Below are 71,684 nucleotides of genomic sequence, written 5' to 3'. Positions count from 1 at the left end.
TTGGGGACTCAAAATGAGAGCTGAATGCAGTACTCCAGGCGGGGTCTCACGAGAGCAGAATAGAGGGGCAGAATCACCTCCCTCGACCTGCTGACCACACTTCTTTGGATGCAGCCCAGGATATGGTTGGCTTTCTGGGCTGCAAGCACATGTTGCCAGCTCATGTTGAGCTTCTCATCAACCAGCACCCCAAGTCCTTCTCCTCCGGGCTGCTCTCAATCCATTTTCTGCTCAGCCTGTACTTGTGCTTGGAATTGCCCTGATCCACGTGCAGGACCTTGCCCTTGGCCTTGTTGAACTTCATGAGGTTCTCACAGGCCCACCTCTTCAGCCTGTCAAGGTCCCTCTGGATGGCATCCCTTCCCTCCAATGTGTCAACCACACCACACAGTTTAGCATCATCAGCAAACTTGCCGAGGGTGCACTTAATCCCACTGTCCCTGCCGTTGACAAATACGTTAAACAGCGCCAGACCCATTACTGACCCCTGAAGAACCCCACTCATCATTAGTCTCCACTTGGACATCAAGCCGTTGACCACAACTCTTTGAGTGTGACCATCCAGCCAATTCCTTCTCCACTGAGTGGTCCATCTGTCAATTCTGTGTCTCTCCAATTTAGAGACAAGGATGTTGTGTGGGACAGTGTCAAATGCTTTGGTAGATCATATCAGTGGCTCTTCCCTTATTCATCAACACTGCGACCCCATTGTAGAAGGCCAGCAAATTTGTCAGGCATGATTTGCCCTTAGTGAAGCCATGTTGTCTGTCACTAATCGCCTCCTTATTTTCCATGTGCCTTAGCAGAGTTTCCAGGAGGATCTGTTCATGATCTTGCTGGGCACAGAGGTGAGACTGACTGGCCTGTAGTTCTCTGGGTCTTGCTCTTTTCCCTTTTTAAAAATGGGGGCTATGTTTCCCCTTTTCAGGTCAGTGGGAACTTCTCAAATATGATGGGTAATAATTTAGCAATTTCATCTGCCAGTTCCCTCAGGATCCGCAGATGCATCTCATCAGGTCCCATGGACTTGTGCACCTTCAGGTTCTTAAAGGGTTTCGAACCTGATCTCCTCCTATAGTGGGGGGTTCTTTATTCTCTTGGTCCCTGTCTTCGCTTTCTGTAACCTGGGTAGTGAGGCTAGAGCACTTGCTAGGGAAGACTGGGGCAAAAAAGTTGTTGAGTACCTCAGCCTTCTCCATATCCTGGGTAACCAGGTCTCCCATTTTTTTCTGGAGACAGCCTACATCTTCCTTAGCCCTTCTTTTGTCACTGACATACCTATAGAAGTTTTTCTTGTTGCCCTTGGTGCCCCTGGTCAGATTTAAGTCTATCAGGACTTTAGCTTTCCTAACCTGATCCCTGGTTCCTCGGACAATTTCTCTGTATTCCTTGCAGGCTACCTGTCCTTGCTTCCACCCTCTGTAGGCTTGTCCTGGTTTTAGCTGGGACAGTTAGCTCTTCCTTTTAGCAGCTAGAAAGCTCCGTGTTTTGGTTTTACTCAGGGGCTCACTCTGAGAAGAATGCTGATAGCAAGCTGATGTTTGTGGTTGGACGTGAGGCTCCAAGGGCTTTTCAGTGTGCCGGAGTGCAGAAACACGGCAGGATAAGGGAGAAGCATAGCTGGGACAAGGGGGACACGATTCCCCTTGTGATTTGTGGTGGAACTTAAGATTGAGGGCCAAACTGGCCAATTAGTATTCCATATCACGCAGCGCCATGCCCAGTATAAAAGTGAGGGTCAGCCGGGAAGAAGGGCTTTTGCGCTTTGGCTCTTTCGCCGCTTTTGCTCTTTTGCGCTTGCTGCGCTTTTGCTCTGTTGCCTTTTTTTCTCCTCTCTCTCCCAGCACTCCCACTCTCGGAGTACTCTCTCTCTCTCTGCCCCTCTCTATTTCGGGGCCTCGTGTTCGTCCGGGATTGCGGCTTCGGGACGAGACGGGCTTCGCATACGAGGGGGTGGTGAGCATCTACACTGTGTATTAAATCATCTGTATTAAATTGTTCTTATCTCAACCCATGGGTATCCCATTTATCCTTTAATTCTCTCCCTCATCCCTGGGGCTGGGGGAGGGTGAGTCAACAACTGAGGCGGGGGCGCGGTTTAGTTGCTGGAGCAGCCTAACCCACAACAAGGCTTCCTTTTTGTGCTTCAGTTTGTCCAGCAGCTCCTTGTTCATCCACACAGGCCTTCTGGCGTTTCTGTCTGACTTCCCCTTTGTTGGGATGCAATCCTGTGCCCATGCCAGCAGCCAGACTTCAAATGTGGCAGGAATGGATAGTAATAACCCCTTAGTTAAGGGATGTTTGGTAAAACACTCCATAGAGTGGTTTCTGGCACTTAATTCAGTAAGACTAATTTCTCAGAGAGGAAAAAAAAATGAAAAAGAAGAAGAAAACAACAGCAATCCCCAGGAAATCAGTGCTTAGCATGCTTGATAAAGACAGTAAGAACAGTACACTCACAGTAGAGCTTCCTCCAAATGCTGTCATGGCAGCCATCCAAAGAATAATCATTTGAGGACTTCCTGAGTCAGATATTGTCACTATGTATATTACAATCATATTATGCGATTGTTTAATACAATTGCAATTTACACGACGGATACTTAAAATGTATGTTGTACGCAGTTATATACCGCATGTAACACAACACATCCACGTTTTACTTCAGCTGAATTTTTCTTTCATGAATTTGTCCAGTCACTTTTTGAACTACATAGACTTGTAGTATCCATAACTTTCTGCAGTTAAAAATTTCACAGCTTGGCTGAATATTGTATTAAAATTCACCTCTTTTGTTCGCTTTTATCTAATCATCTGCTAGTTTCATTTGAAGTTCTCGCTTTTGTACTAGATGAGACAGCCTATAATAGCAATTTATAATTGTCTTTTCTAACCATTCATTTTCATAGACCTTTCTACCCTCTCAGTTATCTCTCTACCAGTCTACTCACTTGTCTATTTATTAGCAGTTCCACACCTTTGATCATCCTTATCACTCATCTCTGTACTTCTTCCAGGTTTGCTATCGCCCTTGAGATAGAAGAACCAGAACTGTACTGCGCACCTCCAAAAGGCACACTGTGAATATTATTTTCTCTTTAGTCTGGTATTGCTTTCCTAATAATTTTTAATACACACACTAGCTGCTTTTTGCTTAAAAATGGAAAAATTGGTAAAATATTAGAGAAATAACAAGGAAATAGCCTAGATTATGCCTTAGCGCCAATGAGGTATGAACTGATCTTGGAATATGAAATCCAAAAGCAGCAAAGATGCTAAAGGTGCAAAGAAGTCACACATATGCTCATAACTCATAGAAAGACTCCTGCCTCCTACCGAACCCTAAGGAATTGTCTAAAATGAAAGCTTTTATTAAAAACAACACTTTTATTAACCTTGTATGTTTCTTGCCAGCATTTATTGCTCTACAGAAGGGCTATGACATTTCCAAGGGGCCAGCATTTGAGCAGTATTTGGTAACTTACTGGGCCAGAAGGAGATCTGGATTAAGACTTTACAGTTCTCAGATGAGGACAGCTTCCTAAGGAGCTTTAATTACCTGGCATGGAAGCTAGGACGTGTGAGGGGACCATTTCCTGCCACTGTTAGCTACCCCCTCAGAAGCAGGTTCCTCCAGCTATTCTAGTATATTCATTTGAGAGAAACTACTTCCATGTTTTCTAATTACAAAGATCAAGATTGATTTATTTTTGACTCAGCAAAAGGCCTTTGAATACTAAAGTAATTCTCTCAGCTCAGTGTTTTCCGCATAGATTTGGTTAGAGTCAACACAAACACATGGCACCATCTGGAGGACAGGCACAGTGAGGAGGCTTCTTCTCAGAGTTTTCATGGCTTTGACAAGTAATTAGGGTTTGAATTTTGAATCTCAACCTGCAGAATTTTGATCAGGAAAACAAGAAAATAAATATGTAAATAAAAGAACAGAGACAGATTAGGATCAACTGAATGAGAGCAAAAACAGAGCTGCCATGGTCATGCTATCAGAGCTTTGAAGAGAAATGCTGAGAAGTTTTATGACATACAGAAGAAAACTGGGAAAAGAGAAGTCTGAGAGAAATGTGTCTTTTGAGAATGATCAATAAAGGAAAAAGAAGCCAAAGGGAAAAGGACTAATTTGGAACTAGAATGAAGAACTGCCCACTGTAGGAGAAGATCAGGTTCGAGACCATCTTAAGAACCTGAAGGTGAACAAGTCCATGGGACCAGATGAGATGCATCCGCAGGTCCTGAGGGAACTTGCGGATGAAGATGCTAAGCCACTATCCATCATATTTCAGAAGTTGTGGCAATCTGATGAAGTTCCTAATGACTGGAAAAAGGGAAACATAGTCCCCATCTTTAAAAAGGGGAAAAAAGAAGACCCAGAGAACTACAGGCCAGTCAGTCTCACCTCTGTGCCCAGCAAGATCATTGAGCAGATCCTCCTGGAAACTCTGCTAAGGCACATAGAAAACAAGGAGGAAATTGGTGACAGCCAACATGGCTTCACTAAGGGCAAATCCTGCCTGACTAATTTGGTGGCCTTCTATGATGAGGTTACAGCATTGATGGATAGGGGAAGAGCAACTGACATCATCTACCTGGACTTGTCCAAAGCATTTGATACTGTCCCACACGACATCCTTGTCTCTAAACTGGAAAGACATGGTTTTGATGGATGGACCACTCAGTGGATACGGAATTGGCTGGATGGTCGCACTCAAAGAGTTGTGGTCAATAGTTCAATGTCCACGTGGAGGCCTGTAACGAGTGGTGTTCCTCAGGGGTCGGTACTGGGACCAGTGCTATTTAACATCTTTGTTGGTGACATGGACAGTGGGATCGAGTGCACCTGCAGCAAGTTTGCAGATGACACCAAGTTGTGTGGTGTTGTGGACACGCTGGAGGGAAGGGGTGCCATCCAGAGGGACCTTGACAGGCTGGAGAGGTGGGCCTGTGAGAACCTCATGAAGTTCAACAAGGCCACGTGCAAGGTCCTGCATGTGGGTCGGGGCAATCCCATGCACAAGTACAGGCTGGGCGGAGAATGGATTGAGAGCAGCCCTGAGGAAAAGGACTTGGGAGTGCTGGTGGATGAGAAGCTCAACATGAGCCGGCAATGTGCGCTGGCAGCCCAGAAAGCCAACTGTATCCTGGGCTGCATCAAAAGGAGCATGGCCAGCAGGTCGAGGGAAGTGATTCTGCCCCTCTACTCAGCTCTCGTGAGACCCCACCTGGAATACTGTGTTCAGCTCTGGAGTCCCCAACACAAGAAGGACATGGAGCTACTGGAACGAGTCCAGAGGAGGGCCACGAAGATGATCCGAGGGCTGGAGCACCTCTGCTATGAAGACAGGCTGAGAGAGTTGGGGCTGTTGAGCCTGGAGAAGAGAAGGCTCCGGGGTGATCTTACAGTAGCTTTCCAGTACCTCAAGGGGGCCTAGAAGTGAGCTGGAGAGGGACTTTTTACAAGGGCGTGTAGTGATAGGACAAGGGGCAATGGATTTAAACTGAAAGAGGGGAGATTTAGATTAGATATAAGGAAGAAATTTTTTACATTGAGGGTGGTGAGGCAGGGGAACAGGTTGTCCAGAGAAGTTGTGGATGCCCCATTCCTGGAAGTGTTGAAGGCCAGGTTGGATGAGGCTTTGGGCAATCTGGTGTAGTGGAGGATTTCTCTGCCCATGGCAGGGGGGTTGAAACTAGATGATCTTTAAGGTCCCTTCCAACCCTAACCACTCTATGATTCTATGATGATCCATAACATTTCCCAAGACCAGGTTCAAATTGATTTAGTAAAGTTATGCAGAGATGCTGATGCTGAAAGTAACACTTCCAGTTCTTGATCTACAGAAGAGATCTGTTGAGGAGAAAATGGAAAAAATCAAAAGTTTTAACAGTATATTCACTTATTCGCATGTCATTCTATATTTATACTTACTAAACTCACCTATCACAGCTCTACCAGGATCCTGCAGCAGTCACAATTTCAGGCATCCTTTTCTGAGGAAATTGGGAACATTTGCATATAAATACTGGAGAATCCCATGGAATTTTGTGAAGACAAATCTAACTCCCTTTTTTTCAAATCAAGAAGATAAGTTCATTTCAGATCAAGACTAGAGTGCTCTATTTCAGTAACTGCACTCTAGACTTTGCAAGAATGAGGTGGGAAAGGAAGGAAACTAATCCTATTGAATGAAATCAACATTGGTGGAGTTTCTGGCCATGTAGGGGTTGTGAATGGCCTGCCTTCCTTACTGCACTGTAGTTTACTTCCTGACCCCACAATGTGTGAGAGAAACATACTCTACTATGCACTCAGCAAGAGTAGGAGAGCTACGGTCCCTCGTTAGTCTCACATTTCCATTTTTCTAATTGAGTCTTTTACTATTGTGTTTTGAGAGAGGTGAGAAGGGTTGACTTATTAAGACTTTTTTTTTGCCACCAGCCATTTAACAAACAGGTTTTCAGCTGTATGTCTCTGGCTTTGTCTTATTTAGCCTGTTTAACAGTTTTTAGCTTATTTAGATAATTTTAGCTTATGTCTTTTTCTTATGATGATTCTTGGCAATGCCAGTTGATGATTCTGGGACTCTTGGTAGGTGAAGCATGGAAAATAACAGAGATAGTATCTGTGTCACAAAAATTCTGTGTTCTGTACCAGACAGAACACAATCTGCTGGGTAAAACATACCTCACCCACATGAGAATAGGAAAGGAGAATTTAACACATTTTCTTTTCAAGAAATTTTTCTTGATGGCTCATGTCCCATCCTTCTGCTCTCCTTCCCTACCTCTTGTCTGTGAAGTACAGGTGTCTTTTCTACAAATAACCTCAAATATTCACAGGTAGAGCTGTAGAAAGAGTTTTCCTCAAGCTAGAAGCTTTTAATCTTTAATTATTGAAAGTATTAATTTCTTTATATGAATATCAGTATGAATTCTTATCAGATAGTGGGATTAGAAAAGAATTAATTTTCATACAGAATTTTTAATGGGAAAGCTCAGGTTAAGAATTTCCTGAAGTCTATTTTATCCAATTTCTTCCTGCTGGACAAGAAGTCAGAGGATGGCTTTGAAAGCCAGAAATGACAGGCTGCAAGGGACAGAGAACTGTGTTAATTTATGTTATGCTTCCTGGCTCCTGCCAGATATAAACTCCTCAGCCAAGCCTTTCCATTTGGAAGCCTTTCTGTTGGCATACACATGGAAAGAGCAAGATGAAATGCTTTTAGGAGGGAATGGAATTTGAGTTATAAAAAGCTTCAGAAAGTGACTTTTGCCCTGATGTTGATTTGTCCCTCCTTGGAGAGGGCTACCAGAACTAGCAGTGTCATTGGGTTGCCCTGCTTGTAATGCTGAAACACTTAGGAAGGGTAGAGGCAGGAAATTTTGCCTGTTTCTTCTAGTATGCCCACATGATCTGCAAAATTTGTCCCTAGCCTCGATTGTACTGCTGTGGTCTCAGCCTACTGGACAGTCACTGCAGTGACAACTTGTCTGTAAGAAAGCCCTCCTCTTTGTGAGATCATTCAGGCTGGAGTATTGCTGGAACCGTTTCAAATACACCCAGCTCCCCTTTTATTGTGGTATCTTGTGTTTGACCAAACACATTTTCCAGCAATTTAGCTAGGCTTGAATCCAAGAAACAGAAAGCTGGAGAATCCACCACTGCTTTATTAGGTTAATCCAGTGGTTAAACAGCTTCACTGTTAAAAGTTTGAGCCTAATGTCCCATTCAAATCTGTATGACTTCAGTTTCCAGAAACTGTTTTTCTGCTGTGTTTTTCTCTATTTAATCGAAGTCTCTTACTATTATTTTTTCTTCAAAAAGGTATGACGTCATGTCTCAAGTCTTCTTTTTGAGTGAACTTGTGTGTCACTCTAAAGCCATCCCTGCACTTTCCTTAAATCTCTGTTGTGAAGTTTTTTTTTGCAAGTATTCCATTTTCTATACATTTGTTTTAAAACAGAAAAGCTAGAATTGTAAGTGGTATTTCAGAATCAAGTTCCACCAGTGTTCTACAGAAAAATGAACTTCTCTCCCTAACTGTGAGTATTGAAAGTGAAATTTTTACATGAACATCACAGTGGGAGTTTTTGGTGAGACGCTTGCACGTTGTGACCTTTAAATCATTTCAGAACCACGTTCTTGCAGTAAAAGTTAACCACTCTGTAAGCTTGGCCTGAATTCCATGTTCCTAGCTTTGCGTTGTGGCAAACCATTTCTTGAGGGTGCCAGGGACACAGCCACAGCCTCACTGTAACTTACCATACCATGTATCTTCATATGGTCTGCAAATTTCATCAGCTGTTTGTATTTACTTCCACATCATTAATTCAAATGTTGAAAAATACCAGGATTAGTACAACTCTAAGTAAAACCCCACTACACACATTCATATTCAATTATGACTCTATGTGGGCAATTCATCACTGGCATCTGTTTAAAAAATCACTTCCCAGACTATTTTCTTATTGTTCCTTTATTGTTCATATACGATACTGATCTTTATCAGAATGCACTGATTTCTTACCAAAGTCTAAATAATTTACATTTTGTACTTTTCTCAAACAAACATATACTATCTTAAAAATACAATTTAAAAAAAAAAAAATCAAAACAAAACCATAATCGGACTCACTTTAAAAGGCTTATTTTCTATTAAAAAGAATCTTCACTGGCACTTACTCTATCTTTGATATCCAACTCTTTAATAGCTATAAGTCATGTTCAGTCTTCGCTACTGAAGTTTTATATACCTATGACTTACATCAGGATAACCAGTAAATACTACTTTAAGCCATCATCCCTGTCTTTGGAATATTGCTGCAGCATTAAGTCTTCCTATCTCTCGGAACAGCTGTGGTGTTCCAAGATTTATTATTCAGCAGACAAGAGGTCTGCCTGGCCAGATCCTCAGGTCTCTGGGTACAAATTACATAGGCCTGTAGACTTAACAAACTTTTTCTTTTGTACATGTTTAGCATCCTCCTTAGTTGTTATTGAACTGGAAAATACTTTTCATTTCCTCTAATGATGGAAAAAAGCATGGTACATTTTCCAATAAATTAACAGAAATATTTATTAAACTTTTTTTTTCTGTAATAATAACTTTATCATCTCCATTTAGTAGTGGGTCTATGAAGAATTTATTTTCTAATAATCTTCAGCTTCTCTTTTTTTCTACATGATGCTAACATTCTTCAGCAATTTTTCTACATTTCATGATTGTATATTAATTTTTAGCCATAGCTCCTTACTCATTTTTCATTACATATCATTTTTTATTCAGAAATCCTGCCCTGGCTTCACTACTGTGCCAAGACTGGCTCTAAGCCAAAGTTGTGCCTTCTGATAGATTGGAACTGTCTTTTTTATCCATCTAATAAATTCTCCTTTTAAACTAATTACTTTCATTCTTTTTTATTTCCTACAAAATTTTGCTCACAATTTTTTCTGTTTCAAAAATTAACTTGTATACACATGCTGTGCCTGTTTATGTGTAGTATGTATTTTTATAGTTACTGTTTAGGGTAATCTTTTTTCCACAGTGACTGCAATTAGTCTTAAGTTACTGATCACCAATTTTCCACTCCGTGATTAATTCTTCTTTATCATAATCTGGCACTAAACAGTGCAGCATCTCTCATGTAAGAAAATTACTCTCTCAAATTTTTACAAAGTTTAACAATGTCTTCGCACTGGCAGTCTGAGCCCTATCTCCTTGGTGTTCTACACTTTTAATGTAATAGGATGATCTATTTGTTGTAGAATAAACCGTTAAAAGATCAAAAGTTTTGTTGATCTGCCTGACTAGGACATGCTTGAAAGACCATTACTTTAAATACGATCACTTTATTATGTGGGAGTAAAGAAGCAGATAAGACTAACAAGGCTAGACGTGGGTTAAAGAGCAACTCTCATGGTTTACATTAATACACTAAGTAGTGCTGGCTGTCTTGCCTGTCAGCAATCTACCAAGAAATTAAGGATATTATATACAAGCTCACGTCTGATGCTGGTGGAAATAGGCCAAACAGCTGCAATTGGTCACGTCATTGCGAACATCTGACAGACTTACCCTTGTAACAAGAGATGCAGGTCATGGGCAAACTAGGAGGACTAAACACAGTAAAATAAATTATTAGCCTTCAGGGATATCACTGCAGTCAGTAGTGGTGACTGATTTTTGTGTTAATGTTTCCTTTTCTTTTTTTCTACAAGCAAGATGGATCTTCCAGACATCGTCTGAAATAAGTAAAGGCATTGTTATTTCCTTGACAGTAAGGCTTGAGTCATAGAAGAGATTGTCAACAAATAAATGGCTTATAGGTCCAAATTCTGCTCTAAGTGATGTTTGCATAGCTAAGTGGAAATTGGCAGGGTTGACTTCATTCTTACCGATTTCAGCGTGGCTGTTCAGGCTTTAAACCAAAGCTGAATTTGGCAATTCACAGTCCTTCACACTAGATAGTAAACAAAGATGTATAGACGTAGGTTCACTTTATTAATACTGCTTTAAAAACAATTGAACCCATAGTACCTATTTAAAGTAGATGGAATAAGATGGATCAGAGGGCAGACTGTAACATATAGATTCTCTGCATGTAAAAATCTTTGGTAATACAGGCAGTATCAGAGGAGCACAATGATCTAAACTTCCAGCTTGTGTTTATCATCTAAAGCACAGCATTTGCATCTTTCATCACCACTATTGAAGTCCAAAATCTGCATCTTTGTACTCCTTACACTGCAGGCTCTCAATTAGCTTTATCCTCAAAGCACTGGCCTGAAGCTACTGGCCCTCCTTATTGCAGAATAAAGAAGAGTAGAGAAACCTCTTGGTGGAGTGGCAGCACCAAAGAGAAGCAAAGAGGAACAGATTTACAGTTTTCAGACTTCTACATGTTTCTAAACATGACTTACAATTCTTTATTGAGAAAAAGCAACCGAGCAAGAATTACATGGTCCTTAGTCAACTTTCACACATTACTGGGAATAAAATTGTCTTCCCCAAACCCCTTGTGTGAAGAATAATTTCTAATAAGGAAATAATACCATGAGAACCACTTTATTTCATAGCATTGTACAACGGCTGCAATATAAGGAGGAACATTTAGAAGCAGTGAGAATTTTTTTATACAAAGTATTCTGTTGAAGAGACGAGAAGTCATAATTATCCTTATGTTAATATATGGGGAGCTAAACAAAATTCTTCATTGGTTTGAGCATGTTCAAACTGTGTTTTAAGCTCCCTTTCAATAATTCAAATGCCCAACTTTACCTAGGATAGACAAAATTGTCTAGAAAACTGCGAGTAGAGGGTAGAAAAGTCTAGGTTGCATATTTTCCCCTTCCTTTCCAAACACAGTCCGATGGATGATCAGGAAAGTCTGCCTGTGTGGCACAGAATGCTAGACTATTTGTGCCACAGTACAAAAAAGGATGTTGAACACTAAAAATTCATTAAGGCTACAAGATGTCATCTATTTAGAACATGAAATAAACTTCATAATTACATACACAAAGTCCTTAAGAAGGGCTTGTCTTTACTTCTCTCAACACTTAACATGCCAAGACTCCTGAGCACTTTTCCCATGTTTCCTATATAGTCATCCATGAATTCCTGCACCTTGTAAGGGAGTCTCAAACTTGCAGTCTCAACAACTCATTTTCTCCTTTAGAACAGTACCTATGGCCCTTGGGAACTGAGGAATTCTATTTTTTTGCAAGTGGCTTACTCCGTATCATTCATAGAATCATAGAATCATAGAATGGCATAGGCTGGAAGGGACCTCAGAGATCATCTAATCCAACCTCCCTGTCATGGGCAGGGATGCCTCTCAACTAGACCAGGCTACTCACGGCTCCGTCCAACCTGGCCTTGAACACCTCCAGGGTGGGGGCATCCACAACCTCTCTGGGCAATCTATTCCAAAATCTCACCACCCTCGTACTGAAGAATTTCTTCCTAAGATCTAATCTAAATCTGTTCTCCTTCAACTTGAACCCATTTCCCCTTGTCCTATCAGTGGACACTCTTGTAAAAAGTCCCTCCCAGCCTTTCTGTAGGTTCCCTTCAGGTATTGGAAGGCAGCTATTAGGTCCCCCTGAAGTCTTCTCTTTTCAAGGCTGAACAATCCCAGCTCCCGCAACCTGTCCTAGTAGCAGAGGTGCTCCAGCCCCTGGGATCATCTTTGTGGCCCTCCTCTGAACACACTCCAACAAATCTATGTCTCTCTTATGGTGGGTACACCAGAACTGGACGCAGTATTCGAGGTGGGGTGTAACTTCCTTGCAATCATCCCAGGTTACCAGTCCCTGCTTCCATGCTTTGTGTATTCCCCTTTTGTATTTGATTTTAGCCAGGAGTTCTTTGTTTATCCATACAGGTCTCCTGGTGTTTTTGCCTGATTTTTTCCTTTTGGGGATGCAATGCCTTTGAGCTTGGAGGAGATGATCCTTGAAAGTCAACCAGCAACCTTGGGCTCCCAGTCTCTCCAGGGCTTTATCCCATGGCACACTACCAAGGAGGTTCCTGAAGCGGCAAAAGTCAGCTCTTCTGAAATCGAGGGTTTCAAGCTTGCTGAGCTTCCCCCTCTTAGCTGCCCTTAGGATCTCAAACTCCACCATCTCATGGTCACTGCAGCCAAGGCTACCCATGAGTTCAACATTATCTACCAGCCCTTCCCTATTGACAAAAACGAGGTCTAACATGGCACCTCTCCTCGTTGTTTCCTCTATCACTTGGATAAGGAAGTTATCGTTAATGCATTCCAGGAATCCCCTGGATTGCTTGTTCCGCACCGTGTTGTTTTTCCAACTGATATCAGGGTGGTTAAAATGCCCCATGAGGACCAGGGCTTGTGAACGAGCAGCATCTCCTATCTGCCTATGTAGGGCCTCACCCACTTGGTCCTCCTGATTGGGTGGTCTGTAGCACACTCCCACTGTAAAGTCTCCTACCCTTCCTTTCACCCTGGCCCACAGGCACTTGGTTCTTTCTTCTTCACTTGCCAGGTGGAGCTCCATGCATTCTAGCTGTTCATTGACATAGAGGGCAACACTCCCTCCTCGTCTCCCCTGCCTGTCCTTCCTGAACAGTTTATACCCCTCTAGTCCAACACACCAATCGCAGGAGTTTATCGTCAACTCATAAAAGACATTACACAACACTCCACCACTGCCATCCAAACAGCTTGACTTTCCAGCGCTGAGCAGTTACTGAAACTCTGCAGCTGTCAGAGTGGCACCGTTCAAATGGGAACACTGTGCTCTGCTTCTTTAAGGAGGTGATCTCCTCTGAGGGCTATGACTTGAAGTAATATGGTAACTCCTTCACAAAGCTCCACGACTATCTGCTGCTTCTTGGAAAAGTTCTGGATCTGAAGCTGATCATCTCCAATGTACAAAGCAACGTGATCTTCACTAATTTTCCTGTACCAGAATATGCAACCAGTAGCATTATTCAGCACAGCCATTAAGTCTGCAGTAACCAAATTAACTTCTAGCTTTCTGTATCCCAATAGCTGCTTCTAAAACAATAACCAAGATCTGCATAGAGTTTGAGTACTGAGTAGTACAAGCCATTGATCCCAAATGGGAGAAGTTCAGCCCATGAATCACAACATTTATCCTTCTGGCTGGAACGGATAAGAACTATGCAGAAACAGATGTGCCTCAGCTCAATGGGTTGGCAGGCTACAGGGACTTCTGGGCTCACAAAAAGCTTCTGAGAAAATGCATAGAGCTCTTTTGCCTAGAAATGGTTTTTGATGCTGAAGTACAACAAAGTCTGTGATAACGCCTCCAGAAATATTTGCAGCAGGTGCACGTAGCTGCAATGTCAGTGTGGTGAAAAGATTGCAAATCAATACGAATGCTTGAGGTGAGGTTGCGTGATGGGACCAATAAACTCAATGTGTGAGAAAAATGTTTTGTGTGAAGTAGTAATCCCAGGGCATCTAGTAAGTAACCAAGGAGCTGGCCCTAGGTATCTGAAAGAGAAGAAGTATAGGCAATCAGAATTAAGAGATATAAGCAAATGACTAAGTAGCGCTCTGATGGCGCATTAATGACTCCCTTTTGAGCTCTCTGAGGGCTGGTCTCAGGTTCCTGTATTTGAAATCAGCTTGATCCATTTGAAAGTCTGGGCCCTGACTCCTCCAGAATTAAACTGTTTAAACATCCAGCATTAATAGAATGGCTTTGAAAACAGATGGGTCTCCAAGGACTATCCAACAGGCTGTTAATCCTGGATGCTTGCAGGCAGGCATTCAGGTCCGAATTAGACATGTTCTTGGTTGTCGGGATGAAAGCCTGAGAATAGCTGCATGCACACAGTAAAAAGACAGCATACTTGTCTAGAAAATGTTACTCTTGTTCCTAAATATACAAGTCTTGTAACATCAGTCTGAGGAAGGAGAGAAGAAATACCTTCTTAGGTATAGATTCATTATTTTCTGAGCATCAAGCCATGCTTCAGTCCTGAAGAGTGCCAATTCCTCTTCCCCTCTCTCCTGCAAAAATTAGTCCCTTTTGATCTCTAATAGTCTGAATCTGATCATACTGAAGTTCCTATATATGAACTTCCTTTGTACCTGTATTTGCCAAGCGCATCAAAGAGAACAGGAATAAGTTATTGACCAGAATACAACAAAAGAGTTAAAAAGTCATGAATTTGACTGCTTTTTCCCTGGCTTTCTGTAAGGGAGAAGAGTGGAATAGCATAGCATGTAAATGAGGAGCCTACAAATCTTATTCACGGACAGTTCTTAATATGCCATTTTGTAAACCAAGGCATTTTGACTTCCCTGTGTCAGGAATATTCTATGACTCTGTCCTTCCCTTTCTCCAAGAATGGGTGCTCTCTCCATCGCTGCAGTACAAAAAAGGTAAAGGGATTGTGATTCTCTTAGTTTTTAAAGAATGGTGACTTAAACAGAACAAATCAAAACTAAAATCCCCAACTTCATATTGAAAAACAACATAAAAACCTCTGTGAAGGTGTCGAAAAATTGGCAAAGTTGCTATTTCATGGCTTCAACAAAGTGATAGAAAAGCATGCAAAAATAGCTCCAGTTCAAGAAAGAAATTCCCGTTGATGGGTTAGAGCCATCGTCATCCACGAAGGGGACTCTCAAGTGTGAAATACATCTTTCAGAAAAACTAGACACTTTTGATAACACTTATATGTGAGAAATGCATGGCATTAAGCCAAAATCAGAAAATATAAATTTTACTGTCCAGATACCTATGTCAGAAATAAATCTTCCAACTTTTGCTTGAAATGACATCTAAAAACTGCTTATGAGAACTATACAGGAAATAATTCCCTGCTTGATTAAAGTGAGAAAAGACTACTCAGAACACAACCTGTGTGAGTCACTGGGTAGGAGCTATTTGTAGATGTCACTCCCTTAGATCATGAAGAGATAAGACGAGGGGCAATGGCTTTAAACTGAAAGAGGGGAGATTTAGATTAGATCTAAGGAAGAAATTTTTTACATTGAGGGTGATGAGGCACTGGAACAGGTTGTCCAGAGAAGCTGTGGATGTCTCATCCTTGGAGGTGTTCAAGGTCAGGTTGGATGAGGCTTTGAGCAACCTGATCTAGTGGAAGGTATCCCGGTCCAGAGCAGAGGAGTTGGAACTAGATGATCTTTAAGGTTCTTTCCAACCCAAACCGTTCTATGATTCTTTGATTCTATGAAAGAATGTCAGCACTAAGGTCAAAAACCATGACCAACATTACCAATTGTTATAAGATATGAAGGAAAAGATGCTGACATTCAGATACAGGCATGCCTTGCTTGTATTTGGCAGTCACAGATGTTAGCAACAGACGGAGCAGCTAATCTGACACATTTTCCTGCCAACAGAGGATTGCTTCCCTTATCTGGAGCTTTGCTTCCATCTAGTTTTAACTTTCTTAGTAAGCGAGGCTCTCCCTATTTCTACTGAAGACAATATTTCATGGTCTAAAATTGAGTTCATTAAATTTTCTCCTTTTTTTTTCCAGTTTTGTAAATTTATCCTATTATTTATGTTTACTGCTTCATTAAGCAGAGTGAGTATGCCTACTTTTGCTATGGTAAGCAATTTTCTTCTCTGTTATTCATGCTTTCTTGGCTATACAGAGAGAGATATTCAAGCATGTTATTTTAAACTAGGCCTGAATTGAATGATTTAGATTGAGGAGGAATCAATCTGTAAAACAGTAATAACTAGAATTAGCAGACACTGAGCTCTGCCAAGGTGATAACTGTTCAGCACCATAAAGACATACATCATGACTCACACAGAACAGGACACATCTCAGGACACGTTCAAGGATGCTGACTCTGCATGGAGGGAGAACATCCAGAATTACACTGATCCTGCTCAGGTGCTAAAAGTAATAACCACCTGTCCATTCACTGTGAATGGTAATCACCTAAACTAATAAGATGGGCTCCAGATAAGGTCTACTTTAGCAACTGAAAAGAACATCAGAGAAACACTATTCTGAGATTTACAAGTGTTGGAGTAATTAAAGCTGTTGAGAGCACAGGAGCTAATAAATGTCCAACGTGATATTCAAGGCATATTCTAACTCCTGTCCTGCACACTTCTATTCAGCTCTATTTTTGATTGGTTTTATTATATTGTGGATGCTATTTTTACTTATAAGCTGATTAATTAATGTCTAATTAGATGTAAATAGATGAAAGGGAGACTTTCAGCAGATTCATTTAATTTATCTGTTCTCATAGGACAAAGGTAACCATGTAAAATAAGAAAGGCCTATGGAAAGAAACCATTTCGTTTGATGGTCATTTTATGTCATACATATACTAAAACTACAACACATCTCCATAATGCAAACCAAGCTTCTGCTTATGTAGAGTTTTTTCATTTCCATGATTTGCAAAAATAAATTTGTTTGTAATTCATAAAGCCTAATAAGTTTCCAACTTCTTAGTATTGTTGGGAAACTGAAATATTTGAATACTGTGAAAAGGGTCATTTATGAGATTTGATAAAATTGGCATCAAACTTTTGTACACTTATCTGAAACCCAAGTTTTAACAAACTGACTACAGTAGCTTAAAGTCATTTGCTTTGCTATTCATGGTAAGACTTCAGCACTCATTGTCACCTGGAAATTTGTAGCAGTGAGCATATTGATCACTCTACACTTCTCCATCCTTGGAAGGCAGATCTGTTTTGAGGCTCCCGAGCTTTTGAACCTTTCTATGACTGTATCACTGTGCAATTTGACTTGAACCCCAAGAGCAGGTAGGAGGAATAAATGGGGAAATTGCTAAGCAGTAAGAGGTACAATAAAGTAGAAAATCTCTCTTGACTATATATTCACATTTTGATTCCCTCATCAAATGATGTGTTTCTAAAGAGATGTGCTTTAAAAATTATTAGTTCTCAGCTTCCTCCAACAGTCTTCATTCTCTTGTATCTTTCAAGTAACTTTCATAACTGTTTTAAAAACCCAAACACTCTCCTTGACTGAACCTTTTAATTTCATAACAGAGCGATAAGGTTGCAAGATAATTTGCATTCAGGTTACGTTTTCTTTGTAGGGATATCACAACACTGGATCTATGAATTTCATAGTCTCACTTGTCACAGTTCTTAGTATGGTCTGTGCTCTTAAAACACATGATAAAGGAAAATGCACTGCTTTGTAAAAGATAGACAGATATTGAGTGAATAGAATTCATTTCATCACTCACAGGAAAATCATAGAAACATGGAAAGGTTTGAGTTGGAAGGGACCTCAAAGATCATCTAGTTCCAACCCCCCTGCCATGGGCAGGGACACCCTCCACTACACCAGGTTGCCCAAAGCCTCATCCAACCTGGCCTTCAACACTTCCAGGGATGGAACATCCACAACTTCTCTGGGCAACTTGTTCCAGTGCCTCACCATCCTCAGAGGGAAAAATTTCCTCCTTATATCTAATCAAAATCTCCCCTCTTTCAGTTTAAAGCCATTGCCCCTTGTCTTATCACTATATATCCTTGTAAAAAGCCCCTCTCCAGCTTTCTTGTAGGCCCCCTTCAGGTACTGGAAGACTGCTATAAGATCACCCCAGAGCCTTCTCTTCTCCAGGCTGAACAGCCCCAACTCTCTCAGCCTGTCTTTATAGCAGAGGTGCTCCAGCCCTCTGATCATCTTGGTGGCCCTCCTCTGGACCCGCTCCAGCAACTCCATGTCCTTCTTGTGTTAGGGACTCCAGAGATGAACATAGTACTGCAGGTGGAGTCTGAAGGTCTGAAATAACTTTCACAATTTGAAAATATTACTGCAGCTATAATCATTATTACTATCTTGGTCTGTAAGTAGGACAGATCAGCCTCTCCAGTGATGATTACCTTACTGAATCTTACCCTGCATCTGTTTTTTTAGTACATGTTGTTTCCCAAGACAATTAAGAACTGGATATTAGGAACTGGCACAGAAATCTAGAACATTCAAATTAACTATTTCACGAACAGAAATGAAAGAGACAGCAGAAAATTACAGAATCTATTTAAACAACATGCTGTCAGTCTAAGGACAAATGAACTTTTTAGATTTCAATAATCGCATTTGGCATTTCCTCTTAATTGCACCTGGGAAGGCGAAACATGATGAGGCTGCTTCTGGCTGGATGGTAACGATGTAAAGACTAGTGATAAAATTTTCCAAACATGACCTTCCTTCCCCGAGAGCTGAATTGCCAGAAGTGCAGCCAGAAAAACCTAATACTTTCCTTGATTTCCATCACAATGTTTCTCTTTTCTGAGCAAACCAGGCAGAAAACAAAAAAGCATTAATGGTAGCTTTTTAAGAAGGGCTTCATTTGTTAGCTGTCCCCAATGTAATTCCTGTTTATGTTTCTATGCCCTTAAGCAAGCAGATGATAAGGTTCTGGGGTAAACAGAATTGGATAATACTTCACATTGCAGTCCAGTAACAGGCTCATTAAATATCAAATCGATTTGCTAATTAATTAACCCCCTCAATATCTTTGTCAGGTATTGGTAGTTTTCTGGGGTTTTTTGTTGTTCTTTTTTCCTCAGATGAAGGAAGAATTTTTGCTCAGATAAGGAGCTGAAGTATGCTTCCAGGCAAACGCTTTAATGAGATCCCTGTGTGTTACCAGGGTGTCTGAGGTAGAATCCATCTGATTAAAAAAAAAAAAAAACAAACAAGAGAGAGTTTTCAGCAGAGGTTTTTCTTGGAAACCTTCACTCTGGAAACAGTCTTCTCATTTAGCCTTGAACTGTTTCAATCTCCTGGTCTGACTGGCCTGTGCCAAACCTAGCTGTCTCAGTGGGGCTTCAGAGAAGTGTTGGGGAAGAGCACAAGCAACTCTTCTTCCTGGGATTTAAAGAGTATCAGCCTTCCATTTCTTATGTGCATTTTAATTAGTTATAGTGTGGATATGTGTAGGGAGTGTGGCTGGAGAAAAATGTTATTGGTTTTGATCCATTATTACTTTAGATTTTATTTTAATTAATGTCAGAAGCTACTAGAATTTTAAGTAGGCACTCTTTCAAGATGCAATTAAAGCAAAATAAATAAACTAAAATTATTTAAATGGAAGTATGATGTGAAAAATCCAAACATTTACTGACAATCTCTGCCTCAAGGTGCTCACATCTAAAGAGGTAGGAGGCAGGAGGACAACAAGGCTACACGTAGTATTTACATGTTTCTTTACTGGCATAGACACAAGGTTGAGTCCTAAAGAGAGGGCATTGTAAGTTTTGCCAGCGCGGCTGCAGCAGAGATGAGGAAAGCAAGCAGAGGTGTGTGGAAAGTAAGTCTCCGCTGACCAAAACAAAATATGTAATTCCAGTTTAAACAGTAGAGCTGGAGTCATCTCACCGATGTTGAAGGTGACTGGTGGGTCAAAGGAGATGAAGACAGAGTTACTTAGTTCACTGAGATTTGTCTAGGACTGCACCACGTCATTAGCTATTTTGACAAACGAGGGAGAACTGTATTAAGACATGGTCAAGGGTGAAACCAAATGGCTACCACTGTAACCAGCGTAATCATTTACCTTAATGACAGGAAAAGGAAACTGTGGTAATTGTCAGAGAACAAATGGGATCAGCACCATTCTTTAATATGGGATGAACAGCCATGTGCAATGAGAAAGGCAAGAGGCCATGGAGAGTAAGGAGAAAAAAAAGCAAGGCCAACAGCAGATGATTGAGGAGATGGAGGTCTGTGGGGCTTCTCTGCAGGAGCGAGGCAAACTCAGCGCCTGTGGCACAGAAGGAGGAAGTAGAAGGAAAACTGAAGGCAGGCATGATAGCTGCATTACAAGTAATTTTCTTCTTGGCAGAAAATGCAAGACCTTTGCAGAAAAAAGGACTGGATGGAGGAGTGAAAAAATGGGTAAGATTACAGATACAGCCTTCATTTATTAACATGACAGAATAAAAAAACATTTACTTAGGAATAACATATTTGTAGCAGCACAAATTGGATGAAGATGGTCTTGGCTGCTAGGATTAACCTTGTAACAGGGAAAACGTACCCAAATTTGGAGTCACGTAGAAATTAGCCAAGGAGACAATCGATACCCAAACGAAGGAAAGAAAGGGCAAGGAGCAGTGAGCTGAAAGCTGCACGAGCAACAGCAGGCTGGCGGCAATAAAGAGGCTAAGTAGGAGAGGCCCCGCTCTCCAGCTGGCAGCGGCTGCAGCGTACGGACGGCGCCTCGTCCTGGGCCAGCGCTTGGCTCTTCCCTGCGGCCGCCGAGGCGCGTGCGCGGGCACATGCGCAGTGAGCGCGGCGCGGCGGCGCCTGCGCGCTGGGGGGGCGGCGGGCTCCCGTTAGCGGCACCGTGCGAGCCGGCTCCGCCGCCGCCTCTTCCTCCTCCTCCGCCTCTTCCTCCGCTTCCTCCTCCTCGCCCCCGCGGCTGGCGCTGCTCGTGATGCAGCCGTGCGGCGGCGAGGAGGCGGCGGCGGTGGCCGGGGCGGCGGGGGGGGTGCTGCCGCTCCCGGGCTCCGAGCCGTCGCTGGCGCCCCCCGGTAGCGGCGGCGTCATGTTATTCTACGAGCTGGGGGGCCCCGGCGAGTGCGAGGCCGAGGCGGTGGAGGAGGCTGAGGCGGCGGGCGGTGAGAGCACGGCCAGCCCGGAGGAGCTGGAGGAAGAGGAGGCAGCGGCGGCGGCGGCGGCTTCGAGTGCAGGAGCGGCGGCAGCGGCGGGCGGCGGCTGCAAGAGCTGCACCTACCAGGGCTGCAGCGAGACCACCACGCAGGTGGTGAAGCAGCGCAAGCCCTGGATGTGCAAGCGCCACCGCAACAAGATCTACAAGGACAAGTACAAGCGCAAGAAGAGCGACCAGGCGCTGGGGGGCGGCGGGGCGGCCGCCGCGGGGGGCGGCCCGCGGGCCGAGGTGAGGCACCGGCCGGGCGGGGCCTCGTCGGGTGGCCAGGTCGGTGCGGTCCCTCGGGAGTAGGGCTTTCTCATGGAAAAGCGGTTTCTGTCAGCCGGAATGGGACCTTTCTGCCCAGAGGAAGTCTAGGGCAGTCCTGGAGCTCGCCCTTCCCCTGGTGCCAGGGCAAACCACGTTTCTTTTTTCTTTTCCGATAAATTCTAGCATCTTACAACTGTACCAGAAGATTCCGGGGCGGGGGGAATCTTGCCAAAAGATATTTCGCTGTGTAGCCGATGTTTATTTCACAGGAGGAAAGAGGAAAGTGTAGATCTAAGAGGGATGTCGATCTTCTTTCCCAGTTGATACTGAAATGTGGGATTTTAGAGTAACAAAGGCCGTTGGGTATCAGATTATATTGTATATAAAAATCAGTTGTTTAGGTTCTTCAAGGTACGTGTTGATTTTTTTGTATTAAATTGCAGTTAAATATTTAGACCCCTAATAGTCGGTACTTACTTTCCTAAACTTAGGTGTGTCTTTTAGATGAGGAAATACTGGAAGTGGGAGAAATGATGCTAACTTTCAACACTTCAGATAGTTTTTTTTCCTACAGTTTGTGATTCAGCCAGGATAACGGTTTCTCATGGTTGCTTGTACTGAGTTAGCATTTAAGACCTTGTATTTAGATAATCTGGACAGAGGGAAATAGTTTTACTTTTGAAGATGCTGTCTAGTTTGTGCTTGCAGAGGCAGGTATAAAATAGTGGTTGCCAGAAGAAAAAAAAATCTTACCTGACACTCCTGCTAAAAGCAACCCTTTTTTGTCAGCTCAACTGTCTCTGGAGTTGTGTGACTGGGAACTGATGTAACTACAAACTGTCAAAAAACTTTTCCTTTCTCTGTCTGTCTTCATATAAATGTAATAGTAACCATACTGGGTGCCACACCAAAGAGTCGTTTTTTTTTTTTTTTTTACTGTAAAAGCTGCCATGAAGCAGGTGCAAAAGAAAAAGGCAAGTGTACATGATGCTGCTAGGGAATATTCTCCCAGCTTCTTTCTCTTTCAGCTCAAAGGACTTGATGAGACAGGTGTGGGGTTTTCTGATGTATTTTGTAAGTCTAAGTGATATCTGTTCCATGTACTTTTTTGGATTTCGTTTGAACCCTTGTAAACTCTCAGCATCCATTACGTTCTGATAGTTTCTTCAGGTCTGCTTCCTGGTTTGAATGATCTTCTTGGTTTTGAACCTGACTGCTGCTAATTTAATTTGCTGGTTAGTGTTTACATTAGGAGATACAGTGAACGACTAATTCCCGTTTAGTTTGTGGCGCTTACTTGATAGACTTGCCTCCAAATTGTTTCCTTCCTGCAGTGAAAAGGCATAGCATGCTTGCTTCCAGGTGAAAAGTTGTGTACTTTTGTCATCCTTGTTGCCATTCTGTGAACCTTCTCTAGTTCTGGTAGCTACTTCTCTTTTAGATGAGAGAACAGATCTGCATACAGTACTCAAAATGTGGGTGAATTCTAGACTTATATACCAGTAGGATTTCCTCTCGCCCTTCCCTAATAATTCATCATACTCAGTTTGTGATGTGTCTACACAAATACTTGTGCTAGCTCAGAAAAAAGGACAGTATGTGAGAAGTGTACAATTGCCGCATCTCATGTAGCGAAGGGTCTGTCACATGAAGTAGTGATTATTGCATGTTGGAAGAGAGCGGGCTTGCTTCTCCCAGTTTCCGCAAGGGCAGGTCGCTTTGAATGTTGTGAAATTAAGGCCCGAACTTGCAGAAGCAAGCAAGATATTTAGTGCTAAACTTAGTGTGCTTTTTTGCAGTGGTGTCTACCAAGACCCTACGAGATAGTGTTGTCTTGTGGGGTCGGAGTTTAGATTCCTAACAGAAGTTTCATTTTTCACGTCAGTGGACAGGATTGAAGTGAAAGATACTGGGATATGTTGTTGTTGTTGTTCTTTCTTGAGCCCTTTCAGGTAAATGGAAGTGTCAGTGAGTTGAGAATTTGACACACATAGGATTTAATATTGGTTGAAATTTTCCAAACCATAAATATTTTCTCCACAGCTGATTGTAGAGCCACCTTGTTTAGAAGACAGTCTAATTTATATGACTGGTGGTTGTACAAGAAACAGAATAAACTTAGAAAGAAAAGATGTGTAGGTTTTACTGTTTCTTGCCTGTGACTTTGACAAGTTCATAACAGTATTTTGAAGTGTGTTTTGTTTTGCTATTAAAAGTATTACCATCATTCCTACCCAATTGCGAATATCATTCACTTCCACAAGCTGGAGATAGAGCTGTTGTGAATAACTTCATTTTTAATAAATGCAATCAAGTAAATCCAAGCCTTAACTAGCCATAGTAACCTGGTTAGTTTTGCAATTTAATAGACTGAGCTGCATTGCTTCACTGTGACTGCTGAAATAGTGGAAATAATGCAGAAAGAAGAGGCCAATTCTTGAATAGGTACGTTTCCATTCTTGTGCTGTTATTTTCCTCTGCAGATGAATGAGGCAAACGGGCTTTACTCTTGGGACTTTCCTGTGGTGAGAAGCAAATGTATCATTATATCAGGGTTTATAGTCTCACTTCTCTCTTGTGTTTTTTATTTTCTTTCATGTGCAGGATAGTGTTGAAGGCTCAGTTTCTGTTACAAAACAGAGAACAGGATCCCTCGGAGATCGCCCAGCAAGACCTACTCTTTTAGAACAAGTACTGAATAAAAAGAGACTGGTAAGTTATGTTTTCTTAGAGGTTTTGAAATCACGTAAAGGCAGTGTAACAGTGCTTAACCATCACCCTTATGAATGACAAAAATCAGTTTAGTGGTTGTACACTATGTGTGCATGTTTTCAAAGTTTAAATATGCTGCAGAGCAAAGGGATATCTCAGCCTCTGTGGGAAGAATACTAAGATGACTAAATTTAATGATCACTGCAGGGGTAACTGAAGTTGAGTATTTTGGTAGTACTAAATAGACATTGTTATTTCTTAAGGGTAAGTAATGCTTATAGTATAACTGACATGTTATTTACTTGTTGAACTAGCTTTTCTTTAGATAGAACAATGCATGGACTTGAGATCTGATGAAAACTTTAGTTACTGCAATGTGTTTTAAAAGTTGTAGACCTATCGTATGACACTTAATATATATATTTGTTGATAAAGCAAACTGTGTAAGCAAACAGTATGACTTGTAATATTTGTAGACTGCATGGATGGCATGTATTGTAACTTTTGTTGCTTCTTTAAGTATATTTAAAGAATTAAGACCAATCATAGAATCATTTAGGTTGGAGAAGATCCTTAAGATCGTCGAGTCCACCTGTAAACCTAACACTGCCAAATCCACCACTAAACCATGTCCTTAACCACTGCATCTACATGCCTTTTAAATACCTCCAGGGATGGTGACTCGATCACTTCCCTGGGCAGCGTGTTCCAGTGATTGATGACTGTTTCAGAGAAGAAATTTTTCCCAATATCCAATCTAAAGCTCCCCTGGTGCAACCTGGGGCCATTTCCTCTTGTCCTATTGCTTGTTACTTGGGAGAAGAGACCGACACCCACCTCACTACAACCTCCTTTCAGGTAGTTGTAGAGAGTGATAAGGTCTTCCCGTGGCCTCCTTTTCTCCAGGCTAAAGAACCCCAGTTCCTTCAGCTGCTTCTCGTAAGACTTGTGCTCTAGACCCTGAACCAGCTTCGTTGCCCTTCTCTGGACATGCTCCAGCACCTCAATGTCTTCCTTGTGGTGAGGAATTCAAAACTGAACACAGTATTTGAGGTGCAGCCTCACCAGTGCCAAGTACAGGGGCATGATTGCTTCCCTAGTCCTGCTGGCCACACTATTTCTGATAAAGGCCAGGATGCTATTGGCCTTCTTGGCCACCTGGGCACACTGCTAGCTCATATGCGGTTGGCTGTCAACTAATATCCCCAGGTCCTTTTCCACCAGGCAGCTTTGCAGTCACCCTTCCTCAAGCCTGTAGTGTTGCATGGGGTTGTTGTGACCCAAGTGCAGGACCTGACATTTGGCCTTAACCCTGTTGAACCTCATCCAGTTGGTCTTGGCCCATCAATCCAGCCTGTCCAGATCCCTCTGTAGAGCCTTCCTTCCCTCCAGCAGATCAACACTCCCACCCAACTTGGTGTCATCTACAAATTTACTGAGGGTGCATTCGGTCCCTTCGTCCAGATTGTTGATAAAGATATTAACAAGAACTGAGCCCTGGGGAACACCACTGGTGACCAGCTGCCAACTGGATTTAGCTCCGTTCACTGCAACTCTTTGGGCGTGGTCATCCAAATGCTTTTTTTCCCCAGTGGAGCACATGCTTGTCCAAGCCATGAACAGCCAGTTTCTCCAGCAGAATGCTGGGGTAAATGGTGTCAAAGTCTTTACTAAAGTCCAGGTAGACAACATCCACAGCCTTTTCCTCATCCACTAAGCAAGTCACCTTGTGGTAGAAGATGATCAGATTAGTCAAGCAGGACCTGCCTTTCATAAACCCATGCTGACTGGGCCTGGTCACTGGTTGTCCTATACATGCCCTGTGAATGAACTTTCTATCTTACTGTTTTTTACAGACTCCTTTCTCCAAAAGCTGATAGGACTGTTTGTCTGTTCTCTCTGTTAGTTACACGGAGCAATTTGAAGTGCTGTAGTCCTTGTTCAGAAATTTGAAAAGTCTTTAAAGAAGCATCACATCAGTCTTAAGTATACAGCTATATAGATTTATTTTCTTGAATTCATAGCACCTATGTAATGAGTATTTCTAAAACTCAGAGGGGTATCTGTAGCTTTTCAGTTTTTACAAGAAAAGGTAGTGAACTAGGGAGTTTATTTTTCACAGTATATGTTGTTCTTCATGCACTGCTTACTGAATTGTTGTCTTTCCTGGCTGTTTCTATTCATGTGTCTTTTAATTAAATTTGAAAAGTATCTTATTAATGAAACATTATTTTTTCTAGAAATATAGCAGCCAGAAGCTTGTAAAATAACTAGATGTTGAGAGCGTTTGCACAGAGCTAGGTCAAGGCTCTTCAAGAATTGAGGTTTCCTTGCAGTATTGTGGGGAAGCGAGGTTCAGATTCTCCTTGATCTGGTTTTTGCTTCTCTCTCTCTCTCTCTCTCTCTCTCTGCTCTGACTCAGTTTCTGTCATTCAGCATTACTTCTTCTAGAATTTTTTCTTTGTTTTGTGCATATCTGCACTAACGCAGGCCTGAGTGATATATGGTGACCCAAAAAGATCTCTCACGGCCTGTTGCATCCAAGGCTGTTCCATACCTTACGTTGCTAAATGTGAAAGTTACTGCACGTCACTGGTAGCAGCCTGCAGGTTTATCACTTAGAAGTTCCAAGTCCTTTGTGCGTGCTCAGAAGTTTCTTGCATGTGCTTAATCTCTGTGAGGAGAGGCTTTTGTAGTGGCCCAAATGTGCCTGGATGTGTAGCTTGCAATGGATAAAGATGTAGAAAGCTGAGGTGGGCGGTGCTGAGAAGCATCAAATTGTGGATGGAGAGCCTGAAGCACCTCAATGTCATAAAGAACCACTTGCTGCAGAGCTACCCTGTGCAGTGAAGTGACTTGATACAGCTGAGGTACGGTGAGGAAGAGGTGGCTGCGCATCTGTTGTGAGCCTGTTCGTTACTGGTAATTGCTTTCAGTGGCTGATTCACTTACCTGGTCAGTGCTGCTGTAGGTGTGAGTTACATGCAGGATGGTTGTTTTCAATTCTGAGCTCTGCAGAATTACCCCCAATGGCATAAAGTTCCAGACCCCGCCCTGGAAGTTGCTGGTCCTTTTAAATGTAAATTCATGTAACAGAGTTGCAGTACCACTTTGGTTGCATCAGTAAAGTGACTGTGCATAATGAACAAGCAGTCTAGGGAATTAATTCAGTTGAAAAATAACCTTTTTTCCTGCTTTAATTTTTGGAAGGATCCATTCCCACCCTGATTTGCCATTTGACCTTACTAACAGTTGTGCTGCCACCTTGCAGGAATGAGAGTGAACAACCAGAGTTGGATCACAGACTGCAACTGTTCAGGCCAGGAGCCAGATGCAAATAGTTTTAGATACTTCTGGCTTTTGTCTGAAGGCAGAGAGGATTTTTTTTAACTCATTCCTTGTGGCTGGACTGCTGTTTTGAAATGTTGGGAAATTATTGAACAATCAGTGAACATAGAACCATAGAGTATCTCAAGTTTGAAGGAACCCATAAAAATTATTGAATCCAGCTCCCTGCTTCTTGCAGGACTACCTAAAACTAAACCCTGTGACCAAGAGCATTGTCCACACGCTTGAACTCGGACAGGCACGAGTGTTGCTGTGATACGATAGTACTTTGTTCATTTGTTATCATATTTTTGAACTACGTGCAGTGGAAATGTGGAAATTGGCTCAAAAATGAAGCTCAATTGAAAAGTGTTTTTGATATGTCATTAATTATTCCTGTTTTGCTATCTTTTTTTTTTCCGAATTTTGAATTCTGAAAAAATTTTACATTCTGAATCTTGTCCTGATCTTGCCTGGGACGGAGTTTTTCTTTTTAGCAGCTAGAATAGCTCTATGTTTGGTGTTTAGTATGGGATTTGTTATGAAAAGGATGTTGATAGTGCACTGATGTTTATAGTTGGTGCTGAGACATCAAGGACCTTTCAGCTTCCTGTGTTTTGCCAGTGTGCAGGAGCACAACAGGCCCGGGGAGGGGGGCGGAAATGGCCGGGACAAAGGGCCCACAACTCACTCTCCTTATGATTTGAACTTAGACTTGGGATTGAGGGCCAAACCAGCCAATGGAATATTCCATGTTAGGCAATGTCATGCCTGGTATATAGATATCTGCGGGTTGTCTGGGAAGTTAGAATTGTTCTTTCTCTTCTGGGGGACTCTCTCAGACTCTCAGTCTCTTGGGGTTGTAGCGCTTGCTCTCTTTTCGGGCCTCTCACTTGTTGGGTTTTGCAGTGTTGGGACTTACCTGTTTCGGAATGGTTTGCTGGGATGGGACAGGCATTGGTTGCCGAGTGGTGAGCAATTACACTATGCATCACTTGTTTGTATATATGTTATTATCATTATGTATATTCATATGTTATTACATTATTATTTTAATATTATTATTAAATTGTTCTATCTCAACCCACGAGTCTCATTTCCTTTTCCCCTTTAATTCTCTTCCCCATTCCTCGGGGGTGGCAAGGGCGAGCGGCTGCGTGGTGTTTAGCTGTTGGCCAGGTTAAACCACGACAATCTTTTTTCAGTATGTGTATTAATGCCGCTTCTGGTTGTCTGCTGATGTCCTGAAACAGTTTCTAGCTGGTTTTTGTGAGCATGTTTTGTAATTCTTCAGCATTTAGTTCATCTCTCATTTACATGGGTGTACTACTTTTGGCTGGGATACAGTAACTTTCTTCATAGTAGCTTGTATGGGGCTGTGTTGCGAGTTTGTGATGGAAACAGTGTTGATAACACAGGGATGTTTTAGTTATTGCTGAACGAAGCTTCATCCCGCTGTGGGGGGAATGAGCAAGAGGCTGTGTGACGCTTAGTTGCTTGCTGGGGTTAAACCACAACAAGGGTAACATGCATATTGATTTAATGGAAAAATATTATAGTCACAATGGTATCTATTTAATATATGTGAGTTCTTTAAAATCAAGTCCACTTTCTCTTTCTTGCAGTCCCTACTCAGAAGTCCAGAAGTAGTACAGTTTCTACAGAAGCAACAGCAGCTGTTAAGTCAGCAGGCTTTGGAACAAAGGCAGCAACAGTTTCAAGGAGCACCTGGGTAATCCGAACAGATCGAGGACCTGCAGATGAGTCTGGTGCTGAAGGAGGAATAGGATGTGTGCTTTGTGTAAATACAAAGAACCTCAATGTTTAAAGGAAAACTCAAATTGCTGCTGTTATGTATTCTACTTGTCTCTTGTTTGCACTTTTGAGGTTTTGAGCTGTTTGGGTGTCTGCAAACTTGTGAGCAAATCTGGAGGAGTCTATTTTTTGATTCTTTTTAAAACTTCATTTTAATGTTTAATTTTTTAATATGAATTTTTTTATATTAGTAGTGTTTAGCTGTACACCCTTTTCCTACCAAAGTCTTCCACTAAATTAACATTTTTCTGTGTAGGGATTTACTGTTCAACAAGTCACTCTTTGATGACAATCATTGAAGGAAGTCAGTTACTTTCTATGGAAGTTGTGAAATAAAGTCATGAATTTGAGCCAGTCCAGTGGCATGACCTAACAGCAGTTGCTCAGGGATATGAGAAACTTATGTCCAACAGAATCTTGCACTAAAGGCAAAGACAACATGCCATCAAGAAGTTGATCCAATGGCTAGGAAAAGTGCAAATCAGGTGATCCTCCTGATACATATTCATTGTCTGCAAGTTGAGTAGGTTTGAAATGCTTCATTGTCTGTGCAAAGCATGTAAAATAACTTGTGTTTAAAGGTTCCAAAAGAGATAAATGGCAAAATGCTTTAGAGAAGAATTAGGTGGAATGTATGCAAGAGAGTTGGACCTTGTTATTTGGAGTTATTTGTAAAGACCAACCTCTCATATATTAAATAGAAATTAATTAGACAGGAATATCACTCATTTTTAAGTGACTAAATTAAATTTTAAAGCTTTTAACTCATAATAGTGAATGCATTCAAAAACTAAAATGTAATTGTGCATTTTTTTTCCCCCTTGATGTAGACTTTTTTTCTAAAAAAATTATAGCTGAAATTCTTCTATTTAAGACAACTGATATCTTATCAGCTCTAGTGCCGGACTTCTCAGGTTTTCAGCCAATTCAAATAAACTTGCAATTGATTGGGTTAAGAATCCAAACACTGTATTATGTAAGTGTCAAATTCCACATTTTGTTTTTAAAACAAAGTTTTGTGTTAAACCACATTTCTGAATAGAGGTTGTCTGAATGGTGTAGCTACTTTAATATTGCAGCAGTTTAATCTGCCGCAATAATACCTCTTCAGGAGTATTTGTCAGTCTTATGAATTTTTACAAGCTGTGCTTCGTGTATGTATAGAACTTGATTGAACAAGGATTTATTGTATTTAGCATTGTGCAAGTTGTTCTTTGAAAAGGAAATCAAAAAACTTTGTATCAACAGTTCTGGACCAGTAAGTGTTTGAGTAAAATCTGTTTTTCTTTAAAAAGCAAACCCAAAGTGTGTTCTTTTTTGTTCTGGTAAGTACAAGTCTTGTGGTGGTTTTTTTTTTTTCCCCGTATACTGAAATGGCTAGTTCTGACTAGATGGCATTAAAAATTTTCTGTTCCTAGGCTCTTGTTACACAAAGTTATTTTAGCTTTAAGTAAAATCAGATATTTTTTTTTTCAGTGCATCAGAATATATGTGAAAATGTAATGGGCTGAAGTTGTAGAATAAAATATTTGCTTTTGTTTTAAATAGTCAGCTTATGAAGGCATTTAGGTGAACAGATCTGATTAAACTTTTCCAAAAAACAAACCGACCCACATGGTAGAAAAGGGCCAGCAGGAGTTTTTGTTAAGACAGTGCTGAACCTCAAAAGAAATGAATCCTGCTGGAGATGCAGAGATGCGTTCAGCACAGTGCAGCTCAGCTGCCCTGTTGTCCTGGTTTTAGCTGGGACAGAGTTAGCTCTTCTTTTTAGCAGCTAGAAGAGCTCTGTGTTTTGATTTTACTCAGAGGCTCGCTCTGAGAAGAATGTTGATAGCATGCTGATGTTTGTAGTTGGCACTGAGGTCTCAAGGACTTTTCAGCTTGCCATGTTCTTGCCAGTGTGCAGGAGCACAACAGGATAAGGGGGAAGCATGCCGGGACAAGGGCTCCACGACTCTCCTTACGATTTGTGCTTGGACTTGAGACTGAGAGCCAAACTGGCCAATTAGTATTCCATATCACGCAGCGTCATGCCCAGTATAAAAGTGAGGGTCAGCCGGAAAGAAGGGCTTTTGTCCTTCCCGGACACTCACTTTCGGACTCTCGGGGTGTTTTCTCTCTGTCTCGCTCTCTATTTCGGGGCCTCCTGTTCATCCGGGATTGTGGTATCGGGTTTTATCTGTTTCGGGATTGCAGCTTTGGGATGAGATGGGCCTCGGTCAAGGGGTGGTGAGCAATTACACCGTACATCACTTGTTTGTATATATTTACCCTTGTACATATCCGTACATATATATATTGGTAGCGGTAGTAGTAAATTGTTCTTATCTCAACCCATGGGGCTCCTTTCTTTTTCTTCTTTGATTCTCTCCCTCATCCCTGGGGGCGGGGGAGTGAGCGACTGTGTAGGGTTTGGTTGCTGGAGCAGCCTAACCCGTGACACCTGTATTTCTGATGGTCTGTGGCATCAGTGCCTGACAGGCTGGTGCAGACATGGGGAGATGTGCTGGTTACAGGGCTATCCTGTTTGGGCAGTGTTGGATGAGATTCCCAAGCTGTGTGTGAGCCCAGCAGTGTCCTTGTGGCTCTGAGACCATTATATCTTCTACTGCTTTGATTCTGTTATTGCAGAACAAAATCTGAATTTTAGGAAGATTAAAACCTGACTTCTGTAACAGCGCATTCTTACTGTACCTCTCTTTTCCCTTGAGCAGTCTGAGACCTGCGCAGTGGCAAGTCTGTCTTCCCCCTAATGCGAGTCTGGTCCACAGCTAGGGCTTCTGCGTTAACTGCCTGTCCCATCAGGGCTGCCTCCTTCAAAAGGAAGCTGAGCCATCCTCTAGAATCATAGAATGGTTAGGGTTGGAAGGGACCTCAAAGATCATCTAGTTCCAACCCCCCTGCCATGGGCAGGGAAATCCTCCACTACACCAGGCTGCCCAAAGCCTCATCCAACCTGGCCTTGAACACCTCCAGGGATGGGGCATCCACAACTTCTCTGGACAACCTGTTCCAGTACCTCACCATCCTCAATGTAAAGAATTTCTTATATCTAACCTAAATCTGCCCTCTTTCAGTTTAAATCCATTGCCCCTTGTCCTATCACTACACGCCCTTGTAAAAAGTCCTTCTCCAGCTTTCCTGTAGGCCCCCTTCAGGTACTGGAAAGCTGCTATAAGATCACCCCGGAGCCTTCTCTTCTCCAGGCTGAACAGCCCCAACTCTCTCAGCCTGTCTTCATAGCAGAGGTGCTCCAGCCCTCGGATCATCTTCGTGGCCCTCCTCTGGACCCGCTCCAGCAGCTCCATGTCCTTCTTGTGTTGGGGACTCCAGAGCTGAACACAGTATTCCAGGTGGTGTCTCACAAGAGCAGAGTAGAGGGGCAGAATCACTTCCCTCGACCTGCTGGCCATGCTCCTTTTGATACAGCCCAGGATACGGTTGGCTTTCTGGGCTGCCAGCACACATTGCCGGCTCATGTTGAGCTTCTCATCCACCAGCACTCCTTTTCCTCAGGGCTGCTCTCAATCCATTCTCTGCCCAGCCTGTACTTGTGCATGGGATTGCCATTGAATCTTAACATCTCCCACAGTGAGGGATGTGTATACTTTATAACATGCAGATTTTATGCCGTATTAATTTTCAATCCATTTTATAGCCTCTAGCGTCTCATTCTGCTGGAAGTGTTGCTCATCTCATTACTCAGTGAAATCACCGATTCCTCTTGCCCCAGACTGATTTGTATGAATAAAGGATTTCTAAATGCTCTGATTCCTGAAGTTGCTGGTGATCAGACTGGGACCTACAGCTTTCCAAAGCTTTCAAAGAGAAAAATGGGAGACAACAAGGGAAAGAGCTCTTAAATCAGAAATATCTTTATTACAGTAAAACACAAGACGTGAATAATCCCTTTTACAATAGAATAATTCCAGCCAAAGAAAATGGAGTGTGTTAAAAGTGTATTGTTCAAACATCAGACTAAATACATTGACTTCAGAATGCCTCAAATCAAATGCTGCAGGAGGAATGCTTGTGAAAATGTCCACTCGATTAGCAGTTATTACATCTTTCGTGATATGACAGGGCATGGGATAGGGTACTCGGGAGCTGGTTGGAGGACTCTGAGCTGCCCTGATCTCAGGCTCCCAAAGCTATGTCAGATTTTTCATTCTCAAGAGGCAAGAGCCTAAGTAGTGTTCTTTAGACAGTGATCTACACTGTTTTACAGTATATCACTGAGTTGTTAATTTCTTCTGGATGGTGCAGATGTTTTGCCTTGATTCTCATGGAAAAGAGAGGGCAGAATTGTTCATAGACAGAAGTGACTATGAAATCTATGTATGATTCACGGTTCTGTTCTCCACCAGACTGTGACAGCTTGTACTCAACACAAAAAAACACCCCACCCCTTGCTTCAATCCATCATTTTGGCTCCTTGACTGCATAGAACTTTGGAACCTTATGGCTTCGTTGATCCACACAAAAAGGCCTGTTTCTTCACTCCCTTGTCTCACTTCTCAGCCCCGTTTATATCACAGGGGTGATACTGCAATGAGGGATTAAATTGCTAACACTGAATTATCTGCAGAAAGTACGCTGTGGTACATTTAACTTGTAGTTAAAAAGTATTATAAATAATTAAAAACTCCAATCGCTTGAGTAAGAGAATAAAATTGATCTGAATGTGCGTTCTCTCTGCTCATCGTTGTGTTTGTTCCCTTGCTCTCTTGTTTGCAAAGCTTCTCATGGACATAACTGTGAATTACTAAGATTTAACACACGCTTTAGCATCAAAAAAACACTTTGAAACATGATGTGCTCACTACAGTGAAAGTGCAAGGGGTCAGACTTTACCAACTTTGTTCTAGCTTTTCTTTGCTGATGAGGTCTGTATTTAAAATTATTAACTGGTTGGTCTATTTCTTCCTATGCTATTCATATGCAATATTATTTGAATACTAACACGGAATATAAAATAGCAGCATCCATGGATAATAAAAACACTATGACTGAAGATCTAAAAACTGTTCACTATTAGCTGCAAATGTTCACATTGGCTATAATGGAAGAGTAGCTGACTCTGGAGGACATAGTGGTTATGTCTACCTTGCATAAGAGACATGGCCTGCAAATTAGATTCGTTATCTGTACAGGCACCAAGTTTGCAAGCATGGCCCAGGTGCAAGTGGGGGTGTCCTCTTGATAGGACTCTCATAGGCCTCACCTCCCTGGCAGGCAAGTGTGGCATCAATATGGCAATATAACGTAAGGCACGCCCAGGCAAGCTGTTTGGAAAGCCCTGGGGTAACCAGGTAACAGGATCCTGGCTGCTCCTGGCCACTCGAGAGCTTCCTATGACCAGTACAAACCAAAGGCTGGGTTTTGTGCTGGTGCACAACATGCAGAAGTGTCTGTGTTGCACAAAGCAATTTCTCTGCTGAACAAAGACTAAATGCCCACTCAGGCTTTCTGTACCTTGCAGAAAGGTACTCCCAGAGCTGCCATTAGGAAGAAGCCCTGTTTCAGTGACTGCAGTGAAGCTTCCAGGTTGAGAAGCTTTTTATTCACAGATCTAAAGTCTCATATAATCTCTACCCTTGCTGCAAGATGGGACCAATTCTATTTTTTTCAATGGTGACCTGACCTCTTAGTCACACTCGAGGAAGGACACTTGTCCATTCTTAATTCCTATTATAAATATTATTCCATAGTCAGGAGTCCCTGTGAAGGCTCCTGCTGATTCCATCTTCTGTTGGGCACTGCAATTTCCCACCTGTGCATGAAGTGAGTTGCTTTGTCGCAATTCCCAGGTAGACACTCTATATAATCCATGACTTTCAGTCGTGCAGTTTCTGTTCAGACTGCAGTTTTATTTGGGGAGCACACACTGGATGTGCTGACAGTGTCCTTGAATGGTCACCCAAAGCTGAACTCATTAGTCCTGCAGCGAAGCAGAGAGTAATCTTTCAAGTCCAGTTCCCAGATGCAACCATAGCCTACTCCCTGGATCATGGTTGCCCCAACATCAGGAGGCTGGTGCATGCAGCCAGGCTGTGTGTACAGGAAGCACCAGATCAAGGATTGCTGTACTCCAAGCTGTTCCTAAAACAGGTCTGGATGGTTAGTTTATATGTGAATGTAAAAAGCTCTAGTGAACACAATGGCTGGCCGAGCACGTACCGCCTTCACACCTGTGATCACCACTGAGCATATCTGGTGGTATGCTCCCTCCTCCCCAGTCCCTTCATCCTCTCAATGAGGATGAAGGGATGTAGCAACTGGCTACAGAAATCAACCATGAACTAGAAGTCCTCTAAAAATCTCCTCAGCCTCATCAGTGGATTTTCCACTCACGCAGAAGGCCTTGGGTTCAGATGCTCAGGTAACAGCCTGCTCTCCAGGTTTCTCCAGGGCAAGGAGCTCTTGCCTTTGGCTTGGACAGCACATGGGATGTTACATTCGGTATATTTCTGATGATACAAATCTGTATTTTTGGGCAGCACTTCTCAACTTTGAAAAATGGTAATTAATTATTCTACCCTATGACTCATTAATCTTTCTTTATTGTGTTTGGTTTTGGTTTTACTAAATTAGATTATAGGGAGCTGGGGGGAGAGGTGAATAGTACAGAAGACGTAATATTTCTTTCTTGTGCTGAGCACCATGTAGTGCTCAAGTATTCCTGAAAGCTAAATAGCTGCACCAGACAAGTCTCTAGTGAGCCAAGAAAACTGGCCATACACTGGAGATCTCCTCAGTTACTAAATTTTATCAAGCTTCTTTATAAATCATTTCCACTCAGCCAAGAAGAGGACAGTCTCTGCCCCAGCTGCCTCTGTAAACCCAGCTGTTTGTGAAACTCCTCGGTTGCTGATGAGACTTCTGATTCATAGATGTTACAGGCAAAGGTATTGTAAGCCAGGAAGAACATGGGCAGATTACATAAAGTTATAGTCACAAATGCCTGACTTTCTTCACTTTAAGAGTTGCGTGGTGGACATGATGTTTGCAGTGAGAGTCGTTTGCAGTGTTGATTTTATACTGAGGGAACACTAATACCTCGTAACTCTGTCCCGCACTGAACTCATGCAGAAATAGCTGAGAATAAACATGCTTCACCCTGGAACTGTCTCTACTGTCAGAGAGCTCCTGCCTGTGGCGACCAGTTATCACTGAATCTCTGCACAGACCAAGAGAATAATGTAAATTGGAAGGGATCTCTGCAGGGCATTCAGTCTGGTGCTCTGCTCAAGGCAGGGACCACTTGGAGAAGGCTCCTCAGGGTGGTGAAAGTCTTGACACAGTACCTGCTGGAGACACGGAAGGAATTTCCTCAACTCCAGTTGATGTTACTTGGAACCACAGTTATCCTTTGCATCAGTGATACGTTATCCTTCAGATTGAGCGTGGCAAAACATGAAATACTCATGAGGCGTAAAGACACTTGTGGCATAGCCTTTGATGGAGAGGCAAAGCATGTGCAGCACTTCTGAACGCCACAGCCGTTGCTATACCGTACCTGATCAGATGCTACGGTGCAAGGTCACGGGACTGAGCCACCAGAGCAGCAGTGCCACTGAACAGCTCCATGCAGTCTGCCAGATTTGTTTCTGTCACTTCTGGATGCAAATGGCACATTAATACTAGCGCTGATGAAGAACTGGCAGCGATTAAGCAGTCTTCTCTTGACTACTTAATAGGAAAACAAGTGGTCTACGTACCATGATGGATGTGCTTTATGCCACTGCAGGATCAAACTCTCACCACTGCCTGCTGATGCATGGTATTTCTCCACAGAAACTTTCAAGAAGGTTTGAATTGTTGATAGCTTAAAAAAACTTAAAAAAATCTGCCTTCAGCTAAGTAGTCTCGCTGTAAGTGGTTTTAAATCTCTCAGGAAGCCTATGTCCAAAGCTTGAGTATTAATGAGTGCATTTAAAGGCTTTAAATTGACTACAGGTTGATAAGTTCATGAAGACCTTTCAGCAGAAAATACCTCCTTCCAAAATGGAGAGACATTAAAGTGAGATACAAAGTTACATTGCTGTAAATTACGAGAAACCTGAATTTTCAACTATTCCCAAATCACATAGTAGAGAAGCCTGTAAGAGAGACTTTTTTCAAAAAGAAAAGTTAAATAAATGGTTTATTGACCTTACTTTTTATCACTGCATCTGGGCAGGGATCATCTTCCTATTTACTTGTTTGCCTCGTCCACTGTTACCACTTCTCCCTCGTGATGTGGGCTCTCCCTTCTCTTGGGAAAGAGCTGTCAGCTGCTGTGTGTTTGCACAGCATCTCATACAGTGGACTAAGCCTCTAGAGACCATCAAAATAGGAAAGAGTTCACACAGTGATACCAGCCATCTCAAATGCTAACAACTCTGAGACAGCAGTTGGCTTTGATTGCCCAGAATCAGGTGTTTCGACCAAACCTTCAGCAAATAGTTAACTTTGCTGAAATTCATCTCATCCTAACACAGACATTTTAAACAGGTCAGAAGAATCATGCCTCAGAAATGCCTCTTTACTCACTAGTAAGGGAATGTTAAGGTGATTGCCTTTAATGACAGGCATGTGTGGACTGCATTGAAGCCAAATCCTATTCGTATGAGGATTACTGTAAAAGTACACATAGAGGAAAGGAAAAACTGCTCTGAATTTACCAACCTCCACTTAAACAACACAGACACTTACTGAGCAAGCATTATTACTCGGCTGGGAAAGCCACCACACCTTCTCTAGGGCCTGCCTCACCTACTTTTAGATACATCCAGTGTACCAGTCCACATTTGAGCTAGCGACCCTGAGTTCCCCTTATACTCAATGGGAAGACATAAGCATGCTCAGAGCACAGTGTATTTCACCTACTTGAAATACCTGCTTTATGATGAAATGAATGATGCTCCAGAAGAATCTGGTTCTCCTCACTGGCCATCCAATTTTTCTCTGCAGCATCGACAGAAGACATAGTCTGGAGCTCCCCAAGAGCAGATGAACCTCAGAATGTCTCCCTTTGCTCTCTGCGAGGAAGATGACAATGCTGGGAATGTCTAAAAGCGACCCCTAGGCTTCTCTCTATATTAGGAAGGAAGGAAGTTTCAGCCTAAAAGAAAGGAAGAACCTTGGATAAAGGACAGACCTAGATCCTGGACAGGAGAGGTGATTTTCTCTGTCCTTAGCTGCTAAGAAAGCAAAGGGATGAGCAATATGAAAAGCACAGAGAAATCACTGGAGAAAGGGTGCAATAAACATGTTAGAACTGTGTTACCAGTACCTCGGTACAGTGACACTGGTGACAGAGGGAGCTGAGGAAAATGTCTTTTTCCAAACTGATCTCCCTCAAGTCAGCTAAACTGTAAATGGCACACCTGGAATTTCTGTGTAACATTATTATTGGATTTCATTGCTGCAAGAGACTGTAAAGCTCTTCCTACCCCACAGTGACACTGCTGATGTCAAATGGTGATAGTGTGAGAAGAAATTTTTTTTTTTCTCAGGATACTTCTGGTGTATTCTAAGGAGGAATGAGATTTGAGACGTTATCACTCTTTCTGACCATTAAAGCAAAACAATTTTCAGTGGACTGTTATGCCTGGAAATAAATGATCCTCTACCCTTTCAGCAAGGTAATGGGGACCATCAAAATGTGATAGGAGTTTCACTTGCCTCCTTAGAAAAGGTTACCAAGTGCACAGGATTTTGTAAGGCTGGCTCTGTGGATGAGAATATGGGCAATAGGTTTCCCTGCTCACAGAAGGACCACAGACAAGGAGCTTTTAAAAAAGGTTCTGCACACAGATTGACTCTTGTTCGTGGCTTACAGTGCCTCACCATCCTCTGCAGGCGTGGCAAGAGCACTGCAAACGATGAAGCCTGTATCTAAGATGAGAAACCATCCATGGAGATGTAGGAAGTGACGGGCAGGGAAGTCCTCGCTGTCAAACCTGAGCGTTGCCGTGGGATCCTCAGGACTGGCCCAGCACAGGGGGCGGACGTGGCTGACTCCCAAATTCCTTCTCATGGCATCCTGTGAGCGTGGCGCTTCCTGTTCCCAGCACAGAGGCCATCCCAAGACGAATGATAAAGCAATTATTTGGTTCTTCAATGCACACTTCATTTCCCTTTTCTGAATCACAGTTCAAGTCCCTTTTAGACGTACCCTTGATATCAGCACAGTAGTCTAACTACAGACAGTCCTAACTTTAAAACAAACTACATCAACACTGTATAATGGATAGGATTCAGTTTACATGCCAGATACATATGCAAGTATGTATGTACTTTGCAAAAAAGCACTGGAAGTTAATTAGTTTTTAAACTTATAGGCATATATTTCAAATTATTATTATTTTTTTCTTAGGAGCTTGTTGCTTTTCAGTGCAGCAGTACCGTACGCTACCGTGTTAACAGTATCAGACTACTCAGATGTGTCCAGAATGTTCTGATAAGGCTCCAGTGCTAAACGTGTCCCGAGGGCTCTCTCCTCCTGCCAAATCCTAGAGGAGACAGGGGTGCCTCAGCTCCTCAGAGGATCTGTTGTCCCATCGTGCTCTGCAACAGGGAGACAGACTAGAATTGCAGTTTAGTCCTTCAGTTCACTGGATAAAAGTCATCTCTGTGCATAAGTCCTGTGCACCACCTAAGATCCTCTTTTAGACCTGAAATTAGGATGTAAAATGGACATAAACGGTGCAGAGATCTGACTTTGGTTGCCTGCAGAGGGGTGAATTTCACCTACTAGGAACAGCTACAGCCAGGTTTCTGAATCTGTATGAAAGTGCTGAGAATTCGCACCGTTTACTGGCTTGGCTGGGGAATGAAGATGCTCACAGGAAATGTTTTGACACTTTTGCAGGAATTTGGCTTATTTTGTAGTAGAGAACAGATAGGCTATACCTGAATTTCTAAACTTATTGTACTGGCATCAGAGTAACTAGAAACCACAAAACGTAGCATGAAAAAAAAAAGAGTAGACTATGTATAGATATATTTACATCTACATACATCTACATATAGAAGCTTCTGTTCACTGGAAATCCTATAAGCCACTGCCTGCAATAGCATCCATCCTAAGGGAATTATAGAGATGATTCTTAAGAGACTGAGGAGATGGGGTTATGAGGTGAGCCCATCTGTGTCAGCACCTTATCCAGCCATTGCAACGGTCCATGCAGGTGGATCTCAATCCAGCAGGGCGTGCTTGTAACATCTTGGCGATGATACTCCGCTCCCCAGCCCTATAAAAGCATCAAAGGATCGAAAAGTGAGGGTTTTTTTAAAAAAAGACATTAAATCACAACTCCAGTGCTGACAATCTAACACGGCTACAGGCAGCCCATCACTCAAGTTCCCAAGATTTAATGCTTTGTCCTAGGGATAATTTTCTTTAGAAACTTTGCTCCTTTTTAAGGTCATTGATATCATAGATATCAGGGACTCTACACCGTTACATTAAAAATGCTCTATCACACTTCCAGATGCTGCGACCAACTGACATGGAAAGGCCTGTCTCCAAGCTTGGCTGCCTGCAAACAGACCATGGGGAGAATGGTTCCTGCTGTTCACACCCCAGAGATGTGCCCAGGAAAGTCTGCCAGACTGCTGTCTGGCACAGAGGAAAAGCAGGGCAGGCCCTATCATAACACCTTAACTGGAACTAGGAATGATCCTGGCCACTGCTTTGTTTACTGGTAGAGATGCATCCTATGAGTCTGAGACTCTAGAAGTTCTAGGTGTTTATCTGAACCTCTGGAAACTTCCAGCAAGATTCCTCATGTTCTTTTTACCTTAACCTATGTAGAGACATTTTCCATAGGTTTTCTATCCTTGAACATGCCCTCTTTTCCCACAGGAGTTCCCAGTTGTCTGCTGTGAGAAGTCCTGCAGTAATTTCTCCAGCTCTTTTGAAGAGATAAGGGATATGGAGCATCTAATGGAAGATGGTGATGCGGTGCTAGCAGGGAGAAAAGAGAACCAGAATTCTGTGCACCTCAGGCGAGCACAGTGTCTGCTTGTTAAGCAGGCAGCCTGATTTCACAGCGACACAAGGCACCCAAGTCACAGCCCAGAGTCTCGGAGCTAACTGGCTGTCTCGCTGCCAGAACTGAACTCAGGTTTCCATAGGTGCAATGTGCAAAACACAGTCCCACTGCAGGATGAGTCTTTTCATTTGGAGGCCGTGGATCAGAGAAGCTGAGCCTTACCTATCATTGTGCTCGTCAGGCTCGTCAATATTCTTATCATGAAAAAAGGAATCATAGAATGGTTCAGGTTGGAAGCAACCTTAAAGATCATCTAGTTCCAACTACCCTGCCACAGGCAGGGACACCTTCCACTACACCAGGTTGCTCAAAGCCTCATCCAACCTGGCCTTGAACACTTCCAGGGATGGGGCATCCACAACTTCCCTGGGCAACCTGTTCCACTGCCTCACCATCCTCAGAGGGAAGAATTTCTTCCTTACATCTAATCTAAATCTACTCTCTTTCAGTTTAAATCCATTGGCCCTTGACTGTCACTACATGCCCTTGTCATAAGCCCCTCTCCAGCTTTCTTGTAGGCCCCCTTTAGGTACCGGAAGGCTGTTAGAAGGACATAGAGGTGTATTAAGATTGATGCCTGCCAAAGGTACCTAAATCGTAGAGTGCTGAACAACTCAGGCAACTGAGGCTACTAGAACACACTTCTCTAGATGATCAGCGCAAAACTAGGATCAACACCAAAACCAGATGCCATAATAAGTGGTCTGGATAAAATCCATTTCTACTTTAAGAATAAAAGGTGGAAGAAAGCAAAAGGGTAAGATATGGACCCACCAAAGCCCAAAGAGTACTTCTAATCAGGCAGCGTTTTTCTGACCTGCAGAGCATTTATGAGGTGAAAAAGGGCCTGTGTTCACAGGTTCCTCAAGCTTATGTTCTGCAAAAGCCTGCATGGAATGCCACTCTTTAAACCAGCAGTCAGGCTTCTGAGTTTGTGAAGTCTTAAGTACTCAGCTGCAGTGAAGATAACAAGACCCAAGGGCAAGTGACAGAGGAGTCTGTGCACCTCTCCTGACTGGCAGGACGGAAAATCTGGAGGAATGGGAATTAGAGGTTGCAAGCACAACCTGTCTCATCCGGAGCAGTCTGGCAGGCAACGGGGCGGCGGCCATCTCGCTCTGCTGGCAACTCCCAAAGGCTCACAGCCACCTTCCCCAGCCAGGCTGCCTCTTCTGCCATCTGTGCAGGCTTTGGCTGGGATAGAGTTAATTTTCTTCACAGTAGCTAGCATGGGGCTGTGTTTTGGATTTGTGCTGGAAACAGTGTTGATATGGCAAAGATGTTTTTGTTATTGCTGAGCAGTGCTTACATGCGTCAAGGTCTTTTCTGCTTCTCACCCCACCCCACCAGCGAGTAGGCTGGGGGTGCACAAGAAGTTGGAAGGGGACACAGCTGGGACAGCTGACCCCAACTGACCAAAGGGATATTCCGCTCTATATGATATCATACTCAGCAATAAAAAGCTAGGGGAAGAAGAAGGAAAGGAGGGACATTTGGAGTGATGGCACTTGTCTTCCCAAGTAACCATTACACGTGACAGAGCCCTGCTTTCCTGGAGATGGCTGAACACCTGCCTGCTGATGGGAAGTAGTGAATGATTTCCTTCTTTTGCTTTGCTTACAGCTGTGGCTTTTTACAGGAGTCCTGCTGCTCCTGCCAGACCTTCCCATCCCCTGTGGGGAACAGGTCTCTCCATCCCAGGCTCCAGCCCGGTCTCAGAGTGCTGAGCTGCCTCGTGCTGGAGACCATGGCCAAGTCTGCTGGGTCATCATCCCCTTAGCCCCAAGACCTGGGGAAATGTGGGAGGGAGGGTGCTGTGTTCAGACTTTAACTTTGAGAAACTCTCCATTTCTCCACTTTGTGCTTCAGCTGCCTCATCTGTAGAGCGGGGACAATAGCCATCCTGCTTTGGTTAGCAGTGCTCAGTGGATGGAAATTGTTGTCTACTCTCACTGACGATAACACTCACATTTGCCTGACGGTTGAGCTCCTCTCAGCTGCTCCATGGGCACATGAAGGGTATCAGAGGGGACAGAGCTTCCATCTCCCTCTGTCCCATGTCCTGCCTCCAGAGGATGATACAGTCTTGGCAAGTTTCTCCCATCTTGATCCCCACCCATCCCTGCCTCCCAGCAGGTAGCTCAAGCATTAGTGACGTGGGAGGCAGGGTCTACCAAGCCCTTTGGCTCTGCTTGCTCTGTGGGCTGTAGGTGACCAGCAGCATACGGTCACGAATCAGAGAAGAAGCCAAAGGACTGTCCTACATCTGGAGGCTCTTAGCGTGTGGCTCTGACAGACAACATGCTCCTCTGTGCACTGCATACCCAACACCCAGGGGCATTCTTGTCCCCAGACTAAATACACTGGGGCTCCCATCTTGGGAGAGAAATAATTTTGGAAGATTGAGTACAGGAAAGGGTTTTTACAGGCCAGGAAGGAAGAACCTGTATGAGATTTGCATAGCCATTTTCCAAAGGTCATGGGAAAGGGTTCAAAATAAGTCCTTGCACTGGTCTTCTGGTGCCTGAGGCACTACAGTGGCTGCTATTGTTTCAACAAAGCAAGGTGATAATATGGCAACAGCACTATTTAGGGCATCAACACCACCATTTCTGCTGCCATGCTGGGCATGGAGGCAGATAACACATCAAAGAGACTGCTCCTGAGTTGCAGAGATAATGAAAATATTGCGTAACTGGCTACACTGCCTTTATAAACGACATGCCCATTCATGTCTTCCATTAAAGAAAATGCTGTTTGTTGGGTTTCTTGCTTTCTTTTTTTCCCCTAATGCTTGCGTGTGAACAAGATGTCAGTTCCTTCTCAAGAAAAAAGCAACAGCGTGGTCACAGGCAGAGAGATTTTGGCTTAGACTCTTAGGAAAAGTTACATGGCACTCTTAATGCTCTCAGAGAGTTAAGAGGATGGGTCCTCAAGGATGGCTGGAAAGAGTCAGAACCAGAAAGCTGCAGGGGACTCAACTCCTGTGCTTTGCAGAACATAGGGGAACTGGGTTCCAGCCTCAAGCAGCTTCTTAGTTATCTTAGATGTGAATTCAATCAGCCATCAGCTTGATTCAGTCATTTCTATAGAAGCAAATCTGCAAGACAAAGGGACATACTCAAGCCCCTTCTGCTACCTAGCAGGACCAACTTGCTTCTAATGGTGCCACTTCTCTAGTTTGCAGGCTGAACATTGCTGCCAGCTCTCCCCAGCAGCTCTACAGGAAGTCAGTCTAGCGCATCTGTAAACAGTCTTAAAACACTCACCATTCCCTGGGGTTTAGATGCTACAATAGGCACCTAAGTAAATCCTAAAAGTGCTAAAAGGAGCCAAGAGATCTCATTCTGTTAAGAAGGCCATTCAGAAGATTTAAGAAGCTCTCACAAAGACTGATACATCACACACATAGCAGTCAGACTGCAAAGTTCAGATATGAAAGACATGGAAATAGTAATGGCTTTGGTGACCTCCTCTCTCTCCCAAATAATGGGGGGAAGTCAGATATTCTTTTGAGTTTTGCATTCTGCTTGCAAGAAGCCCTTTTGGTAGTGTGGTTGGCCAGAGTGAATGTTATCAGAAATTAAGACAATCTCTTGCCAGGGATCAGACAGGTGGCAAACAACAATTCCCAGCAGGCTCAGTGAGGGCAGAAGAAGGACCCAGTTTTTCTTGACTGAGACCATTTATACCAGTCTATAGTAATGGTGAGACTGTAAACAAGTCAAGAGGCACAAGGATGTCCTGTTCAGATTTATGGCTCTACCAAGCTTTACTGCAAATCAGTAACAACATCAGAGATCACAACTGCCCAAGATACGTGCTGCAACATTTACATGTTGCTAAGCCCCTTGCTCTTTATGCAATCTGTAGGGGAACATCACCATTCAATGTCTGCTTATTTTCCACAAAAAGCCTATGGAATACCTAATTTTTGGAATCTAAGAATTACCACAAATGCTACTGATTTTAAGCACCTAGAAGTTTAAGGCAGTACTGGAAAACAGGCAGTCTGAATTGCTATTTGCAAGTTGGGTGTCTAAATCCCCACCTAGGACTGATGTGATGGGGTCTAGTTTCGCACCAAGGCTAGCAAGTGATGGGATTTGCCTTTTCAGAAATGCAAGAGAAAACACAGAATCCTTACTTTAACAAAGCTCATTCGAATAGTACACATCTTGGTCAGCTCATACACCACTTCAAAACCATGATTGACTGACTGGGCAAGCAGCTGGGCGAAGAGCTGGTTGTTGAAGATCTTGAGGCTGCAGCCACTGGGGATCTTGCAGACAGTGGCTGGATGGAAACCATGCTGATAGTTACAGTTGCGGCTTTGCACAAAAATACTGCTGTCACTGACACATTCAGCATAAACTTCCCCACCGACGTAGTAAAGATGAACACCTTGAACAAGAAACAATAACATATATTATTTCTCCATTGTTCACAACACACTTTATACCGGTAATTCTTTAACTATTTTACTGGTGTGGTCATACAAGCCCAGGATCATTCCAGGCACTCAGTGCCTACATGTTGCCTTTTCAAAGACAGTAAACTGTGTGCATACACATATATCTGTACAACGGTCAGACCCAGCAACTTTAAGAGGAAATTGTCATAAATGCTATTTGGAGGTACTGGTCTAGGGGAAAAAAGCCTTGGCCCGTAATGTTCTGCTCTGTTTCTCAGTGAAGGTTGGTTTACTTCTTTAACCCAACAGCATAGTACTTTATGACACACACACACACACACACTTTATGACACATACATACAAACACACGTAAATGTCAAACATATGTGAACTATGTACAAAGCATGGATCAAAACTGTCAAAGAACAAATCTGTTACGCATTACACATCTAAATCTATTTTCACGGTTGAGCACACACACACTGAGCAAGACCCAATTCATTGCACGCTATTTTTTTTACTACAGGATCCTACCTCATGCAGATCAAACACAGCATGGTGTGTACTTAAAATAGCTTTTCTGTATTTTGCTTTATCCACCATATCAGAACCATGTATTTGCATTTACATGACGTGACTTACTCATCAGATCCTGCTCAAAGTTACCTTCAGCAAGAAAATGACTGATTTCCTTCGGGACTTTTCAGTGCCCGAGTGACTTACCAACACTAACTGTCAAATTTTTACCATGCCTTGCGGAAATAAAGATGGAAGCACTTCTATCCTTTCAAAGACTCTGGTCTTCCCAGGATGTTTGCTTGCATGAGAATATACCTAAATTGGTGGGAGAATTTATCTTAGCCCAATTCAGCAACCTTAAAGTTAGGAATCTTGTGTAAGTTAATTGGGTAGATGCCTTCTCTAGTTGACAGATGATGAGAGGCACTGTGACCAGATGATTCACTCCATCCGCTACAGAGTGCAGGCTCACAGCCAGCTTCGACTGATGGAAGCCTGTGCAGGTGGTGAAAAGGCTCTCTCGTTCCCTGCCCATGCTGCTTCTTCCCACACTCGCTTTCATGCTGGCAGCAATGGCTGGGGACTGGGCAGCCATCCAGATTGGGGAACTGAACCAGCTAATAAACTTAAAAGCAAACAAAACAAAGCAAAAGATTTATTTGCAGTGAGATCTTTGTCACTGCAAGGACGGCAATGAGGACCCAGACTACTTAAACGTGAGCATGAAACCACACCCTGAAGGGGGCCAAGTCATCCTGGGAAGACGCTTAGACAGTCACCCTTCCCAGGGCTAGATTAGGTGAGATGAACCCCTCCCATGGCCGAGAGAGGTAGAAGAACTCAGTTCTTTGTTCTCATAAAAACCACCACTAAATAAAAATAAAACCCTCCTCTCTGTTCCCAGGTATGGCATTCAATCCCTTACATACAAATGCACATATTTGCAGAGCCTCAGCGGACTGTCTGTGAAGCTAGTGATAACTATGCTTTAATGATTCAGTTGTAATTAGTTTTATTCCTTGTTGTCTTTCATACAAAAAAGACTCGTTACATATTCCCAGTCTGTTCATCATTCTGTGGTCATGACAGCAAGGGGCAGTAGCACATCCTTAGGACAAAAACAGCCTCTGAACAGAAGTGGGAAAGGCTCAGGGAAAAGCAGGTTGAGTGGGAAAGGAATCTGGGAAAAATACACTCTCCCATAGACTTCCAGAGTGACTCAGATGGGAACCTTGAAGTCTGTCTTCAAGCCATCACTTGACTTTTACTTTTACGCACCCACGAGCTCTCGAATTAGATGTGAGTGACAGGGGAATGTGGCTCAGAGCACGCCCTGGTATTGCCCTGGGAACGCGAGTGAGATGACAGCTCCGTTAGACCAGTCGTCAGCTCCAGGCCAACTGCACCAGGCATTATGGGGTGCTGTGCATCGTGACTGCTCTTACTTGACCTATGTCTCCTTTCCCTTGTGTGAAAGATGGATAAAAGGGAAGGACTGAAAACACAAAGGTCCTAACTGACCTTGATGGAGTCCATATAACTTTCTGAAAGAAACAGAGTGAGAACACAGGGTAAGGAGAGAAGAAGGAGGACATAAAACGTTCACAACATTTCAAATCTTCAGGTGTGGCTACTGATTCAGGGTGAGCACACTTCTAGGTGCTAAGGTGAAAAATTTTAAAGGCTGGATTTTCGGAGTATATTGAGCAACCCAGCTTCTGAAAAAAAATAATGCTTTCAAAGGCATTGCACAAACCGTGTACTATAAAAACAAAACCATCAAAGTCACTTCTGAAAGCAGAGGCTACAATTTGCTTTTTCCTTGTGGACTTTTCAAAAGCAATAAATACAGTAGTAATGAAATGCCAGTGTGTATTTCCATTCATCTGGTATTCATTTGCCAGAGACAAGCACCCTCAAGGAAGCCAAGCAGCTAAATACATATTTGTAGAAGAGCAAATCAAGGGTCCATATGTGCAATTTCATTGAGCTCTGTAGAAAATGGAAATTCAGCAGTCTCCAAGCACCCATATCTTTTTGACACTGATCAGAAGTCCCCTTTTTGTCCTTGAAGTCTGACTGCTGAAACATGTCCAATTGCTAGTAGATGTTGCATTGTGTTCTGGATTGTTTTTAGCTTTGATGTGGTATTTCCAGGAAACCGTTTCACGCTGATACACTAGATGACAATTCAATCACATATCCTTATCCTACTGAGCTAATCTTGTTTACTCATTCTTTTTTCTCCCCTGTTAACATGTGACAATTGTATCCATTTCAGTAGCTTTCATCTGTCCAACACGCCTTTGAACTGCACACTTTTGGAGCTGCTCTGTGCTCTTCTGCAGGCCTGTGCTGGTGCCACTTCTGTTCCACTTGAAGGTGTTTTTGCATGATTTGCATAACCAGGGAAGAGCAGTAGAATTAAGGATCTCTGATACACTAAGGTCCTCTCGGGCAACCTGCTCCCTTCCCTTGGGCAGATTCCTAGTGTAAGACTTTAAAGGACTTTTAATCAATGAAGACAGATCTTCAGATTTGAATGGATGAGGACGATTAGCATTTTCTGGATGTAACATCCTCAAATGACAGCTTTGACTGGGATCTTTTGTCGCCCTTTTATAGGGCTGGGCTCAGCTTTGATCTACGCTCCTTTGACAGCTTACGCTGATAGAGAAGCTTTGCTTTATTTTCTTAACTTTAGTAAGTTAGAACTAAATGTACAACTCATTTCCACCCCTCACAACAAACTACTTTGACGGACACTTACAAGTGTCACACTGGCTTCACACAGTGCACCCACAACACAAGTGCTTTCCCTTCCAGAGAAAAGTGCAAGAGCCAAATACAAAATCTCCTGCGCTAGCCCTCACGTTCACAGTTGTTTGTAAAAACTATGTCACATTTGTCTCAGAGCTTCCTCGTATTCAGTCATTCAACACTAGACTATCAAGAGCAAATTAAAATACTGCTCTAGGCCTGGGAAATGAGGTGAGGTTGACAAGATAATAGGAGTGGAACAATTAGAGTTAATTAGCCCGGTGGGAAATCCATTCCCAGGCAGCTACTGGTGAGAGGCTGGGCTGCCAAGATAATGAGTCTAGACTGGATATACCAGAACAGGCAAACCTTCATCTGCACAGAGAAGTGGTGGCAGGTACAGGGCTTCTGACTCACTGTCACAAACAACAGTAAGTTCTGGGAGAGTATCAGGCCCTACACAGCCCTAGTGAGCTGGGATGGAGTGTGTGCGGTCACCCATGTCCAGGTGTGGTCTCCCCGTACTTGACACCAGCAGCATATGATCCTGTGTGCACAGTGTATACGTACATGACAAGTGGAGCACACAAGGAGAACTGCTGGAGGGAGAATCCAAGACTTAATTTTACTGGTGAGAAGTTGGCAAGAAAGGGAATCAGACTGGTAGGGGGGAAAAAGCTACAAAGGCAACTCTGGTAGAGTTCCTCAGCTAAAGAACTCGACTACTAAGTGTTTCATCCATCTCCCTTTGTTATTTGGTAGTAGGAGAACCAGCCCTGAGGCACCAGCAATTATCCTTTTAGTGGCATTTCAATGGCAATATTCCCAGTTGCCAGAAGCTCTAATAAATAAAATGAAAATACATACTGCTAAATTAGAACACACAACTATAAACAACATTTTTTTCTTTGCTGGCCAAGTAAATAGCTTTTGTAAGGAGTTACTCTGCTGATTGTTATCCAGTCAGAAAAGAATCAGCTGTTTTTCTTCTATTTCAGAAGTGATCTCAGAGTTTTGTTTAAGACAAGCACATCTGACAAATCAGCTACGTTTGTTAATGCAATGCACGGTTCTTTCAAGCTCTGAATATTCCCAACAAGAAGGGATTTCCTCTTACCTTTTCCTATGTGTCTCCTGGTGTTTTCTATAGTAGAGTTGCGGTTTACATTTGAGAGCAGTCCCAGGCAGAACCTGTTTTTGTTATTTGAGGGATCTGTAAATCCATCTATAAGGATACTTCGAGAGGAAGCCTGGAAAGTCTCCCCTACCCGGTTGTTGAGTTCATAGTAGGCAACTGAGCACCAGTGTTGGGGTTCCTCATAGCAAACAGGCCGAAAGTCTGTAGGAAATAAAATTAATCAGCTGCTCAGGTCTCAGTAGTATTTTTTAAACAATCATTCTCTGTCTCCTTTCCTCCCTCCCACCCCTACCCCTTAGTCTTCTTCTAAACAGTCACTTATGTCAGGCTTTATCTCAACAGCAGCTTCTGTTTCTTCTTAATTTTATGACTGAAGCCCCAGACACACGAAGGGTTGGTACACCAGCTTAACTCTAAGCCTCTGAGGAGTCCCACTTGTTCTTTAAAGTGATAACTCCACTGCATTAAATTAAGCACATGCTGACATTCCTTGCTGAATCAAGGCCCAATCTGTACACTGAAAATAGTACGGGATACATCTGCTCTGCACACCAGCAGGAGCTAGGGATGACAGATGGGCTCAAAGCAAGTGAGAGCCAAGCCTTCAGCCTAATACCAACTCTGAAGTTCAGAAGTAATCAATCACTCTTCCCATTTTTTTGCATGCTTTGGGGTTTTCCGCTTCCATGTGGGACCATGAGCAGAAATGTCAGCAAGGTCATTTCTTTCAGACCTACCCCTGCCCAGGCTTCCTAACTCAGAGACAGAGAAACACTCAAAAATGTAACAGAATCTCTGAGCCTCGTTTGTCCTACAGGAATTAGTGGGAAACCTTATCCTGCCTGCACACCATAGGCATGTGAGACCTTCTGCCCCCAGAGCACCTCTGTGCATAACCTCTAATAAACTTCCAACTAATATTCACTAGGGCAGTGATCGGAGATGGTAAACTATGGTAAAGAAACGAGAGTATCTCAACAACTTATTTAAAAGCATTAGTGTCTGATAACCATTCTGTGTACCTATCTGCAAATAGCACAACCACACTCATCTTGCTTCTGCTCCAGTACTGTGATACATATTTATTCCCCACTGTTTCAGAAGGTTGGCATTATTTTTTTAATGTGCATGTATGGGCACAGTGTTGAGTCCTCATGTCCATAAAGGACATTTGTTTAGGACTACAATATGCTAGACTAAAAGAACAATGGTGATTTTTCCTTTGCAGTAGCAGGAAGCCAAAGGAAAACCCATCAGAGGAACTCCATTTCTCCTTACTGCTCTGCAGCAATGGGCTTTGAATGGTGGAGTCATCGCTTGCCACTACAAGTCTGGAGGTAGCAGAGACCACGCTGGAGAGGTCGTGAAGTTGCTTTCAGGTGAGTGAGGAGGATTCCAGACCCTTCTACTCTGACCACCCATGCTCTCTCCCACTAAAGCATTCTTATTATGAGGACAAAGAGTTTGGCCTTCTGTAAAAATCTCTTTGTACTCCACTAGAACATGTCCTTTTCTTTTCCAGCCAGCCAGTAAAGTAACATTAATACAAAGATGGCAGTAAGAAAGGTCCCAACCACAAGGCTTTAAAGTACTTAAAACCCAGAACTGAAGGTGATAAAGAAATCACTTCTGATATTGATAGTGCTTTTGTGTGTTATATTTCCGCACCATCCTTGATTTGATATCTTTGTCTTTACAATGTAGATAACAGTGTTTGCTTTCATTAACAGCTTTCTAACTGTAATAGCCCATGGATGCAAATAAGGCGTAAACTCCATAACTTTGCACATAATTCACTGAATTCTTAAATCAACCTATTCTGCTAGCTAATAGATGGGTCTAGTACACAACCTTACTGCAAAACTGTTTGAAACCTATTATTACAGATCACTGAACCTTCTTGTTCAAACAACAATATTTTTGATTAACAGTTTTTCTTTGAAGAATAGTACAAACGGTTATTTACTTTCAGCTTCTCCATCGGCAGATTTACCTCCGTTGGACAAAGACAGCACTAGTTGACTTTCAGCTATTGCATCCATTGACCGCCCATTGTGGATTCCTGGAGGTTCTCTTGCATGGTAAGGTGGGGGTGGAGTTTCCACTATTAGAAAGAAGCAAAGAAAGAAAAGACACCTAAATCAATTCTCCCCAGCTTTTTCTGTGAATGCTTAACACTTCTTCAGCATTGCTTAGCTAGAGAAGAGCTGGAAACAGCACAAAACTGACCCTGACCTTCCCTCAGAATCCTGATTAAGACCATTACATGTTCACGGAGGAAGGCGTAGAAGGGTTGTTACGTTGGACGTACTGCACTTGGAAGAGAGAGGGACAGTCACAACAGTACCTCAGGCCTAGACTGGTGTTCAGTCAAGCTCTCTGTTAACATGAGATGTTACCCTAAGAAACTAATGCAGTTTGATCCTTCAGTTCCAGACTTCTCTCGTAAATTTAAAACTTGAAGAGGATGATTTAAGAGCAGAACCTAACTTTATTTGATCCTCTGAGAGAAAGATCTCTTTCTTTACAGGCTATAGAAAAAGCCTATGGAAAGCCTTTATGATCTAAAATCAGACTTGGCAAAACTCCCTTGAGATTTGTCATTTTTACCGCTGTCCTACAAGGAAAGGCTGGCTCTCTTCTGTTTTTTTTCAGTCTCCCATCAAAGAGATGAAAAACTATGGATAAAAAGTATCAACTCGAACTGGCCCAGCTCCCTATTTGTTTCATTTATGGCACAGTAAGCTAGAAAAAAGAAGGTGACTCTATAGCAGTAATTCTCAGGAAAGACAGGAGGTTTTAGAAAGCCAAAGAAAAAGGGACTTCATTTTCATATTGGAAAATGCTGACATTCACTGCATAAGCACTAAAAGTATGTAGTTTTATTCATTTGAACAGAAACTCAGTGGACTTATGCGTAAATTATAGTCATACAAGTTGATAGGACTAAGGGTCTCTTTAAGAAGACCAGGTTTAACTTGGTTCCAGGTTGAAATTTCCTCTTGTGTTCAGGGTCTGTTGGCTGGCCCTCAGAGTAGATAACTGTTGACTGTCTCATAAGAGAACCATCGAATCTTCCAACTAAGTACTGCAGAGAAATATTATTCTATTTAAGTATTGTTCCAGATTTAGGAGTTTCATACACTGTATGATAGATACTTCTAACATATAGATGACATAACCCTCCCACAGAAAATGCAACAAGCTAGAAAACAAAATCAAGAAAGAGTGGACGAGAATATAAGTCATAGAAAGTAATATAATGTGGTTATACAGGTATTTTTGATGTCTACACCTAAGCTAGCCACTATAAGCTCTTCTTATACCCACTAAAGAAAAACAAGCACCTGCAGAAATGGTGCATCTCAGCTACTTTACACATACACCTTCGGATGCAATCAATCTTGTTTAGTAGTGCCTGTTTTCCTCCACTGATTACAGAGAGAGTACAGACAATTGCATGAGATGCAGAAATTTGCATTGTTGACATCTATGTTTGGTCACACTAACCCACTCAAGGTTCTTGATGTAACTCCCATTTGCTTTAGTTAGTCTTCCATCCCTGATTGTTACACAGGCAAATTATGCTTATCAGCACACCGTGTGTTGTGATACACGGAAGCTCAGGTTGAGCCACTTCCCTTTTTAAGTAGTTTTGCAAGGTCCCAAGTTCACTTAAATGCACAAGTCAGAGTCATTACATCGTTGGAATGAGCCTGGTTAACCTGTCAGGACCAGCTCCACTGAATCCAGCTTGGTTACAGAGAGGTGAAAGTAAAAGATGGGAGAAGACAAACAAGTCTTACTACTTCCTGAAATGTTTCAATGTTGTTAAATGTGATTTAATCTGAAGTATGGATCTAGAGAAGAAATGAATGAAGGTCCATTCAATGAGTACAGAGGGAAGGAAAAACATCACACTGTGTTGAAAGTGACCATCTTAAAAGGAAGTTCAAATACTACAAATACCTTTTAAAAATAAACACCTTTCTTGAACTTAAAATCAAAATAGACATATCATTAAGCACATGAATTTAAATGCTTTGTAGTTGAGACATTAAAACATTAAGCTACAAGATTCTGACCTGAAATCATCCTTGTGTAACAGCTGAGATCATTGAAACTGTTTCAGAATTACAACAAAGTAAAGAAGTGAATTTGAACATGTTTTGATATTAAAGCTAGCTCCTAGCTGTGTTGCGTGACACCTTCTTGGCATATTTAACAGCAAAAGCATAGTTAAATTCTCAGGTAATTAGAGCAGTACTAAGGAGTTCACAACACAAACAATCTGAGTGACATAACTGTGCCAACCTCAGAACTGTGGAGCTGATGACACACGTTCCAAAGTCATAGGAATTTGCCTGGTGGCTTCATCACCAAAGGTTGGGCCAGATTATTAAACACCTTAATTTCCTGAAGTTTATACAGTCAGTGAGATGATCATACATTAAAAAATATTTCTGCATACCAATTTCCCCGTTTTATCCTGTCTCTCTGGATGGAGTTTCTAAAGGTCCCTACCCTGACCATCTCTATTAGAGGTGCCTAACTTAGGTGTTGCAAGTGTTCTTTTCTGTGGATTTTATCAGAAGCTTGGATAGACAGCTTTAGGCAGAAGGCGGCCTGGCACACCTCTCCTAACTTTCCCCTTACAATAGCATGAAATCTCATCCAGGAACTTCTAGGAGCGGGATGACTACAACTCTTAGTCCATTGAGCATCCATCAGAAGGACGGGAAGACAATACTAAGAGACAGTCACAAGAAATCACATTCCAAATCCATCCTGTCCAACAGTTCAATCTGTAGCTACAGCCTAGGGGGAGCACACAGAATTGGCACTTGACCCCAGGCCCCAGAAAGAACCTCAGCTGCCTCAGTCGGGATGTATGAAGGCTCTTTCTTACCCGTGAGCTGATAGGGACTTCCTGGTCCAGAAGAGCTTCCTGGTGAGTTGGGGTAGCTGATGCTGTTAGGTGACTGGGAGAACATGTGGCTGGGTGATGGTGGAAAAGGGGTGCATGGAGGATGCTGGAAAGAATCAGGATAGGTGGCATTGTGCGGCATCAGCGGCTCGCTGTGCAGAGAAGTGTTTCGAAACTTGGCAAGAAGGCTGAGGTGAGGGTTAAACTCGCTGTGTCTTGGAACGAGTACAGGAGGTAGGACTGAAAATAAAAGGAACAGAAAAAATCCGGTTAAAATTTCATTCTTGAAAGCATATCTCTTTATAAGTTAAAAAGAGGTATATTCCATCCTGGCCAAATATTGCTATCTATATACAAGTCATTGAAGGGTAACAAATCTGTTCAAAAACAAGAATCAAAAGTGGATTCTTGGACGTTTTTATTGCAGATTTGCAGCCAGTTGCAGCAATTCCATATGCAAAATATGGGCTCATTCCTGACTTGAGCAACGTACCATAAAATTCACAGGTATGGCATACGCACACAGACCTCTTACAGAAATCCAAGTGGTACGTTTCTTCCTCTCAAAATTAACTTTTCTTTCTTTCCTGAAAGACTGAACATGTCAGGAGTTTGCTAAATATTATCACCAGGATTCGCCAAACCACAGCCAAGTTTAAGAACAATTAATAGTGCTCCGCAATACACTGCATATTTTCCTACCAGTGTTTTACAGACGGGCAAAAGGAAGCACAGACCTGAAACTAGACACCAGATTTAAAAGGTTATCAGGTACTTGTAAATGCTGCCAGCCAGACAGCGGGATCTTTAAAAGCAAATGTAAATGGCAATTCAAATATTGCAGCAATATTAATTTAGCGTTTGCAATATAGTTAGAAAAGATTTGGCAATGAGGAGGCAAATGTCAATGGTTGGTAGTTAAGACATGAAAAACACAGGTCAGAAAACTGAAATCCAAATTCATCTGTACAAAAATTGGTCTAACAGAAGATACTGCCTCTCTTCACATCTCATACTGTCAGTGCTGAAAACAGCATTGCTGCATTGGGAAACCTAAAGTTGACCCACATTATTTTGGATACCCATGTATCAGGAGCAAGAGCAGAATTGGAGTCAAAACAGTTTTGAAAACCCAACTAGTAAGTTACCCATGAAGATGCAGCCCCTAGGCTGGAACACAAGGAGGCTTGCTAAATAGTTCTGCATATGGGAGTTCAACTTGAGACTTTAACAGGATCCCCTGGAGTCCTTGGGGACGAAATAGCACCTACAATGGGCAATTCATGTACCCCAAGATTTCTCTATCAGTTACTAGCTCACATAGTGCCTAATTATCTTAGTGAAGGTCTTAAACACAGGTAGGGAGAATGAATCCCTAGTTGTTATCATGCAGATCTAAAAGCCACCAGAGAAGATAAGGAGGCAATTTGAGTTAATCGTGACAAGGATGAATTATCCCAACACAGAAACAATTCAGCAGGCTTGTGTTGATTGACCTAGCGTCCAGAGTTCCTCTGGCCTAAAACCCAGCAGCACATAATCTTTCAGTCTATCCTTACTACCTTATGGAAACAAACAGCAGTGTATGCTCTTGCTTATAAATGCTGACAGGAATATATGGTTTGAACGTGTTCTAACACATTGTTTGAGCCCAAAAGCTCTGTCCAGGTAAGGCCAACTCTTTTTAGGTAGGTTAGCTAACACCTTTTAATTACAGCAAACTCTCATTTATCCAGCATAATGAAAGAGTGGAACAATTGCTATAAAGCAAATAATATGTAGATAATGCAAAACGTGCATTCCTCCTTGGAGTGCACCCCGTGCATATTGATTGCTCAGAGAGGTGGGGCAGTTCAAGCAGGAGGAGGAGGACCAGTGCCTGGTACCAACGGCTGTTTTACATCTTCTTGCTTGATGTAGCACTGTGCTGCACCCAGGGCAGGGTTACACCACACTCCTGCCCACTCACTGGCATAGAATCATAGAATGGTTTAGCTTGGAAGGGACCTTAAAGATTAGCTAGTTCCAATCCCCCTGTCACAGGCAGGGACATCTTCCACTAGATCAGGTTGCTCAAAGCCTCATCCAACCTGGTCTTGAACAATTTCAGGGATGGAGCATCCACAACTTCTCTGGGCAACTTGTTCCAGTGCCTCACGACCCTCAGAGGGAAAAATTTCTTCCTTATATCTAATCAAAATCAACCCTCTTTCAGTTTAAAGCCATTGCCCCCTTGTCCTATCACTACATGCCCTTGTCATAAGCCCCTCTTCAGCTTTTTTGTAGGCCCCTACTAGGTACTGGAAGGCTGTCAGAAGGTCTTCCCGGAGCCTTCTTTTCTCCAGGCTGAACTACCCCAACTCTCTCACCCTGTCTTGAGAAGAGAGGTGCTCCATCCCTCAGATCATCTTCATGGCCCTCCTCTGGACTTGCTCCAACAGCTCCATGTCCTTATGTTGGGGACTCCAGAGCTGAAGGCAGTACTCCAGGTGGGGTCTCACAAGAGCAGAGTAGAGGGGCAGAATCACCTCCCTCGACCTGCTGGCCACAATTCTTTTGATGCAGCCCAGGATATGGCTGGCTTATAATATTTGGGAATTTGCCAGTCACGCATGAACTGAAGAACTGAGCCCTAAAAACATACAAAAGACTGGTCTGATGACAGGGAGTTCACTGCAGAAGTTATCTTCTTACCTGCCTGGAAACACAGACACTGGGATAGCTGTTAAGAGAGTATATGTAGTTCCTTCTCTGGCCCAATGCATTTCTAATTACCTTCTGGCCAGCACTAGGATCGTGCTCTGGAGACTACTTACTTTCCTTCCACCTCTGATATGACCCTACCTGTGGGATCAAGATTTTGTTGCCGCTCTCTTAAGTCCTTTAGTAGAGAAAAGTATTTCTGCTTTTTTACAGCTTGCTTTTTGGATTTCCTAGGCTCTCCAGTCAGGACTCATATAGGCAATACAGGTATTCACATCTCAGATGCATTGCCCAGTCCTCCATGGATCTCTTCATAGCCAGTGGGGAGAAATAGACTCTTTTAGTGCTCAGTTCATCTGCTCTATATCAAGACAAGACCAGTACCACCACTGCAGATGTGGTTTTGGTGAGCTGGATCCCTCCCATCCCATGCTCCTGGGAGCAGCTCCAGGCTGTGAGCTGCTGCTGCTTCTGGAGTTTTCCTCTGCTGCTCCATGAAACTGGTATGACGCTTGCCAGGTCTGCTGCTGCTCAGCCAGGTCTGACCAGCAGCCCTAGAAAAGGGGACTCTGGTCATCCCTTTGCACCCAGCAGAGGTGCTGAGCAAGGGACAGCTGTGCTACAGCAATGCTGGGCAGCACTGGGAGGTTGGCATCTCACTGTGGGTACCACCGCTAAGGAAGCAGCTTCCTTCAGTCCTGTGAGAACTCAACACAACTACTTTTCTAAACTGAGAACCTGGATGTGTGAACAGCACTTGCCAGAGAAAGCCTTTGACTCGCCCGGAGTGAGTCAGCAAGAGGAATTTTCAAGCCTTGAACTCCTTCCCAGCTCTGACCAGGGTACTCTTAATTTCTGCTCTGCTGTACAGTTTTTGCCACCTCACTCAGTCTTTCCACTGGCTGCTCTGTGGCTGCCTAGAGGGCTAAAGCCTCTGTGGTGATGAGGAATTCAGAGATTTTCTTGTTTGTGGTTAAAAATTCCCCAGAGGGCCTTGTTCTCCTTGCCTTTTTGGTAACAGATGTCACTCTCCAGGGCTCAACCACTCTGAAGGAAGTGTGACCAGAGGCACAAAACTGAGTGACTGAGTGCACTGGCACTTGTCTGTCCTCATCATTTACCTGTGCTGTCTCCACTCAGTGGGGTCCTTTCATTCTACCAGCTATTCTCCACCGAGAGCCAGGGGCTTATCCTTCCTTCTATGCATGCCCAAGTGTTGATGACTTTGTTCAACCAAAGGCAAATACAGTCGTGTCCCAAGACCTGCTTGGGACAGACCCACTGAGTTTCCTGCACTAGGCTTTCTGTTCGCTGTAGCTGCAATGGTTCTTGCTGCAAACCTGGCTAAGTCCAGAGCCTATGACTTCAGGGGCTAGCAAGCAAACTATCTGCCTCACAGTTTAATTCCAGGTACAACATTCCCACTGCAATTTCTCACACATCAGCTCATCTTTGCAGAGTCTACTACCTTCAGAGACCTACCTTGCAGTGAGATCCATCTGTTCCCTATGCCTGTGACCATTCACAAACACCAAACACAGAGTCAACAGTGAGGCCACCAGGTGGTCTTCCAACTGGGAGGCTACCACATCTTAGGCCTACTCAGGCTTGACGAAAGCAATCAGTCAGTCAAAGTCAAAAGCTCATTTAGGCTCCTGCTGTCTACAGCAATGGTGCACACTAGAATTTGCACTATCTACGCGTGAATGATCTCGTATCATAAAAATAATGGGGCAAATGTTTAGGCAGCTTTTAGATTTTTCTGAAACTGCAGCTTCTCATGCCAACAAACTATTCAGACTTCTGACCAGCAATTTGAGGCAAAACAAGGAAGGTGGAAGCACAACCTAACCACCATACTGATCTCCTTTAGGCTAGGTGGCATAACCCTCAGTGTGATGTTGCACAAATAGAGGAAATATTTGCTGGTTTTTTCTAAACGGCGCCTGCTGCTCAGCAGACCTGAGAAGAAATCTTCTGGGGACACTGGTCGCAGCCATAAAAGCCATGCATAATCTGTGTAGTATTGGTCAGCATAGACTAGGATGTGGCTGGGCAGCCTGAGGACATAGAAGCAATGAAACCCCTGAATTTCAGACCAGAGCTTAAAGCTGCTCTTCAGTAACAGAGGTCTAGGGATTTGCCAGGCCATTAAAGAAAGGGTGAGGCCCTCCCATCTTTGACATTACTCATTCATTCCAAATAAAAGTTAATGGATCTGGTCACAGAGCAAGGCAGACTACAATGATGGACAGTGAGCCCCAAAAGGATGGACATTTGTATGAGAATAATAATGGCTTGTGGATTATAAGAAATGCACTGCTGACTAATTTCATGGGTGGATTCTTTAGCTCCCGAGGGTGAGATTCAGCAAATCTCACATAAACCTAAGATCACCAAGAGGCAAGTTGTAGAAGATTTCCTGCAATTAAAAGAGGACTGTTGTTTAAGCAGACTGGCACCTAGATCAATGGCTCCCAGCCTTTTCTGTGGTGATCACTGCCACCACTTTCTCCTCAAGCTCATTTCTTCTCTTGCCTCACCACCATCTCCTTGCAGATCTGTTCTCTAACTGCCTCTGGCCTGGAGCTGCATTACTGCTGCTTCCAGTGGTGTAAGTTACCTCTCCTGCCACCGCCCTTGCTGCACCGCATTTTTAGCAGGGGGGTGACTCACTTGTGAGCTTCAGTTTCTAAGCTGTCCCCGTAAGAAGAGTGGTAGGGCTGGATACAACAGCCCAAGAACAGCTCCCATGTCCTGCGGAGAACTGGCATGGCACAACTTGTGGCCTTGCAGCTGTGCTCTCTTTCACCTCCAAAACAAGGTGGTCACATCCAAAGCGCCCCAAATCTCTCCTGCAGGCTAACCCCTGCACCCTGAGAACCGCTCATCCAGGCGAGTCCCCATGGGTCAAAGCTCTGCCCAGGAGCACGCTCCCAACCCAGCCATACTCAGACCCACACCTTGGCCCCGTCTCATCTTCTGGTAGAGACATAGCCGCTCTGCTGCACAGACAAACGACAGAGACATGCTCACAGCTGAGACTTTCTGAGTTTCAGGGTCAGAACAACACGCTTTGGCAGCCATTTAGGAGCTGCTGGATTATCCCAGTACTAACATTTGTTAGCTGGCACTGAACAGATCCAAAGAGCGGGGTTGAAAACAGCACTGTGCAGAGCTGTCAGCTACCGCGCTGGGGAGACTCCATTAACTACACTGGAGTTACACAAGAAGAAATGAGAAGCCACTAAAGACTGCAGCCTTCAAAGAAAAAGATACACAAAACAGGATATTTTATGAGTATCTTTTCTTAGATTCTTGAAGAGTTTATTTTAGCAAGGCAGGAGATCAGCTCTTTCCACTGAAAACTGTTGACAACAAGCACCACTCACTGCAGCTGTAAAATTTTAGTTGTGACAATGTTTACAGCAGTTGAGATATAACTTCAAAATGACAGCTCCACTGCAGTAGAAGGACTATCAGAAAAGGGAGCAGACCCTGTTGTTTAACAAATGTTAACAAATGTCTTTCCCTTATTTCATCTGTGTGAAAAGAAACATCCCACAGTTCACTTATCTGATCCTAATGTCACCTCAGAGTAAAGTTCATGCCAGATGAAGAGTAATCACAGAATAATAAGTATACACTTACCAACCGTATCCATTAGTAAATTAAATTACTGTGATTTTTGGCAGCAAGGGAGAGCTAGGTTAGACATTAGAAATCATTTTGAACTGTAAGGATAGCAAAGCAAAAGATTCATTTGCCTGGGGAGGTTGTGGAGCCTCTATCGCATGGGATTTTTAGAGCTCATTAGAAAAACATCTGTCAGGAATGTACCTGGTAATTTGTTTTGTTTTGGGAGTAGGGGCAGAGAAGAACAGGATGACTGCTCAAGATCTCTGCCAGCCCTGCTTTCTAAGATACCTATAGAAGTCAACACTGAACACTATAATTTTTTAACAGCTGTTTCATTGACACAAAGTCCAATTAAGCGACCCTTCAGCGAGTTCCCAAGTTTTCAGTGCTGACCAAGTCCAGTCTACAGAGGAGCAGCAGTGTAAAAATTCGAAGTTTTATGGGAACTCAGGGGATTTATTTCACTTAAACTATCCATTCAGGTAAGTAAATCCCACTGAAGGCAGGCCACCTGGCATTTTAGGAAGAATGAACCGAACTGGTTTCATATCCACAGCAAAACAAGCCGTCTTACTGCAACTCTGATCTTTAAAGAGAGAGCTAATGATACATTATTCCTGCGGATTAATGAGTAGATTGTCGCTTTTCAGACAATGAGGCATAAATCTAGCCAGGGTGGTAGGTCTATAGGCTAGTGCCCAGACTTCATGGAAATGGACACCAGTTTGCAGGACTTCATCCACATCCATGGTGAAGCAGCTTGCTTTCAGCACCCTGGGCAAGACTGGGGGGCCCTTGGGGGTCCAATGGGACACAGACCACGGGGCGAGGTGCTCCTGGCTCCCTCCTTACCCCCAGCTGCCAGAGCTGTGATGCCACTGGGCAGGGAAAGACCCAGAGTCCTTCCATGAAACGGAGCCTGCCTTTTCAGATTTGAGAGCACAACTCAGTAGGATGCACCAAGACTAGACCTGCCTGTGCAAGAGAGGTGTGACCTTTTGCAGATGATAGAATTACCTGGGGTTTCCACCCGCCGGTAATGGTAGGGGTTAATGCACACTTCTTTCTGTTTTGAGCCGAACGGGAACTCACAACATTCCAGTGGTTTCAACTCATGGTGAGACTGTAAATCAGGCCAGCGCCACACTCTGCAGTATATGACGTGGGGAAGCCCCTTACGGTGAGACACCTGCAGCCGCCCATCCAAGGAACGTGGGATCGTGACACATTTACTGGGCTGACCCGGGCAGCTCAGAGCCCTTTCCAGTTCTTCCATGGCACCTTTTTTCTTCTTTAACTTCTTCACCAAGGAATCAACAGCTTTTTCTGCCCACTTTTCCTCTTCATCTCCTTGTTTCCAGCCCAGCAGCCTTTTCACTGCAGGGCTGGTGAAGGAGAACAAGGAACTGATAGGGGTGCTGGAGTGCATAAGAAGCAGAGATTACACACAAGCGTCAACGGAAGCACAAATGGCTCTCCTGTCTTGCAAGGTTTGCACGGAGTTTCCACAATATTGAGATGGATGCTTCCTTCAAGGAAAGATTCTTCCACACATATGTTTTTGTAGTCGTAGGCACTGGTTATAAGTAGTCCAACAGGGTGGGCCTCAGAACTTTCCAAACATCAAGAAACTGCTGAGGAAGCCTGGAATAACAACACAATACATAATTAGGCTTCACACACTCCTTTCACTGTTCCTTCAATGAAATCTTTTGAAAGAGAAATGATTCAAAATGTGTATTTAATTTTCAGTGGTTTTCCGTTTGTTTTTTGCTGCTTATTTTGGGTCCAAGTCTCTCCTCCCCACTACCCTCCACACTCATTTTAGAGTTGGACCTCGGAAAGCATTGAGTGTCCATTCACTTCAATTTCTGTTTAGAGTGCAATGCACTAGGTAAATTGTTGCAGGGTTGGGGTTATATTTACTACAAAAGAAAATGTCCCTTTTTCTTCTTTTATGCTGGTAGCTGTAGGTTCAGCTCAAGCAACTTCTATGGAATTAAATCTGTAATATCACAATTTTTAGAAGTAATGAGTAGAATATATTTTTTATTTCAACTCTCTCTCTGCCCCTCCAGCCTCACTCTACTGTCAAAAGTTGTACAACATTAACTGCAAAATTAATTTAAAATTAAACTACTCGCAGATTTAATTTATCACCCTCAAAAGATCTATCACTATTCTCTAAGTTTATTTACATTGTCTCACATGGAAGAGAAAACCTTGTTTGCCTAGTCAGCCCATTTCACTCCAACAATTCAAAGTTTTTTGGATGAAAATCACAGGCTTTTGGACACCATTTGTGCTGGATGGATCCTGAGTTATTTCTGCTAAGAGTTGCTACATCTGACAAAGTCCAACAGAAAGAGTTTAGTTCTTGGGGATTTTTATTTTTTCTATTTTTTTTCTTTTTTAAATGTAGCTGGAGCCAGTCTAATTTTAGCAGAATATGACATATTTCCACTGACTGGAACTCTGAGGAAAAACGTCCTTGTATGTCAAGCTATTTACTGCTTTAAATATACTTCATGGACCCCCTGTGCATACCAAGTCCAAAGGACTGAACTATACAGAAAGCACTTAAAGCAGGAGATGGGGGTAGCTTCTAAATGGATGCCTCCAGAGAAGCAGGTCCACAGCTGCTTACTCCACCCTTGTGGGAGGACTTGAGTCCTTCTTGCTTCCCACTAGTAAAAGTCTGGACATAGTCCTCACCACTACTTATATGCAGCCACTAAAGAGAGAGAGAGATATTGCCCAGTGTTGGGAGCTCCAGGGCTTCACAAACCATATTATTGTGCAGTTTCCTTACATTGTAAGAATTCAAAGGGCACTTGGGGACACTGAGTGCAGACACAGGTACAACATATCGAGACAGGAGGCCGATCCCAAAGGCTGTTTCCTCAGCATAGTCTGACACGCTCAGCACCCCACAGCTCTGGAGCATGTTACTGGATAAGCTGGGGCATCAGAGCCTCTCAGACAACACACAATGTTTGTTGAGGACCAATGACAACCTAGGGCTGTTTTCTTCCTAGTCCTTCTGTTTTGTTCTCATGCTCATTCCTCTGCCCCACTGTTACCCTTTAAGACACCCAGCACTGTGAGAAATACAGATACATGTATACATAAGGAGCTTTTTCCCTTGTTCCACAAGAGCAGCATGATCAGGGCAGGGGTTTTAACTCCCAAGATCCTTTTACAGAGCTAGGGGGATGGAAGCACTTGGTCCCATGGAAGCGAGAGCATAAAAGCGACTCTTCGGCACGTCACAAGCCCCAGCAGCAGCTGCTCTTCCCCCAGGAGATTTGTATTTCGAGCATCAGCAGACAGGAGGCTGCACGAAAATATGAACAGAGGGACTACAAAACTGGAAGGAAGAACAGGCACACTCTGCTCCAGGCACCTACCACAGCATTGAGCTCTGCCTTATTAATTCTACATTATTAATCTATGTGCATGTCCAGTTGTCCTCAACTGTCAAGAAAGGCTCTTGACAGAGCAGAAATCTCCTTGCTTGCGCCATTTAGCAATCCACAATCAATTCCATGGAACACCCCAAACTTGACCCACCATGCAAAGATGAACTTCAGATTCCAGATTTTTTCCCCTCTCTGTATTAGTAAAAATCCAACAACCTGGAGCATTTAACTGGATAGCTACTAATGCCTCCTAGTCAAAACTGAAATCTATTCCAAACACTTAGAGGGTACATGAGAGAATGAAATAACTTCAGAATGATTTATCACAGGAAAAAACCCTCAAGCTGCTTGTAAAACATAACGCGAAAAAAATTTAGGCAGGCCTCCTCCAGCCTTTGTGGGAGCAGGCTCAACCTTCAGAGCCCAGCGCCAGCCCCTTCTAGGCATCCCGTGCAGTGGAGGTGTCTGTCCCTTGCTTGCTGCGCTGGTGAGAACCTGGGGAGGATCCACCACCGCACTACTGTTGTTGCTTGGCAGCACCAACCCCATCCTCATGCTAGAAAACGAAACAATGCTGGGATCTCTGTGGATCAGCCCTGAAAGCAGCAGCAGGAAGCGAGGAGAGCCTGGGATGAAAGCCCACAGGACCAGTAGTGGTGTAGAAGTCTCTGCTCCAGGCTGAGAGGGAAAATGGCTCACACTTCTTATCTGAAGGGGTCTCCCGGGCGTTAGTGTGTGTAAACAACTGCCCCGATAAGTTAATGCAACATTACAATCATCAGATATGAAAATATACATGTTCACGTAAAAGTATTGTCCCGAGATTTTCTTTTCCATTTTGACCAAGGTTTTAAATAAACACATTAATCTCGTTCAGTCAAATTAAATAACTCAACAGTGACATCAGTACGAGTCTGAGCACTATTGTTGCTAGTGGGAGAGTCGCCAAGACTATGTGTATAAAAGCAAAAGCCGTACTTCGCAGACCATGTGATGTAGTCTCAGATAAGTACATTGCACAATTTCCTACCACGCTCCCCCCAGTTTATTCTACAATCTTTCTTCCCCTGAATTCAACTGACATACAAAACATAAATAGTATTAAATAAACTAAACCACTTTCAAATATTATTGTTATCAGAACATCCTAGTTTAATGTTATTAAATTACATAATACTGCATATTATTCAGCAGCCTAAGCCATGTGTTGCTAGGCTTAGATCCTCCATTATGAAATACCTAGGCAGACACTCTGCTCCAGGGCTATAATGACAGAGATGTCAATTCACAATTTAATTTTAGCAGTCTTTCAGGACACTAGTTGCTTAAGCTGTATGCCTTTTGTAACAGGCAACTTGCCTACCCAACTGGAAACTTCCAGCGTTGAAATGTTTCAAAAACGCGCTTGACGTGTTTTTTGTTCTGATGATCCACCACGTTTCTCAATGCTCATCACTTGAGAGTGGGGTGGGCGAATGAAAGTGTTACAGTTTTGATCCATAACCTCACCACAAGTATGGGCCATACCATGATGGAAGGTCTGGTCTGGTTGCCTCTGTCTCCCTCAGTGACAATATGATGTTCTAGCATCAGTATGAATCAGGCGTCATTCAGGGTATATCCCTGACACAATTCCCTCCTCTGGGACTATGAAGAAGGCTTTGTCCATCTGTCAGGTAAGAGACTGATCAAGATCGAACACGGGCAGTCTTCCATGCTGTAAATCTTTATTCTGTTCCTGAGTTTAGCCTAAGATCTGAAGCTTGCTTTAGGGAAGAGACAGAAGACATATGGCATGTGAGCATGGAATCACTCTTTTGTTTCTGTGGTCTGCAGGAGCAGGAAAAGGTGGGACTGCAAATGCTTCACACCAGTTCACTTGCTCCATTCTCCGTAAACATAGGGTGCTTACCTTAGATGTGGCTACACTAATGCTGGTGAACGTTTCTGAGTGTGGGAACTTAATCAATTATGTATAGCATAAATTATTATCATAGTATCTGGAATGGCTTTCCTCTGTGCCAGCAGCAGTCTCCTAATTAATTTTTGTGCACAGTTCAGGAGTTAGCAAGGACCACGAGTCACTCCTAATAAGAACCCTGCATAGCACCGCTTTGGTTTGGAGGGTGAGGCATCCGTTGCATGGAAGTAAGCCTCTCATTCCAGTTGGCCTCAAGGTTAAGAACAGTATCAGGCCATGTTTCATTTATTAATGTAGAAACAGCCTTTCAGTAGAATTTACTGGGCCACATAAACATGTCCAAATTGTTGACACTCATATCTGACCTAGTCACCCTCAATTCCTTAAATACGTCCTTGACAAAAACATGCGTGTACATGGCATGAACCATTCTACCCAAAACTAAACGCTTAGAAAAGGATCAGCAAAACCAGGCACTGCATACAGCTAATGCTGGGTGAGGCAAATCTCACCTCAAGTCTGAATGACTCCCAGGCTAAGACCCAGCAACGTGGACACAGAATGAAGGGGACTGGGATACTTTCCTTCAGGAAAAGGATGCTTTCAGCTTCCTCCAGGAGCTCCACTACAGTAATTTCCACTGTGCTACTAAAAAGCCTGACACACCAAGAGCAGAGAAAACAGATGAAACACCGTCATCATGGGCTGGCTGATTCCTGACCTGAGCCAAGTCCTGCTGAAGTCAGTAAGAGGGGTTCCAGAGCTCATGGAAATTAAACGTGCCTTCCTCTGTGTCTCACGTGGCAGCATGCTGACATCTCCACTATGGAAAGATTTTGGGAAATTCAGATTTTGCTGAAGGTAAAAAGGATCCACTGTGTTGGGGAAGATTCACATTACCCTTCAGCAATTCTGCTGAAGGGTAATGTGAATCTTCCCCAACGCAGTGGATGGAATGTCTGTGCAGGCCAATACGCTGATGAAGTTCCCCTCTAATTCAATTGCCACGGGCATAGCAGGGGCATTGTACCAGTCCTTGTTACATTTCACTCTAAGTCTTACGCAGAAGTCAAAAAGGAAAACTGCATGGACCCTAGTGAAAACAGGCTAAAAGACAACTGTGTAAAAGCACAGTGCCTAACCTCCCTCAAAAGCGTATCCGTGCACATGTGTGTAAGTGCATGTGTATGCAGGCGTGTGTATGCATCTGGGCTGGGAACAAAGCTCCAACACGCTGCCTCCCCTCGGAGCGGCTGCTTGGCTAAGCGAGCCGTGAGAGGCATGGCTATCAGTCTCGAAAACGGCTGACATCATCAGTCTCGGTGTCACTGCAACAGCTAAGTAAGGCCACAGAGGGAGATTTCTCAGAGGGTCGTCTAGACATAAGCTGTGCAGTTCTTGGGAGATGCACGCGGCTGGAAAATGGAGTAGAGAGACAATTATAGATGGGAGTCTGCCGCTCGGTGACTAAATCACAACAGATTTGGAAGGGAGAAAATTATTTCATTCAAACAATGCAAAGAGGAATGCTGTGAACACGCACTTAGTTATTTTTACCTAGCACTGATTCAGTTACTTCTACCTCCTACGAAAGAGAGAAGCATGCGAGTTTTCTCAGTGTAAGCGAGTCTTGATTTGGTTTCAAATGCGCCCGGTTGGCAGCAGCCAGCGTGCACCCAGGGCTGGCAAAGAACCTCCCGGGTCACATCATCACTGCCACTTGCTATGGGCATCTTCCACACCTTAGCAGAGAAAAGGGTTTTAAAATAAATAAATAAAAATGTGTTTACAAATACTTGGGCCTCAAATGAGCCAGGAACCTCAGCAAGCTTGCCCTGAGCATGCGCCCGCACCCTGAGCCTGAGGCACCAGTCCTGGCACCAGGGTTTGGCTGGCACAGCAGGTCAGAGCTGGGCAGTGGGGGTTTCACAGGTGCAGTCATTCCGGAAGAGTAGCGTTGAAGTGCCTGAGCTGCACAGCCACCATTGCTGCCACTCCAGTAACCAGCTAATGGCTTGGGAATGGTGGTCACGTCACTCTTGAGGCATGTACATCACTTGAAAAGACTCGTGTTCCACTCGTGGCACCCGTGACATCGTTTGGGATCTTGCGAGGCTTCTTGTTGTGATCAGGACCCGCCAGACAAGGATGCTGTTATGAACCTATCTGAAACCACTGTCTTTTGCACCCAACAAAATAGGGTGAACGCATTATTCATTACAATGTTACTGAATTCTTCCACAACCACAGAACCTGACACCCAGGGTTTTAATTAAATGAGATGTAAAAAACGTTGTCCCTTTTTTTTTTTTTAATTAAGAAACTAAATTTCTTCCTGGTTTGACCCTGGACTGCTCCAATTGAAAACAGCTGCAATGATAGGAGGCAAAGTACTTGAGACTCAATTTTACCCATGTTTCACACAGTCCTGGCAACATCTTATTGTTTATTCGTATAAGCTTAAATGAATAATGCAAACTTCTGAAACTAATTTTCTCACTTTTTTTCAAGTTTGTTCTGAAAGACCTTCTACATTGAACATTATGTGAAGCCATCAATATCAAAGAGCAAATCTCATAGTGCTTTATGCCTCTCCGGCCACTCATCCATGCCGTGGAATCTGCCTCCCAGATAAAATAAGGACAAAATTTGATGCCAGTGCCTAAACACCTGTGACTTCCAAACAATTTCTCTGAGCTTGTGGAATCAATCAAGTATTATCTCATCTACTCAGCTTCTTTTGACAGGAATAACACATTCTCATCTGATAAAGGACAGATTTGAGTATACATGCTGCACATCTTAAGAGAGCAACACAAATCTCCATAGGTCAAACACTTGTGGATACACTTATAAAGTGTAAATTCAGTCACAAAAGAAAATTAAGTACCCAGCTCACTTTTGTCATGTCCATGATGCCTGACTGGGAAGGGATGTACCAATTCCTGCGGTGGGACTGCTCTGGGTGAACACATGGACAGATACTTCAACAAAGCTTCATTAGTGTGACTTAAGGTGGGGACAACGGAGGGGCATGGACATGGTAGCAGTACGTTAACATGCAAAAGGCTGCTGCAGGTAGGATAGGGGTAATTTGTCTTTCATGTCCACTTGAAGAAACAGGGAGAACGTATGAACAGGATAGCTATGCACTGGGATAGTCACCACTGCTGTATGTCAGCGAGTGCCGATCACACACACTTTCTTCAAAAATGACTGAACTGGCCTTGGGGAGGAAGAAGGGATTGGAAAACCCCTTGAGATGAGCCCTGTGTTCTCTACTATGACCAAGTAAAAGAGCCTCTCTTTTCAGGTGCAACACCAGGTTAACGTTTCTACACTGACTTTGGCCCCCGGGCTACATGCATCCTGTCGCTTGAGGTAAACCCAAACCAGAGGGCTTGATGTTCTCAATGATTTTTGCCTTTGAAAATCTCCCACAATATTTGACGGCACCCCACAAAACTACCACAACCAAAGTCTGGGTAACAGTATGAAACTGGACCACTTTATCACTATGATCTCTCTTTGACTGCACTTCCTTCCTCAGTATTAATTTTTAAAGGAAACCAGCAACTGTGATGTTTATACGGAGTGAATTGCACTGTGTTCCCTGGCTGGACCACACTGAAGTTTCTGAGATGCAATCCCACAAGAAGACATCCTCTTCTCTGCCCCACGCCCTGCTCCCTGCAGGCAGGAGGAAGCCCCATTCACCCAGTCCCTCCCTTATCCCTTCCTGCTCCTGCCTTGCTCAGACTCAGACTGGCAGCTCTGAGGAAGAGCCCCTGTCTCAGCTGCCTTCCTCCCACAGAGCCAGAGGCTAAGGAGCACACATGGCATGGGGTAGCTCCGAGGACATATTTGTGGGATAAGGCAGGAGGCAGCGGGATATAATGGGAAGGTGCATCAACCTGCCCTGGGGAGGCAAAATGTCTTCTCATGGCTCTGGTTATCCCCAGTTTATAGACAGTCGGTCCTGCATTCCTTACATACCCACCATTCCCAGAGAAACTGTAGCAAAGCCCATCGGTGTTTCTAAAAATGGAACGGTTGGAAATACGCAAAAATTAGAGTTCCTGCTTTAAAAATAAACGCTGACTCGTCTCTAATACAAAGCATGCAGCCAAGTGCCTCCAGAACAAACACTTCACAAAGGAAAAAGGGGACTAGAAAAGAATTCCAGCTTCATTGCTGGCCTAAAGTTTGTATCCACACTAATCGGATCCTGTAATCCTCGTTATCAATCACTGCCATTCTTGGAGCCATTCCCAAATACCCATTTTAGGAAAAGGATTTGCTTAGAGTTAGACATTAAGAATGTTGTGAATAAGGATACATCTAAAGAACAATTACTTCACCAAGGACGTGGCCCTCAAGCCTGATGGCAACCCGTCCTGAAAGTTTATCGTCTGAAGTTGTTAGAAAGGAATGCACTTTTGGAGCTCTGGTTGTACTTTTACAGCGCACACAGGGAAAATGGATAAAGCAAACGTCCTCCTCGTGGCGTATGGTAGCACATCCCATCTACCTAACAGGAGACCTGAGGGCCAGCTGGGTGAGGTTCAGCCCAGTACCCAACACCTTCATCTCCTGGGGGAATACGCAGAACTGATAGGAGGGTGGCTGCCGCTGGCAGATCCACTAGGTCTGATCCTGGCGATGGAAATCCTGGAGTCTGGTTCTCCCCATGCAAGGACTGCATCTCACACTTTTGAGATCTGCTGCCTAGTTGTGCCAGGGATCTAATGCCACAAAGTCAGAGATAACCTGTGACACAGGGAGTTAGCTGAGGAGCCTGCCACTTCCAAGCACCCCACGTTGACAGAGCTACCCCAGCCACACTCCTGTCCGTGGCCTGGCACAGAGGCTCCCTGCCTAACACCACACATCGCAGAGACAGACAGACAT

General features: G+C 43.3%; 2 protein-coding genes across 5 annotated transcripts; one reads left to right on the top strand and one right to left on the bottom strand.

The window, feature by feature from the left end:
* The first annotated feature begins 21,057 nt into the window (after positions 1-21,057).
* Positions 21,058-30,585, top strand: RFXAP (regulatory factor X associated protein). Its single transcript, XM_086616191.1, has 3 exons — positions 21,058-21,411; positions 24,037-24,144; positions 29,097-30,585. The coding sequence occupies exons 1-3, from the start codon at positions 21,058-21,060 to the stop codon at positions 29,205-29,207; spliced, it is 573 nt and encodes a 190-aa protein (XP_086472317.1). The 3' UTR covers positions 29,208-30,585.
* A 9,797-nt stretch (positions 30,586-40,382) lies between these two features.
* Positions 40,383-62,859, bottom strand: SMAD9 (SMAD family member 9). Of its 4 annotated transcripts, none has more exons than XM_009988578.2 (6): positions 62,448-62,859; positions 55,071-55,328; positions 52,128-52,265; positions 50,141-50,362; positions 45,478-45,734; positions 40,383-40,526 (listed from the first exon to the last, which is right to left on the bottom strand). In XM_009988578.2, the coding sequence occupies exons 1-6, from the start codon at positions 62,857-62,859 to the stop codon at positions 40,383-40,385; spliced, it is 1,431 nt and encodes a 476-aa protein (XP_009986880.1). The 4 variants fall into 4 exon arrangements, with proteins under 4 accessions (XP_009986880.1, XP_009986881.1, XP_009986882.1 ...); XM_009988579.2 differs by having other exon boundaries at positions 52,155-52,265; XM_009988580.2 differs by lacking the exon at positions 52,128-52,265.
* Between the last annotated feature and the right edge of the window lie 8,825 nt (positions 62,860-71,684).

The sequence above is a fragment of the Tauraco erythrolophus genome, chromosome 1 (assembly GCF_009769465.1).
Source record: "Tauraco erythrolophus isolate bTauEry1 chromosome 1, bTauEry1.pri, whole genome shotgun sequence".
NCBI classification, from domain to species: domain Eukaryota; kingdom Metazoa; phylum Chordata; class Aves; order Musophagiformes; family Musophagidae; genus Tauraco; species Tauraco erythrolophus.
This window is presented reverse-complemented; position numbering and strand designations above follow the sequence as displayed.

What these genes read in the sequence shown, in the direction of transcription:
- RFXAP (XM_086616191.1), top strand. Translation starts at nt 21,058, where the DNA reads ATGTTATTCTACGAGCTGGGGGGCCCCGGCGAGTGCGAGGCCGAGGCG. An exon ending in GGGGCGGCCCGCGGGCCGAG is followed by an intron (nt 21,412 to 24,036) that starts GTGAGGCACCGG and finishes TTTCATGTGCAG; the next exon opens with GATAGTGTTGAAGGCTCAGT. An exon ending in TACTGAATAAAAAGAGACTG is followed by an intron (nt 24,145 to 29,096) that starts GTAAGTTATGTT and finishes TCTTTCTTGCAG; the next exon opens with TCCCTACTCAGAAGTCCAGA.
- SMAD9 (XM_009988578.2), bottom strand. Translation starts at nt 62,859, where the DNA reads ATGCACTCCAGCACCCCTATCAGTTCCTTGTTCTCCTTCACCAGCCCT. An exon ending in CCGGCGGGTGGAAACCCCAG is followed by an intron (nt 55,329 to 62,447) that starts GTAATTCTATCA and finishes TTTTATTTTCAG; the next exon opens with TCCTACCTCCTGTACTCGTT. An exon ending in AAGTCCCTATCAGCTCACGG is followed by an intron (nt 52,266 to 55,070) that starts GTAAGAAAGAGC and finishes TCTTTCTAATAG; the next exon opens with TGGAAACTCCACCCCCACCT.